Raw genomic sequence first — 58,646 nt, forward strand, 5'->3', positions numbered from 1 at the left:
TGCTTCATTTCTTTCTGTCGTTTATAATTGATGTCGTTTTCTTTCAATTTTAATGTATAGTATAATAGTTCGATGCAACCGGCGGCATATCATTTACTAGCTAGACCACCGGAAAAAAGATACAGCAAGGCCCAGTCTAGTCGACTTGAGGCCCAGCCTAAATGTAATCCTTTTGTTGGGCTATAAGTCTATGATCCATTGCACCAAGTAATGGACAAGCACAACACAAACGCATAATATTCAAACCAAAATCACATCCCAATTACTACTGAATGAGTTCCGCCCGAATTTGTTCGCGTCTGGCCCATAAATATGTCGACGAAGACCGAGTCATCGGAACAAATACCTTCCTCACGAGGTTCGGTTGAATCAAATCTGAATATTTTTTTTGAAAAAATCATAAAACTATTTTTTTTAAAAAAAAACTTCAGTTTTAAAAAATGTACTTTAAATTCAAAAATTTCATTTTTGTATAGAAAATAAAAATTTTACTTTTAAATTTTGTTTGAATAGTATATATTGAAGATGCATATCACATGCTTTAAAAATCCATAGATGATATTTCTTTAAGACATATCCCATAAGAAGCGTATAAAGTGACTTTTTAAAGTATAGAGTGTAAATATAAAGCATATATATATATATATTAAAATATTAAATAAAGTAAAAAATTGCCTAAATTTGAAAAAATAAATTCTCAGTCATCATTTGAAAGAGAATGATTCGCATTCTCGGTACGAATAATTTGTATAATGCAATTTTTGTTTGAGAATGTATATTTTTGATTTTTTGACCGATTTTAGGTCAGTCTTCTTATGATTTTTCTTTATTTTATTTGCATTAAAATCCACAAGTATCTAAGTTCAAGTTTGTATTATATTTACATACGAACTTAGCCTTTTATAATTTGTTTAATTTTAATATTAGTCTAAAATAATTCAATCTGAACCCGCATAAATTTCATTTGTAAACTGTACTTGAGTAGGTATACATCAGATTCATATTGAATTCGAGCAAAATTTAAACTTACATTTCCAGTGGCAATTACACTCATCAATCAGAGTCAGCTTGCCTACCACATCTACCTATCCTTTAAATCAAAAATGGTACCAACTGACTCCTGAAACAACTAAACATTACCTTTCTATTTTCTTTTACTTCCCACAATTCAAACACTATCAGCTTTCTAACGGCAGAAAAAAATTCAAATTGTGCACAATGAATGTTGTACATAAACACAAGAAGAGAGACTAAGATGATCTCCACCGTTGATCTTTGATGCAATCTTGATCTAACGGACTATACTCACTAAACATGCAACAATCAAAATCTTGGCCGTTGATCAATTTTCCTTCCCGGACCCACTCATACCTGAAAGATTCTGTGCAGACATACACATGGTAAGCTTCTTCTGTTTCAGCAACCCACAAAAGAATCCTCCACCGTCCGATGATGATCTGAAGTGATTTCCCGCCAAATTCCTAACCGTATTCCAATCTTTCAACGCCGTAGATGAAGCAGAAGAAGAAGAAGTGGTAGAATCGGCACCATCAGATGAAAAATCCCCAGAATCACAGCAAGAATTCTCGCCGCCACCAACCTCATCCATCGACACCGATTTCTTTAAATCGCGCGGAGGCAACTGCCGTCTCCGGCGACCAATACTCTCTCCCATAAGATCCCGAAACCCAATCGCCGAGGCAGTATTAAACGTGGCATAATCAGAACCGTCGCTCACCGTAGCACCGATGTTGAGAACGCCGTGGAATCTTCCAGAAGGACGGCGAATCTGAAGAGCAATACACGACGGAGTTCTGGTTTGGTTAACAGGGGAATAAAGTGGGATGTTGCTGATAAGAAAACGAACGGTCCCGATTAAAGTATCACGGAAGCAACCAACGGCGCTGATCTCGAAGGTGACACCGGAAGTTTCGCTGGAGAGAAACTCGGGAGTGACTTTAAAGAGGAATTTATCGTTCCAAGTAGGATTTTCGCCGCCGACACGGTCAATGCGGGTTCGGAGTTTGATGGCGGAATCGACCCAAACGACGGCGTACGTTTGCATCTGCCGGAGATTATTTGACAATGGCTTTAAATCTTGGGCTGAAATCAAGTTGATTTCTAGAATTTTGGGTGTTTCCATGGTGGGATTTGTGTTTCTTGATTAGGGTTTTTAATAAGAATTTAGGGTTTTTAGGGTATGATCAAGATTCAAGAAACACTTAGAACAACCAAGAAAACAGTAAGACTATGAAGCATGATCACCGCCAACTGGCATTGACACAGAGTCAGAGTGACGGAGAGAAATGTTGTCAATGACAAAAATAACCTCAAACGGATCTATTTTCTGTTTAGACTGAGCTGCTTAACTTCGTGATTTTATCCTAGTAACACTATTACGTGGCACTTGGTGATACGTGCATCTTCCTTTCAGGTTTTTTTGCTAAACAATCAAAAATTTCTTAATTAATTTATTTAATTTTATAGATTAACAATTATTCATTTCTCTGCTAAATAAAAATTAATTTACCCCTTAACTTATAAGCCATGGTTAATTACCACATATTTTAATCTTATAATTAATTTAGTCATAAATTTGTTTTTTTTAATCAATTTTGTCCCATTTTGACATAATAATTATTATCGGAGAGAGCAACATATGCGGAATCAACTGGAAAAATAGTGTAAATTAATTAAAAAAACGTTTGAGACTAAATTGATTATAAAATTAAAATACAAGATAATTAACCATCTGTTATAAGTTGAGGGACAAATTATAATACATCATCTGTTTCTGAAGAGATTAATGGAATGAATTAGTAAAGATGAGAATATGAACTTAGTATACACTATGAGACATTCTGCAATATTAGCATTGCGTAAGTTTACATACAAATCCCTCGTACTTAACACGACTTCAACAAAAGATGACAACTTTGAGGGAAGAAATCAACAATAAAAGAATTATCAAATTAATTCCTACTTTCAGTGGCTACTAATCTCAAAAAAATATGAACTTCAATCTACAATAGCTTTGAATTAATAATTGTTGAGTTTGAATTTTCCGAGTTTTCGGGAGACGGTTTCACGTATTTCCCGATTACCTTCTGCCGTTGTTTACCCTTCATCCTCTTTAGTTTATCTTTACTTTGTTGCCGCCTCTTCTCTTTCTGCTGATTCCGGAGAATCCTTTCTTTCTCGAAAATGCCTTGCCAGATAACCTCTCCGGTTGATGGCCATAACCACCTTTTCTTGGGATTGTCAGAATCTGCCTCTTCCGCCAAGTCCTCATCCATGCTTTTTAGGGTAGCGTATGAGAACCATTTGATCCGCATCTTTCCCCTCCGACTCTTCATCTTGTGCTGTTCCTGCATTATTCCAGTCTCGGAGTCCACGTACACCATATGCCTTGCACTATGATATGCCCAAACATTGACGAGCAGCTCGAGAACTTGTGAGTAGCAATGCTTGTCCTGCAAACAAAATTTATTTTTCAAACCCCGACAGGCGAGTTCAAAGAGACAACAGAAGATTATTCCTCAAAAGAACATAAACCTACAGAAACAAAGCTACCTTCAATAAACTCAGATAACAATGCCCGCTCTGGTGGTGCACATCATACATTTGCTGATCCAATGCATCTACAAACATTCTGCATTGACATTTATTCAAGCTTAACATTTCGTTTTAGTTTACGACAAGCATAAAGAATGGACAAGGTTCAACTTTCGGGTTACAAAGGCGAAAAACAGCTTAACATACCTTGAAAACATTACAAACTCTTGAAATGACCTGGTTGGCAGAGCCCAACTCTGCATGACAGACCACGTGTCACCGTCATTAGGCATCGGTGGTAAAGCATCCAGATCTTGCTTGATGCCATACATCATCTTAAAGGCCTCGGAGAATGCCCACCTTTAATCAGTCGTCGAAAGGACAAAATCAAACCAAAGTTTAAATGAGAACGGAGATAGAAGATAATTTGGGACATAAATATGGATAAAAAAATTGAAGTAAATGCAATAGATGCAAACTTACTTGCAATTGCCAGCATTAATAGCATCACAAAATGACCAAAAATCATTTTGCACCTGGTTTCTAGGATCTGTATCCATGCGAACCCAAAAGTAGAGTGTATCCCCGTGCCTCCGTGTTTCGATTGCATCTAATAACGCCTTTTCAGCAGTCCGAGATAAAGATGTCTGCATATTCCCCCCAGAATTATAATTAGAAGTGTAAATGGCAAGAAACAAGAAGTTTGGAATTCTTATACTTAATAGTCACTTTGGATCACTAAACTTTAGGTACATAACAAAACCGCATTTTAAGCATTTTAAAGTTTTTACAAACATCTTGGTTTATTTCAGTAATTTTTTTGTTTTTCCTTTTATCTATAAATTCTTTTACTCCTTAGACAAAGGAATAGCTAGTCATGGTCCAGGGTCAGCCAGACATTTTATCATACTAACACATGCAAGATTGTTCTGACAAGATCAATATAATATTTAAAGGGCCCAAAATGTTTAAGTTCCAAAAAATTAGGATTTTCTAAGTCAGACAAATACAGATGATTTCCACCTTTTTTTTTCTGTAAAGAAACTACATATGATTAAGCAATAAAAAATAATATATGTACAAAAGAAACAGGAACTAAAGATATACCTTCCTCGCAGTTGCCCTCCAAGATTGAAACCCTATCCAAGGATTTTTGTGAATAGGGTCAATCTTATATGCAATTGCAAAAAATGCTCCATATTCACCGAGAACATCTCGATAGTATGGATTGCTAAGAAGTGGTAGACGAGAGGATGCATCAACATCATCCATCCTGGGTCTTCTACCTTTTGTAGACTGCCACAATAGCAAGTACATCAAAATCAGATAGCAAAAGCTTCATGCTCTTGCAGGAGTTGTTAATATTTTTAATTAAAATTGGATCGTCACAAAAGCTCAAAAAATAAGGTACAGTAGTCTTTGATTAGAAGAATGATATAAAATGATAAACAAGTTTCAACCAACGAATATCATCTTGCAGACATGATGTATGACTCTTAAACAAAATACTCAATAACCTTAATAAAAAATCTACATAGCATCTTAATAGAACTAATTCGGACTAGGTAAAAGAATGAAGAACAGATAGGCAAACTCACCAGTCCTATTCCACGATAAAGTGAACTACTGTGAAGAAAAGACCAGGTTGCTTCCCCAAGGTATGGTTCGTATATGCACAATGGTTGACCTGTTCTCTCGAGCTCCCTTTCATCCCTTTCATGTAACTCATTTCTAGATCGGTCGACCCTTTTGGCACTTCGATATACTTCCTCCCATGTACCATGAGGTTGAACTGTTCGATCTTTTAGCTGCATGATATCGAAAGAATATCAAATTTCCTTACTCAAAAAGGGGTGTAATGTACTAAAGAGAACAAGAAGGACAGTTCAGCATAGCATTTGTTCGAGGATCATTAATTTCCAAGATTCTTACCTCTTGTTCCTCTCTTCTCTTTCTCGCGTAAAGTATCTGATTGTTTTTCTCTTCTTCCCAAATGTCATATGAGAATGATTCATCGTTGGAACCTACAGAATTATAGATTTCTCTTTGGGCATGGTTCCACTGCTCCTCAACCTTAGTCAAGAATCTAGAACTTCTCAAAGTGCTATCTTCATAGGTCGAATTCGAAAACGCCTCAAATAGATCCCAGCGCCATTCTTCTATTAACTTCGAAGGAATCTGCACAATAGCCTTCGGAATTGCAACTTCTGAAGAGAGCTTAATTATGTTTTCGAGCAGATAAGCATAACCTTCAACAGTTTCTGCAACCATCATATTTTTAGCAGTGAATTTTCCCACTGAAGCAATGTTGCGAGCTAAAGGAGATAGTTTTCCGTTAGAAATCACTTGGGACATAATCTGCGTCAGAACCCGGATGTTCTCCTTAGGAAAAAGATAGCCGTTCACTCTGTCATCAACCTAATTGTCATTGCTAATACAGTCAGTAAAATGTTTAAAAGACAAAAGAAGAATGAAAAAAAAATGTGTTGGACAAAGAGAAAAGAAACACTAGCAATTAGAAGCATACATATTTCCTGATCATAAACAGATCTGGCGCTATGATGGGTTTCCCGATGCACATGGCTTTCATCAAAATTTCTGGAAATGATTGCTCCTCATGGAAGGATCCGTATATAACAATATCAGCTGCGTCTAGAAAACTACCTGCATTTCCATCAACAGCTATGTGCTTAACAGAACTTCTTGGATAATGTAGGTTAATAGCAATTGCCTGAGGATAAAATAAGATGAAGGAATTAGCTTGAATTTTTTACAACAGGGAGCCAAGATCAGCAGGTATAGTATAATGCATACCTCAACAGCCACACTGTAATTACTTGTTGAATTCCAGCTAAAAACAATGATTTTGATATGAGAATTTGATTTATCATCGTATGAGGGATCTAGGAGAAGTGGTGATAATGCCTGCAAAATGAGTGCATGCTCCAGCCACAGACCTCTATACAGAAACTGACTTCCTACAATTGCAATAACCATATCATCAGGCCCATAACCCATCTTCAGACGCATGCTTTCTTTGTATAATGCTGCCATAGAATCTGCTTCCCATGCGTTGCCAGGTGAACCAGGCACAACATAATAATTCCCAGAATCAAATGCTGAGTACATCATCTGTATTTTAAAAATCAAATCACTGGAGATAAATAAGGACTTTAGCACCAGTGCTAAAAGCACGAGATTTGCATAAGGACAGTTATAAAAAAAAGATTTTTGTTTGAAACTCACAAAATATAATTTAGAATTTTTAAGATAAAAATAAGCTTATCAGACGTAATCAGAGTGCTGTAACTTAAAAACAGTCTCTCGTTGAAAAAAGGAAAAGAATAAGAATATCTATAGCAACTATTGCTTAAAAATAAACCTTTGTTCATGAGAGAAAATACTTTATGATAAGTAATTACCGGTAGGGCATGGTTTGGGAAGACAACTACGGTAGCACGGTTGAAAACTCTTTTCCAGTCATTCAAAAGCTCAGTTTGCCCATCTGAAGAGTATTGCCGTGAACGAACAGCAAGCGTATTTTCATGGATGGTCCATATAAGAGGAATGGACTTGAAAGGTTCCTGCATAAAACTGTAAAAAATGAAATCAATCGAGATCAGAATTATCACAGAGATCCTGCATAAAAATGTTAATTGGCTTGGACAAGTCAGGCTTCTAGCAGATAAACTCCATCATGGCAGGCTGACTTCTGATGAATGTTCAAACTAAATGGAAGTGAAGAATTCATCACAGAGATCAGAATCATCCAGGCATACAGCAATGGCAGTAATGCGTAGTATTGACATCAAGCAGATTTGAACAAGAATTAAACAAAAAGAAAAAACATCTTACCATGAAAATATAACCTTGGCCTCAAGTGAGTGCACAAGTATGCCGTCAAAACTGCAAAAGCAAAGCACCGAAATTAGATATAGTAACAAAGTCAGTGATTCCATGAGACAAACAATTCCAATAATTTGATCATCACACAGGCAAAAAAAATCAAAGCATTTAAATAATTTAACAGAAAACCGGCCTTGATACAGTTCAGCTTTCTGAATCATTCAAAAGCATATAAATGAGTTGTTTTGATTAACCATCCCTAATAAACATGGTACAACCAATGGCTTGTCTCCTAGAACAGTAATAAATATTACAAAGCTTAAGTTTAGAACTTCAGAAGAAGTACGAACTAAAATGTAGTTCTAGGATTGTCTAAGCAACTTGAGAGAAATCCATACAAGACAATAAGTGAGTCGTTTGTGATAGACGATCATCAACAATGATTGTGCGTCACATGCAATAGTGTCACACTGACCAAACAAAGAAATTAGTGTAAAATTAGATGTTCTCGAACAGTTTCTTCTTTAACTTCATTTCAATATTAATTACAGTAGAAATGTTCTTAGTATGTAACAAAATTGTTTGCCTGACTTCATACATTAGCCAATCAACAGAAATCTCCATCATGTGATTTTTCTGGAAAATTGTGACTGGAACTCCTATGCTTTTCCATATGTCATGCACGGGACCATCCTTGACTGAAAAAACCTGCAAACAAATGGCAGTCAGTTTGATTTATAGCCAACTGAAGAAACCTCATGTCCATCGATCATGGTGTTGAAAACTTAAATTAAGCTCAAGTATTACCCAACTAAAAAGACTAACCAATGTAATCCTCTCTCGTGAAAAAAAGTCAATAACTAGATAAAGAAATAAAACATCCATTTCGCTAAGAATTCAAAGCACTATGTCAATCAAACTCAACCTCCATTAGAGCATAACTACCAAGTTCATATTAGTAACTCCTTCTTGCCAAAAACAACTCCACATAATTTATAAAAATAAGCCAATAAACAACATAATCTTTATATACCTATGTGGGTTCCGGGATTGGCCTTAGCTCAAATACACACACTTAAATCACAAGTGAGAGAGGATTGGTTTTGTGGGGTTAAAGTTAAAGCACAAAACATTCTAAAATTTCAATGAAGCAATGTCATTTCCCTCTTCATCTAAAGTCTAAGTGCCTAATATTAACTATCCAATGTAGCAAATAGAGAGGTCAATAAGAAACCTGAATTGCATAACCAATCTCTTGCAATGCAGTTGCAACAGTCACCATCGTCAGTTGCTGCGGATCAGCAAACAGATCCGCAAAGACCTACAAGCGAACACCAACATAACATGAATCAATTGAAACGAAAATTCGATGAATTCAAAACAAAACATTACACATCAAATTCAACAATGACAACAAACAAAAACAAACACTAACCAATGCAAGCTGGGGTTTCCTATATCCAAAACGAACTCGAGTTCTATTAAATCCAGACAAAGATAAATTCACCTCTCTATTTTCCTTAAATTTCTCTAAAACCTTAACAGGCTCAAACACTATATCTTCACCAAAATCCAAAGTACCCATTAGTTTCAAATACAACAAATCCCCAGAAACAGCCTCATTTCTCCTCAAAGAAACCTCTGATTTATCAACAACATAACCAGGTAAAAACATCTGAAAAAGAACAACAAAGAACAAAAAAACAGCAACAGTACAAATCCATTGGAGATAATCCAGCTTCTTAAACAGCAAGAACCGTGAGAATCTCGATCTGGGTCTTTGTAATAAAAACGGGTATCTATTACCAGCTGAAGAGGAGCGTAGAAGACTCTCTCTTTTCAATGGAACCCCGTTTTCTAAAGAACCCATCTGTTTTTTTCTATCAGTTATTACAGTGCGCCCATGAAATTAGCTCCAAAATAAAGTACAGTGGCAATTGAAGATGATGCTTGTGAGTACAGTAATAGATGGAGAAAGATTATTGATTGAAAGTGATGAAGCTAAAGTGGATTAAAGAGTGAGTGGACTGTTCAAAACATGCGGATGTTAATTGACTAGTTAAATAGGAAATTTGTTGACTATTTTATTTCCTGTAATGTAAAATGATGATTTTTTTTAGTAAGAACCTACTAAAAAATAAGGATCTCCTGTAATGAATTCTCTAATGTTTGTTTTTTTTAATTAGCAAACAAAATATTTTTCCTTTATTAAAAATATGTATTTTCCTTTATAATTTTGTTAATAAAAAATATTTTTATTAAAGTAATTTGTATTTTTTCAAAAAAATATACATTTTTAAATTATTTTTCCCGTTTTCATAAATTAATTTTTTATATAGTTTAAGTTTGTATACTTACTATAATTTTAACTAATTTTAGTTTATGTAATATATTATATATATTTTATAAATAATTAACTATAATTTTTTGGAATTAAGAATTATTTATACTTTAATAAGAGATAAAATTATTAAAAATAATTCTTTAAAATTATACAAATAATTATTTTTTTATCCATTTAAGAATAAAAAGATAACTACTCTTTTTAAAATGAAAAGAGTATATTTGTTTTCTACTACTCCCTTTATCCCATTTTAAAAGTTTCATTTGACTTTATCCCTATTATTTAGTGATAGTAGAATTTTCCATAGATCTCTTTTAAGATAACTAAAAGAATGATAAAATATGATATTTAATGGAAAAATATTTAAAAATAATAATAAATTTTTTTAAATATGACATGTTAAAATAGAATATGAGACATTTTAAACGGGATAGAGAGACTAGTAAATTAATTAGGAGGGATGAAGGATTGAATATTAAGGCATGCTATTTAAAGAAAAAACAATTAAGATTTGTCACTTTCTTTATTATGAAGATCTTAATAAAAGAAGCAACTTCTAGCTATCAATGGAATTCTATTTACCAAGAAGCTAAAATGCGTTAATTTAGGGGGAAAAATCACTCGTTAATATTTGTCCATTAAACAAAAAAATCTGTTTTGATATTAAAAGAATAGTTTTAAAAAGTACGGAAACTTTGATGAAGTTGCGTGTCCCGTTTCGGAAACTGGAAACTCATAAGAAAATGTTTCGGGCCGTTTCCGTAAATAAAAAAAATATATGGTTATAAAAAAAACCTAAAAAAATTTCAACAAATAATTTTTCTTGAATCAATTATTCACGATTGTTATTGTTTATTTTATCTACAACAAAATTTATCTTCCTACTTTTGTTGGGTTGAATTATGTTTGATTTATTTTATTAATTGGCATAAATATATAAATAAAATTTAATAAATGTAACATTTTATAATTTCTAATATTATGAATATATTCCTATATGTTTATTATTTACACGTTTTCCTCACGTTCTGTGTCGTTCATTTTAAAAATTTGTCGTTTTCCCGTGTCCGTTTCGTGTCGTTTCCGTTTCCGTGCTACCTAGGTTTGAAGTACTTATCGTAAGAGATTAATTATTTTTGGGTATAAAAATACTGTACAATGTTATCGAATAATATGGATAATGTCAGCACAAGTATATGTAGTTTTCTTTCACTGTTTTAAAAATATTTTTGAATTGTACACTACTGCCGACACTTCCTCTTCATTTAAATTCATTAAAAAAACTATAGCAATTGACAAGAAATAGTATTTCTTAATTATTTTCTTCAAATAGGTAAACCTATTACTACATCTCAATGCCTAAATCTATTTGAATCAGAAATTAAATTTACTATGAAAATCATTTCTTATTCTAGTTATTGGATGGCGTGTTAATTTAAGTTATCTCTTAGTTAATTAAAATGAGCAATTACTTGTAAATTACGCATTTGAATGTCATAACACTAATTTATACTCTGCAAATGGCTAAAAAGATGAGATCATTTGGATTGTGATTGGAATTGGATTCAAATAAGCTAAATTCATCGGAAAGTCCATGTACTTTAATCTTTTTTTTTTTTATCTTTTATCAAACTTTTTATTTTTAAAGAGTTCTTTCTCTTAATTTTGTGTATTTGTAGTTCTTTGCACGGAATGACAGAAGACGTTTAGCGCGAAAGAAAAGGACCGTGGTTATAAAAGACTTTTTATAACTGAAAAATTTAATAAGAACGGGTAGAATAAAGCCGATAGTATATGAACTTTAGAATAGATTAAACCTAAAAATTAAAGAATGTTTTGCCTCCATCAACTGGCGTGGCAGCATTAGACGCAATATATTTTAAATAATATCCACCAGATCTCAAAAAAATGCTTCGTTGCTCGTTTAGTACATCAAATTGTATTTCTGCAAAAAAAGTTAAGCAACTACTTCTCATTCCCATTAATTTCATCTCTAGAACAGGGAATAATAGCTCATTTTAACAACAATAATAACACTCCTGCAGCTCCCTTATGTAATGAATTTACTAATGAAGGAAAAAAGATCAGGACCGTTAGACTCGGATGCTCCCTATGCTTCAAAATGATCGAGGGACTATAAGTTGGTGGGTGAAAATAACCCAATTTGCAACTTGGTTTCTCCAGAAGAGAACTGTGACCGGTCCTTCTAAGGTCTTCAACTCAAAATTTTCCAAGTGGCGACTCTTGAGCATAATCATCTACCAACCAGAGGCCATAATCATGAAAGCGCTTTATCTTCTTGTCAAAACCCGTAATGTAGTTGTTGTGAATGATAACATGTTTTCCTTTGGTTTCCTGCACCCATGTCGCGTTCTTAAAATATAATCCTCCCGTGGGGAATGCTGCTTGTGGCAGCAGGTAGAGGTCCACCTGCATATCATACCGTGAACTTAACAAGAGTCAGAAGATCGGAATTTACTGTGCATTGGAACAAATTTAAACAATGGCGTAGACTAAGTCAACAGCTAAAGTCTTCAAGAATATCGATCAGGATTATAAGGTAATTCTAGACGTTTGAATGACCAATTCCAGTATTGCGGTCTCTAATAAAGTAAAAAGACAATAATGAGACAGGAAACAGAACAAACCTGTCCAGCAGTTTTCATTAATGCCCAGTTAAAACCAGGCTGATCATTTGTTTTCTTTGCTTTAGACCATGTCTGAGCTTGAAGTTCCTCAATCCACTTCTTCATGACTAGTTTTGCTCCATCAGTAGGGCGCAGGAAAATCATACAGCTACAGATATAAGTTCGCCCCTTTTTCCCAGGAGGCGGCAAATCATGGGAATGATCTAGAGGCTTCACCTGGACATCCAAAAGACGCATTGAGAATTTTATGATAAAGATAGCAAATTTCCCTATGTACAACAGTACGAGCAAAGAAGATTAATGTAGAAAATCACGAACGTGCACCATTTGATCAATGAACAAGGTTGTAGAAAAGGCTAAATAATTACAAAATTCTAAAAAATGCATTTTAAGACCGCATACCATCAAAGTTGGTGTAAGTTAAGCTTATGTCAACACCAATGCAGTGCAGTGCTCCCCTAGCCAAACTTCACTACCTAAATATGATGGTCTATTCCAATTTCAAATGCTAACCATAGCTCATTTTAAAGCAGCTATTATGTTGAGAATATACAAAACATGAGTATAAGGTCGGATGCCATGTAGGGAGAAAATTGGTTTCCTTTCACAATTTCAACTTTCAACAACTTTACATCCAACCTCTTCACTGTCAAAAAAACACTAGTCTCCACACATCAGACACGTACAAAATGGTATGCAAAGCCATGGAAAATTGATATTGTGAATTTCAAACATTTGATGGCCAAACAGAACACAAGTTCAGTTCTAGTCGCTAATAGCACCGCCGCAGATACTTTACAACAAGTAAATGCACTTAAACGAGTAGTATAGAATACACTTACAGCCGCCATGTCATCAGTGAAGTACACATCATGCTTTCCCTGAAAATATGGGAAAGGATCTCCTAACCAAACCATATCGACATCATTGTACATGACATTATACCCAAGCTCCAAAAGATCCAGCAAGTGCCGAGGTCTCCTTGATGTGAAATTAAAAAACCCCTACGCAAAGTACCAAAAAATCCAAAATCTCAGCATTTCCAAAGCTTCCAAAAATGCAAGAATTTCAATCCAATCAAATTCTATCACTCATTTTTTCTTTTGCAAAGGTTACACTTGCAAGAATTCAATTCAATCAACTTAAAAATTCAAGTTAATGTCCATGATATTTCAAGAACTCAATACACATGATTAATTAACCAATCAGTAACTAATCAATTATAAACCTAACTATTACACTAACATTATCATTTCAATTAGCTGCATCAGAACCCTAATTACAAAAATTCCGGCAAACATATACCTGAGAACCAAATTTATGAGCGGTTTGCGACTCCGGAGCCGGAGGAACCAGCACAGCATGCCCCGGCCACCGCTCATTTACCTTATACAGCGTCGCATAATCTTCAGCAATAACCAGCACTTGATCTTGATGCTTTTGCCTCGTAATACTAATCAACCAGTTACTAAGAAACGGTAAATAAGGCTCACTAACAGCACAAACAATCACAGTCCCGTTCTTGGCAACAAACGACGCCGCTTGATGCAACGTGTACTGACGCCATTTAGTAACGGAAGAAGATTGTTTCATAGAAGAGAATATTCCGTGAGGTAACTCCGTCCATGGCATGAAGACGCCGAGAATTAACAGAAGAGATAACAGAATTACAATACCGGTACGGCTGAAGATTGAAATTTGTTTCTGAGAATCGGATGGATTATCTTGATTTGATAATGGGTGAGGATCTGAGAGCGAATTGTGGAGTGGTCTTTGGTGTAGAAATGATGTCATTTCTACAATTTTCTTGGATTTTCTCAGATATGCATTTAAAAAGTGTTTGGATCGAGAGAATTTATGGTTGCATAAGTTTAACGATTGAGAACAGATCTGTGATTTTTGAGAATGGTTTTCAGTGTTGAGTGTGAGTAACAGAACAACTGAATGATGAGTTTATACTCGGGCGCAATTATAAATATTAAATATTACACCTTTTTTAATTGTCCATTTTTAACAGCATATTAAAACAAAATTAAAATTTTATTCAAATGACAAATCAATCTTGCATAGATATATTAAAAATTTAATATATTAACAAATATGTTTTATACTCCACTAATTAAACTAAAGTGCAGTATTAGATGCGCAAGTAACAGGACAGTCAGAATCCTAATTTGATTATGATTAGGCTTCCGAATTTGATTATGATTAGACTTCCTATTTTGATTATGACTATTTTAGACTGTATATATATACATCTGTAAACAACAAATCAAAAACACAGAATTGTTATTATTCAATTGTACAATTGCTTTCATCTTCTCTAATTATTTACATGGTATCGGAGCCTATCTGATCCTTTATCTAAACACAAACCATAAAATTCTAAAACCATACTATGTCGAAAGAAGCTGAGGATGCCGCCGCCGTCCCACACGCTGCCGCCGCCGCTGTACCGAACTTCAAATCTCCATATTATCTTCACCCTTCGGATTACCCGGGACTTAAAATTTGTCCGGTGACTCTAAAAGGCGAAAACTACGAAGAATGGTCTTCTTCCATGATAAATTCTTTGGCAGCTAAACGCAAACTCGGTTTCAATGATGGCCGAATTACGATACCATCTGCCAATATTGATTTGATTGAAGATTGGCAGATGGTAAACTCTATGCTTATAGGTTGGATCGTCCAATCCATTGATCCTTCCCTTAGGTCTTCCATCACCTATTTTCCCACTGTCAAAGAATTATGGGATGATCTGAAGCAGCGTTTTTCAGTTGGGAATGGCCCCGAAAGCTTCAACTACGATGCGATATCATCTCTTGCAGACAGAATGGGAAATCGGTATCAGATTATTATACGACTCTCAAAAAATTAAGGGAGGAATTGGCGACATACGTTCCACCCAATACATGTTCATGTGGTGGTTGTAAGTGTGAGATTACTGCAACCATAAACAAAGAACGTGATGAAGAAAAAATTCACCAATTTTTAATTGGCCTTGACGACTCTGCGTTTGGTTCTCTTCGCTCCACCATATTGGCTCAAGAACCATTGTTACCTATTGCTCGCATTTATTCTCTTATTGTTCAGCAGGAGCGATTAACAACTGTAGTTACAAATCGTGAGTCACCTACGGACGCAACTGCATTTGTTGCTCGCAAATTCACATCTCCTTCCAAAGACACTGTCTTAATCGACAAAAAGAATCTGACTTGTACTCACTACAATGGAAAGGGTCATGACGTTTCCATTTGTTTCAAACTTCACGGTTTCCCTGATTGGTGGAAAGAGCGCGCTGCTGCCAGACGTGGATCCTCATCAACACCTGAACACACATCTTCTAATCCTAGTATGACTCGCAATTCCGGTACTGCCAATGCTGTGCAGCCTGCTGTTTCATCCTCCGCTCCTGCTCAGTCCCTCACTACTCAGGATCGTCAAGCTTTTGGTCCAGCACTTACTAATGACCAATGGACTGCGGTTCTTAATCTTTACAACTCTATGAATGTTACGTCCGACAAGTCAGGTAAACTTTTTTGGATATTAGATACAGGCGCATCTTTCCACATGACAGGCGATAGATCTCTTCTTCGGGATATCATCTCGGTTCCTCCTATTGCTATCATTTTACCGGATGGTCGCGTTTCATCGGCTGTTCATACCGGCAGTTTGACGTTTGATTCAATTCAGCTTCACAACGTCTTATACATACCAAATTTAGATTGTCATTTATTGTCTTTATATCAGCTTGTTCATGATCTACGCCTGCTTGTTCTAATGACTGATCGTGTGGTTGTTTTACAGGAAATCAGTACGAGGATTATGATTGGCGTGGGTAAGCCGCGAAACGGGGTCTATTGGCTGCAGACGTTCTCATCGGATAGTCGTGCTTCTTCTGCTCAGTCTTCAACATCATCTGCTAGTCTTTGGCACAACCGTCTCGGTCATCCTTCTGCATCAACTTTGTCTTCTATTATTACTTTGGCTTTAGATAGTTCTAGTTTATCTACAATAAATCCTTGTGATGTATGTTACAAGTCTAAGCAAACTCGTTTGTCTTTTCCTGCAAGCTATAATAAAGCAGATTGTTTAGTTGATCTTATACGCTGCGATGTATGGGGACCATATAGTACACCTTCTTCTAGTGGTGCCTCTTATTTTCTTACTATTTTAGATGATTACTCTGGGGCTGTCTGGGTACATCTGTTCGTTTCCAAGACTGAGGTTTCAACTTTACTGCGTAATTTATTTGCCATGGTTAGCACACAGTTTCGTAAACAGATTCGACGAGTGCGTGCCGACAATGGCACTGAGTTCCTCCCACTTCGACCTTTCTTTGCCTCCAATGGTGTTGTAATTGAAACATCATGTGTGTCTACACCGCAACAAAACGGACGTGTCGAACGAAAGCATCGCCATCTTCTTAATGTGGCTCGTGCCTTGCGCTTTACAGCTCATCTTCCGCTGGATTTTTGGGGTGAGTGCGTCTCTACAGCTGTGTTCCTTATCAATCGCACTCCCTCTTCTGCTATTGAGGGCCGAACGCCATATGAATTACTTTATGGTCGTGCTCCCTCCTATGATTCTCTACGTGTCTTCGGGTCTCTTTGCTTTGCTGCGCAAGTTCCAAAACATGGTGACAAGTTTAGCAGTCGAAGTCGGAAGTGTATATTTGTCGGCTATCCACAGGGTAAGAAAGGGTGGTTATTATATGATCTAGAGACCCGGGTTATATTTGCAAGCCGGGATGTAGTATTCTACGAATCACATTTTCCTTTCTCTCTTGGAAATACCTCGGCGTCAGGTCAACTACAGGACCGATCTCCGGCTGTCTTTGATGACACTTCACCGTCAGATGAACAACCCGACAGGGGGAGTTCAGAAACCGCTGCTATACCTCCAACGGAGGTGATCCTACCACCCATTACTCCGCAAGTTTCTCCACAAACAGAAATCGCGCCAACTTCTATTTCGCGCAGCGATCGTATTCGCCGGCCACCATCTCATCTAAACGACTATGTTTGTCGTACTACTCGCCATATAGACTCTGTCGGCACTTCATCAATACCCATGTCCTCTTCACATACCTCGGGTACTTGGTTTCCTATCGAAAATTTTGTTTCTTGTGCTAAATTTTCTGCTTCCCATAGTAGTTTTCTTGCAGCGGTTACCGCTGGCGATGAACCGACTCATTTCAGTCAGGCCATTAATCATCAACATTGGCGGGATGCAAAGAGTGCAGAACTCAATGCTCTTTCCGCTAATCACACATGGACACTTACTCCTTTACCACCCGGGAAACATCCAATTGGATCCAAATGGGTCTATCGTATTAAGTACAACTCAAATGGGACTATTGAACGATATAAGGCGCGACTTGTTGTGCTTGGTAATCGCCAAGTTGAGGGCGTTGATTTTAATGAGACGTTTGCCCCTGTTGCACGCATGGCCTCAGTGCGTGTGTTTCTATCCGTCGCATCCGTTCGGCAATGGGAGCTTCATCAAATGGAGGTCCATAACGCTTTCCTTCATGGAGACTTAGATGAGGAGGTGTATATGAATCCACCTCTGGGTCTTCTCGGTGTCCCTCCTGGTCATGTTTGTCGTCTTCGCAAGTCTCTCTATGAACTACGGCAAGCTCCGCGTAATTGGTTTGCAAAATTGGCATCCGCTTTGCGTCATTATGGCTTCAAACAGAGCTATGCAGATTACTCATTGTTCTCTTATTTTCGACATCAGACATGTATTCATGTTCTAGTCTATGTTGATGATCTCATCATTGCCGGTAATGACTCTGCTACTATAGCTCGTTTTAAGATTTACTTAAGTTCTTGTTTCCATATGAAGGATTTGGGGGCTTTGAAGTACTTTTTGGGTATTGAGATAGCTCGAAGCGACAAGGGTCTTTTTCTTTCTCAGCGAAAGTATGCGTTGGATATTCTTTCCGAGTCCGGTCTTTTGGGAGCTAAGCCGGCCGCTTTTCCCATGGATCAAAATCATCATCTTGCGTCCTCTACTGCTGAATTGCTCAATATCGGCGTCTTATTGGCCGGTTCATATATCTTACTATTACTCGACCCGAGATCTCCTACTCTGTGCATATGCTAGCACAATTTATGCAAACACCTACTCGTGATCATTGGCAAGCTGCTCTTCGTCTATTACACTATATAAAGGGGAGTCCGAGCAAGGGCCTACTCCTTTCTGCTTCAAGCTCTTTACAGTTGCGTGCTTTTTGTGATTCCGACTGGGCTGCCTGTCCTACTACTCGACAGTCTATCACTGGTTTCTTCATTCAGTTGGGTGTATCACCTATTTCTTGGAAGACTAAAAAGCAGGTAACTATTTCTCGGTCGTCTGCTGAGGCTGAGTATCGTTCTATGACCTCTACATGTTGTGAGCTCATCTGGCTAAAGTCTTTGCTTCTTATTTTAAAAAATTTATTATTAAAACTTATAATGAACAAGAATTTTGGTATAAAAAAAAACTTTTTGAAAAAGAACAACTATAAAAAAACATAAAAGATTATTTAATAATATAATAATAATATGCTACATAAAAGAAAAATCACTTAAAGATAATTGTTAATTATATTTAATTGAGGAATAAGAAAAGTTAGTTGTTGAAACTAGGGGTGAGCACGGTTCGAAAATATCCGGGGATCGGAAAATTTCTGGAACCAAACCAAAAACTGGAGATATCAAAAATGGAATTTCCGGATCCGTACTAATAATCGGTTCGATTCGGGAATTTATTTTTTAATACGGTTCGGTACGGAAATTCGATTCTAACGGTTCGGTGCGGTTCGGTATGAATATCACCAGAATCACTGATATTACTTTATTTATATTATGGTCTCTACATATATTATTTTGACTCTTTAAATTATTAGTATTATTTTTTTATTTTATTTACATTATCATCATCTTGAAAGTTTAATAAAATGTTAACTTCCCACAAAATAAATTTGATAAGATCTCTAACAAGTTCTCCCAATGAAAAAATTTGACAACAAATAAAAAAAAAGTTAGAATACCAAAATTTGCAAATGCTATTCAATGCTCATCTAAATAATTGAATAAACATGAAGAGGTTTATATGTACAAGCAACCTACTCGCTTGAATTATCTAATTCTCCATTTCCAAGTAATTTTATGTAAAATTTGATCATATTAACTCCTTTTGCATTATTAATCACATATTAAAAGATGAGTTGACAATTAATTAAACCAAAAGACTGTGAATGAATGTAGGTTTAAAAAAATTGCATCGAAGATCTTATTTAAAGGAGAACACATTGAAAGAAGCTGAAATCTTGAAATAGTAAAAGACGGTAACCCGACAATCACCCTCTTATTGAAATAGATAAATAAAATGTATTTGATATGATTTAAATTTATATAATTTAAATTATATGTATCTATAGACTAATATTTTTAGTATATATTATTTAATATTATAAAATAATTTTAAACTTTAGTAATTTAGATGTATTATGAATATAATAATTAAATTAAAAATAGAATATTATATATATATATATGTATTATTTCGGTTCTTCGACTTGATACAGTTCGGTGCGGTTCTCGTTACGATTATCTATCTAGGATCCAGATCGTACCAATAAAATTTTCAGTATGGTTCGGTTCCGAGAAAGTCAATGGTCAACGGATATTTTGCAGTCCTAGATATTTTCAATTCGGTTTTCGGTTCGGTTTTTTAGATATTGAGGATCCGCGCACACCCCTAGGTTGAAACGGTAGAAAATTGAGGAAGATGAAAAATCGGCAGTTAGAATTCAAAATTAGTTGAAAAAAATGAGAAGTTTAGCAAAACTAATTAGTTAAGAGAAATTATAGGATTGAGTTGGCTTCTTTACAATAATAAAAAAATGTTATAAATATAATAAATATAATAATTTTATAATTATAAACTTATTTAATTTCATAACAATTATTTGCTAAAGGAAAATCACTAATTGAAAAAAAAATAACTTCCAATTATATTTAATTGGAAATAAGAAAAATAGTTGCTGAAACTCTAGATAAAAGAGGAAGATTACAAGTTTAATGAAAATGTTCTTAATAAATAAATGTGTTGTTTGCACGTCTTGTTTACTTTTTGCGTCTCTCTACAAATTTTTGCATTGATCTTGCTAATCAAAATGCTTCACAAACCTTCTAAAAAAATAAATTTTATACAAGTTTAAATAAATACCTTCATTCGATTATTGAGATTAAAATGAAGTTGGGAAGAAATCATTCAAAAAGATACAAAACAAGTAAAGAGAAAAAAACGGCTTTTAAAAAAATATAGAAAAGATGAGATAGTTTATGGAAGAAAAGACTGTTTTTAACATAACGAACAAAAAGAGAATTGCTATTACAAATTAAAAGAAGTCATAATGCTTATAATGTCATACATTTAGGAATTTTTTAGATATTCCAATACGTCTTACATTTAGAAATAGAAGGAGTATAAAATGTATAAATATGAATAAATACGTCAAATTATTCATAACGTCATACATTTAGGAGTGCTTATAATGTCATACATTTAGGAATGCTTATAACGTCATACATTTAATAAGTTTTCTTTAAAATAAAATTATTTAAATGATTAAATTTATTTTTACAGTGAATCAAATGTTGTAAAATCAACAACTCTTAAAATTCATTGACATTTTGATTTCAAATTTTAAAAATAAAATTCATATCAAATTAAAAATAGAAAAAATTCTTATCCTAATTAGGTTCTTTTATAGGGAAATTTTAATCTAGATCTGGTCCATGAATTATCAACTACTTTAAAACAATAACAATATAGTTTGACTATCATATACTATATTAGCTAAAACTTTTTTTTCCCCAAGCCAGAATTCATTTTAAATAAATGAAGGTACAAATAATGAAAATCATATCACAAAGTGCAAAATATGATCTTTCAAAATTAAAATACTAAATACTAAACAACGATTCAAGATAAGTAAAAAAATTAATCGAAAGTAAGAAAAATATTATAACATGGATTCCGAAAAATCAACTCAACGATGAACTATGTTTCCATTGGACGGGATATATAGATAGTTCTTTTTACCATTTGACAACTAATCCGCTCTATTCGATGGAGACTAGTATTTCCAATTTTCATCTTTAATAACATTTTAGAAATGCAGATCTACAAACCTCTTAGCCTTATTAGCCAAAACCAATATTATAAGTCTTGTCAATACCCTCTTTTTCAGAGGAAAAGATAATTTTATTTCGTATTGAAAGAGGAAAACTGCACCATGGAGTTAGGAGGTAAGTTATTCATTACATTGGTGAAGGAATACGTACACGGAGTTATTGGTATTCCTCTTAGAGGAGAATAATTATAAAACACAAGTGTTGTACCATGTCATTCGTATAACAAACCAATAAAATGCGCCATATGTGAATATTTAATGATAAAAAATAAATGAAAATATTTTATTGCAAATGCTTACTAACTTGTTATAAAAATAACGTGGCACACTGTTATATTGGATAAACACTCCTTAATGATTTTATGGTCTCCTTGCAACAAACTCTCTAAGTTTTAGAATCAGTCACTAAATATCCTAAGTTATGAGTGACTGGGCTTGTAAAACCCTTCCGTCCATTTTTCATTAACATTGTCAGTCAAATTTGACGTGGCATTTCAAAAAAAGTAAAAAAAAAAATTATAGACACAATCAATTTAATATCACTCATCATCAAAAAATCCAAAAATCCAAAAAATATTGAAATTTAACTAAACAATTAATTAAAAATCTGATAGGCCAGCATCCACCTCCGCCTCGCACCCTCCAACTACCACCGTCCACATCCTTGTCGTTCGTCCTCTTAGGGAAGAATAGATCTCTGTTCATCCTCTTGAGGATGAACAGATGCAGAGCAAATCAAGATTTGTTATGCTCGTCCATAAGAGGACGATCATATCTTGTGGGGGTGGAGGCGAAAGTTGGTGGCGGCGGCAAGTAGCGGCCGGCGGCGGCGTCAAGTGGTTGGGTAATTAGAATATTAGAATTTTTAATTTTTGAATTTAGGTTTTTAAGGGTGTTTTGGAGTTTTTGATTTTTTGATGATGTGTCAGGTAATGTCGAGTGGATTACCTTTTACTTTTGAAATTCCACATCAGCCTTTTTTTACGGTTTTAGTGAAAAATGGACGAAAGGAATTTAGAGGCCAGTCACACATAATTTAAGGTTTAACAATCATTTTTAAAACTTAGAGAGTTTGTTGTAAGGGGACCCTAAAGTCAGAGGTTGTAGGTGATTATAAGCTAATAAACTAAGACTTCAACATACTTTTTATAATTTAAATTTAGAGTAGAGAGTGAATTTAACTCTCTATTCTACATATATATATAGACAACCAAATTCACTCGCTTTCATATCTAATCAACAAAATTTTAAATTTAGAATAATTTTAATTACTCTTTCTTTAAAAAAAAAAATCATCCTCTTTAAACATCACAAAACAATAAAAAAAAGTAAATTATAAATTAATTAATTAATAGATTAATATTATTTAATATTTATCAAAATAAAATGAAATAAAAAGTTGTAGATTGAAGAAATTACTGGAACAAAATTTAAAATTATACCTCTTATATTTAAAATACTCTTTATTTTATCAAAAATACTTTTTATTATAAAAAGTCGAGTTGAAAAAGCTCTTAAGAGCATCTCCAAGGGTACTCTTTATTTTAAAGAGCATCTTTATCAATATAAAGAGCATCTTTAATTTAAAGAGTATAAAAATTAAATTGACTCCAATAGACTCTTTAAATACGAATTCTTTATTTTGATATTTTCCATTAATTTTGAATAATATTTATTTATTTATTTTTCTCAAATTTAATTTTTCACTTTTTTTTTTCTCTACGTATCTTAAATAAACTGAAAAGATTGCTATTAATAAAAAACAAAATAAATATGAGATTAGTTCACCCATGACAATCAGAGCAGTCATTTTTTCTGCAAAAGTATATGCAATCTTTTCTGTAATTTTTGATCTCTTTTATTTTTACACTATTATGCTTCACTGATTTGATTCAGATGACAAACTGAAGATTAAAAATTGCAGGCAATAGCTTGCAAGCTGCGGGTTAATGAGAATTTCATATCCTGATTATATATACATGTTCATTCCGGTCCTAACATAAACCCTTTCATATTCAGCAAAATAAAAAAATGCCCAACAATAATGACAAACAGTAGCAAAAAGCCGAAAAAATTATAATGAGCAAGACATTGATAATATCATCATTTATTGAATTTTGGATTGGAAGTTGAAGGTTATAGAACATTCAGTATTAAAAAATTTCTTCATCACTGCACTAGAAATTATAGTTTTTTTTATCTCAAATAATTACATCGTTGTTGTTGTTCCTTTCCTACAAATATATGAAATGTGGAAAATTGCACTTAAATGACGGTTGTTGGAAAAAAAAGAGGTAGTAAATAAAGATATTATTAATTATATATAGAATAGAGAGTGAAGATTGACTCTCCACATGTGGAGAGCCAAATCAACTCTCTATTTTAAATTTGAATGATAGAGAGTTTGTTGGAGTTGGATTTTATAGAGAGACTCTTCAAATTAAAGATTTTAATTCTTTTAGAGAGTACTTTGGAGATGCTCTAACAAAATAAAAATGCATGTTATGAGAATCTTCCTTCAAAAATAAGCAGTCTGCTATAAGCAAACCGGCAACTGTGCTGTCAGTATTGTGAATATAAGTAGGGGTGTGCAAAACCGAACCGAAACCGAAAAACCGAACCGAACCGACAAATTCGGTTCGGTTCGGTTTGAGATTTCAAAGAAATTTCGGTTGGTCGGTTCGGTTCGGTTTTGAGTTAAAAAATATTTCAGACAGATTTCTATGTAAACCGAACCGAAATAACCGAACCGAACCGAAATAACCGACCGAACCGACTGGTTCGGTTCGGTTCGGTTTGAATTTTTTCTTTTCCTAAAATTTCGGTTCGGTTCGGTTTTTAAAAAAGACCAAAATTCGGTTCGGTTCGGTTCGGTTTGAACCGAATGCACACCCCTAAATATAAGACTATAAAAATGCGATATTTTTATTTAGGCTTAAGGTCTGAAAAACTACCGACCTTTCAATTTTTTTTCAATAGCACCCTCACCTTGTAATATTTTCAATAGCACCCTATTTTGTATTTTTGGCTTTCAATAGCACTCTAAATTAAAAAAGTTAGATGATTTGATTATTATAAGGATGAAAATTTTCAAAAAAATTAAATTTAAAGGTGAAATCATACTTTTTTCTACTTGGACACTTTTAAACAAGTCCTTTAATTTTAAAAAATTCAAATAAGTCTTTGAAAAATGAGTTTAATTTGATGATTTAGGGTGCTATTGAAAGTCAAAAATACAAAATAGGGTAAAATTGATTGTTTTACAAGGTCGGGGTGCTATTGAAAGTCAAAAATACGAAATAGGGTGTTATTGAAGAAATTACAAGGTGAGGGTGCAATTGAAAAAAAAATGAAAGGTCGGTAGTTTTTCAGACCTTAAGCCTTTTATTTAATGTGTTGCATATAGAATAGAAGATAGCTAGCAGTAGGGGGGTGATTGACTAACGTGTTCAAGTTGAGGTGCTAAATTTATTTTTGATCAACCATCAACATTATAAGTATTTAGTACCATCAACAACGGCTCACCTATATCATAACTTTTTCCAAATGAAGTTCATCTTTCATTATCATTACTGTAAACATAACAAAGACAGACAATCATGATTATTTTTCATTACTGGATATCTATGCACAACATGCTCATTATTAGAACCAAGTGTAAGGATTAGAATGGATTAAAATATATTTTCAGCCCTAGGAAATTAGTGATCAAGAAACAGGTCATTATCGACAAGAATAGAAGACATTTACTGCCGAGTGATGTAGTCTGCAGAATCGCCGTAAACAGCTCAATGTTACGAGACCCGGAGAGTTCATGAGACGGAGCCAGCATTCAGCTTTGACGTTTTTTGTTTGACAAAGAAAGCTGATAACATACTTTTACTGCGAGCAGGAGCACGTACTATATCACGCCTTGGATTGTCGAATGATCTGAATGCTGCCATAGGCTTTGTACCTTCCAATGCTTCCTACAAGAATAAAAAAAACTGTTTCATAACAAAGAAGAATGGGATTCAGAATTTATGTACCAACCTTAAATAAAAGTAACAAATCAGCAAAAATGAGCAACCCGTAATTAACAAATTTCATGGTTTTATGTATCTGTACTTATCTACTTTTGTTTTATTATCATTAACAAATGTATTTAGAAGAATGTCATGCATGTTTTGTGTTCTTGGTGATTTTGACATTACCCTGCGTGTGACACCAAATGTTTGCATGAGTCCACCGGGTGCAGGACCTCCACTTGATAACTGAGAAAGAGAAGCCGATGATCTTGTTCGCGTGCTGTCTTCTTTGTCTGCCAGCAATCCAGTGAGTAAGATGTTATTATTGCAAACGCTTAACTAATCCTGATTAACTGCTTAAAATATTGCAGCTACAAAGTATTGTTCGTTTGTATACGTACCCACTAGTTGAAAGACCACAGAAGGTTTTCCAGAGCTTTTTGGGTCTTCAGCACTGCACAAAGTACAATGAGGGTCAATGAAACTACTTTCACATAAAAAGCCATATTATGCTATAGATTCACATCTCAAAAAGCCATATTATGCTACGTTTTCATGGGATAACCTTGTCAAGGCATTTGAAGTTCCTTTCAATGTAGATTTTGTCTCAGATGCTAAATGCCAAGAGAGAGTTTTTGATGCTGGGGAACCTTCAAAAAAGAATATGATTAGTAATCTGATACTCCCTCATCAATAATTTTACAAATTCAAATGTAAAAACGATTGACAAAAACCGTAAAACAAAAGTTTACAGGTGAGAACCCCTATACCTGAAGGTTGGAGACGAGACCTCGCTTGAAATGGATTTTGCCTTGCATCTGTTTGTACTTGTGGGCTAAAATGCACCTTCTTGTTAACAGAATCTAGCAGACAGGGGAGAAAGGAAACAGTGAAGTGAGAACATAATTTGTCTCCACTCTCCCCATATCAATCAGTTACTCTACAAGAAGTTAAAAGTAACGAGTCTTACTTGGTAAAATATAATGTTTGTGATGTCTCGGGATTAATGCCAACAACTGCTGCTGTCTGAGACCCTCCTTATGCATATATGTTTGGCAGGTAAGAAGTTTCTGATAAAACACGCTAAACCAGTTAAATTCCATCCATTTCAGTCTCCAGATACATATTTTTTCACAGAGAAGAAATTACCTGATTCATACAGGAAACCTTTAGTTCCATAGTCGAGGCATCTAATGTTTGTTTTTCAATAAGGTCAGTTAACTTGTAAGCCACAGTACCAAGGTGATCGACAGCATTAACAAGAGCTCGCACAGCATAGTCTTTCAAGTTGTCTAGCACCCTAATCCACAAAAGCAAGTGCAGTTTAGAGCATGTAGTCAAAATGAAACTATATATGTTACACAAAGGCGCCAGTCTGTCAAAGTGTAGGCATAATTCCCTATGTAGCGTATAAATTTCGGATACAAGAATAAACATATACTCATACTATTGGCTTTAAAAATCTCAGATCCTAACAACCAAATTTTCATTGAGTTAAGTTACGGATGCTTAACTTTGTAAGACATAATTAAAAACAGAGAGATTACATCTGTTTCTGCTCGCTATGAAGATAAGACTTTTCACAATATTCTGCAGCAGAGTAAAGCTGAGGCCTCAGATTTTTCAGCTCCTGAAAATGTACAATTACAACAACGTCACAAGTTAAATTACAACTTAGTAATTACACTTAACACTGATTCAATCATTTAATTTCAATAACAACAACGTCACAAGTTAAAATTACAACTTACACTTCACACTTTACACTGATTCGATCATTTAATTAATTAATTTCAATTAAATTCAACAGATAACGAATAAAAAAAATTAAACTAGCTCAGTCACCAGATCTAGTCGTTAATTATACAGAAATTAATCACTACCTGCAACGCTCTGACGAAGCTTTTACTCCGCTCCATAGAAACCTCATCGAACGTCATAGCCGGATTCTCCGGTCTGATTTGCCGCTCCATTTCCATTCTCTCTCAAACTATCTTTTACTTATTCCAAATTTTTCAATATTTTTTTCAAGCTCAAACAATTATGAAATGAATTGAAGTCATTATGAATTGAATTAATGATCACGGACTAAGATTATAAATTAAATGCAAAAAAGATGCCATAATTACATAAAATAAATGGTTAGATTTGGGGGTAGGTTATGGTGGGAGAGCTATAACTATAAACTTATTATCAAAAAAAAAAGTAAGTGAAAAATAGAGAGAGTGAGTGAAGTAGAAGCGATTCTATTCTAACTTTGTAATTTTGGAGTTAAAAACAAGCTAAAATGACAGTGATGATGGAGATTGTTATTTGCATTTATTTTAGGAGTGTTTAATGTGGTTTTGGGTAGTTGACAGACTTTACTCTGAAGAATTGTTTTTTTTTTTAATAGTTCATGGAAGTTAATTTAATTTTTTTTAAGGAAAATTAAAATTAACGGCTAATTGTTTGTAGTTTTCTGGAAAATAAAATGTGAAGATGACGAATTTGCCCTCAATGTTAAAGGCGCCGATATGCGATATTCATCAACGTGTGGTCTTTTTCTGGCATCGTTCTGTCTGGCAGAATAATTAAGTACCTGGTTTGGATGGTCAATTTATGTTCGTATTATCCACGTCAGCACTGCGCTAACTTCTCCAAGTTCCAACTTCTGCTAGCTAGGACAGACGGATGGATCTGCAAAAACAGTGTTAATTTTATTTAAACAAAAAAATTCTTTGATATTTCTTACACAGCAAATAAACATGTAAAAGTCCTTATGGAATAAATTGTTGTCACGGTCAAATTTTGGGAAGTAAAAGATAAATTGGTTCATACTATGTGTATAAACGAGTTGGACTACTTCTAAATTACTCAAAATAATAAAAAAAAAGAGGATTAGAGACGAACTCGAGTTTGAACTATCAAGTTACATCTTGAGCCGAAATTGAATATCAATTGAAGAAACTCGTATGACTCGTAAGTCTAAACGAGTCACTTACATATAGGGGTGAGCAAGAACCGAACCAAACCGAAAAACCGAACCGAACCGAATTTCGTTGTTTGGTTCGGTTTTTAGGTGAAAACGGTTTGGTTCGGTTTATACTTTAGGTAAAGTTTGGTGTTCGGTGTTCGGCTTGGTTTGGGTGTTTTGAAAATCGAACCGACCGAAAAACCGAATTAACCGAACTTTAATATAAAAAATATATATTTTTTAAAAATAATATACATATATACTTATATTTATATGTTTTTTGTCTTTCTATCTTAATTATTGTTGATATATGAGTTAATAATTGTTATTTAAACATATATGCAAGTTTATTATACTCTAATTATTTAATATTTCAATTAATTTTAATATAAAAATTTTAAAGAAATAAAAAATAAAGAAATTCGGTTTTAACCGAACCGAACCGTACCGAACCAAAATTTCTCGGTTTGGTTCGGTTTGATTTTTTCACCTCCAAACTAAAAATTCGGTTCGGTTTGGGAATTTTCCAAACCGAAAACCGAAAAAACCGAAAAAATTCCAACCGAATCGAACCGAACCGACCGATACTCACCCCTACTTACATATATAAACTATATGTATTTCTTTTTAGGCTTAATTGCTTAAATTTACTTTATCTTTTCAATTGTTTTTTGTCTACGGTTTCAGCTCTCAAAATCTTCAATTATAGCTCATTTTTCAATTTTTACTTTCAATTGTAGTCATTTGTACAATGAAATGAGGAAGAGTTCATATATATCGTTTATATTACTTCATGTTGTTTCAATTTGTATTTTTATCATAATATATTTTAAAAACGAAGCAATATGAGAGGTTTATTTGAACCTTTTCTCACTCCAATTTAAACAAATGGTTACAATTAAAAGTGAAAATTGAAAAATAGGCTAAAGTTGAAGATTTTGAAAAGTGGAGTCGTAAAGGCAAAAAATAAAAAAAATGAGATATTTTTTACTGATTTAGCCTTTTTTTATTATAGTAGTTTTTATATTCTATATTTAAGTGTATACTTTTAAATTAGTTGATTTAATAAAAAAAATCAATACATTAGTATAAAAAAATTTGTTTTATTTTTAAATTCGAGTCAAACTCTAGCTCGAGTTTGAAAATTCAAGCTTATTCGAACCATTATAACACACTTAAACTTGAGCTCACCAAAACTCAGTCTCAGCTGATTTACACACCTAACACAGACCCAACAACATCATTCACAATGCATATTCAGTACTTACTTGTTTAAGTAATTAAGTAATTACCTGTTTCGATTGGCCTGTATTAATTGGTTAGCCGGGTAAATCACTAATCAATGGTAGCTCCTTCATACATTTCGTCCTCACAATGTTATAAATTTCAGAGATCAACATCAAAATAGTTGATATTATGTCTATCAGAATAAATAGCTAGAGCAACCCAAAATAGGAACTTTTCTTATTAATTTCAATTTTCAAGTGGCCCTGCTTTAAAGAGAGAAAAGTTTTTGCCAGCAATGGTGACATAAGAAAATCCAAAACTCCAACTCAGAGGTAGTGCTCTGTTTGGAATCAAATATAAGATACGACATGCAACATAAAATTGCCTAAAATAAAAACAAATAAATATAGATTCTGTGTTGCTTTCATACACTAACAACATTAGGATGTTAGATCAAAATGCATACAACAAATTTAACCAACCATGGTCCATGATGCAACGTTCGTTTAATGCTCACTAGTATATACAAAATTTATACATATCTACTGCAGTATATCCTGTATAGTCCACCTGAATAATAAAAGTTGCGTTGGTTTTATACAGTAAAGATGGCAAATCAGCTCAAACTCGGGTTGATCTTAAAAATCATATTTTACCCCATCACTTATCAAATTCGGTTTGTACTTTACCTCTCTATTTTCTCTTTGAAGACTGTGGATGAAATTTCAAAACATGTTGGTTTCGGGGTTGAGGAGTAACCGATAGATTGGATTAATTCCTCCACAGCCAATACTTGAAACTTTGGAGGTGAATTAAGTGCAACATTATCAACTCGGTGCTGATAGATCTTTCCATGCCTATCAAGTTTGTACTCGGATGTCCCATCAAATCGACCGCGACTCTCCCATGGGACTCGGGGGATGCCTTGCACAGTCCATCGAACCATTATGACATTCTCCACAGGTTGCCATACACTGATAATCTCTACCCACAAAGCCTTGAAAAATATTCTTCCATAGAAACGCAGTGCCTGGAAGATTGATTTATAGTTCTCAATTCCAATAAAAGTGTTGAGAGGGTCTTTAAATACAATGTCATCCCTGCAAATTGTACGACATTAGAACAGAATACATTTAACCAGGACATCTTTATAACTCAAAGGGCATGATTGTCAAGTAGTCATTTGCAGAACTCAAATGTTTCATTCCTGCTGTGCGACATTACAATATGCATATGCAAGTTATGGGGGCTAGCTTTGTGGAGGAGTAAGTAAAAGATCTCTAATCACATTCATAAACCATTGTTCTTATAAAATGGACAACCACTTTTACAAGACAAAGATACTGTTAGATCTTTACAGATTCTCCCTGAAACATCTGCAACTCCAATCATTTGCTACAATAATGAGAATCCTAAAATGAACCTGATTGTAGCTCAACTAACATACTTGTGAACTTTGAAGGGGGCACAGTCCCCATTATCATCCTAAGCTAGAAAGTATAAAACATGATAACATCAATAAACGTAAGACAAAATTATGCCTTTCCAACAACTCTTTGGTTAGCGCAGTATACATTTATAGTTTTACGAGACCTCAATAAATTTAGTTTCTCAACATTTAAAATCTGCAAAACGATGACTGTCGCAGAAGTTATACCAATCAATGAAAACATAAGCTAATTAGGGTCGATACAACAAAGCCTACTGTCTGATCTTATCTAGCTACCTTCCTTGATAAAACGATAGGAAAAAAGGACATCGTTTATGAGGAAATGAATGAACAGCAAGTCCCATAATGCTCAAGTTATACTGGCACTATTGATATAATTTACAACTACACAATAAAAGGACAGCAAAAGGATCATATTCAAATTGAACTACTAGACTTTCAATTACAAAAACTCTTAAACACACCTAATAATCAGCAATATACATAAATATTTTCTTTTCCTATTAACAATTTATCATAAACAGAACAAGCTAAAATGCAATTAATGGAATTATGAAAAACCAAAACAATAAAACGCAAACCTGTAGATATCAAAACTGGGCTCTTTATAAAAAATATCAGGAAACTCCTCTCTCACAGTCCTAATAGCATATCCCATATTCACATAATAATCCTGCTTCTCTGCTTCTTCTTTGCTTTCTTGCTCTACCGCAGCCGAAAAATGTCCGTACAATTGATTCACCTGCGAAACCCTAACCACAGAGCTTCTAAAATCAGCTCTGGCTCTAACCCTAAACCCAATTCTCTCGTCATTTCTCAACACCGTCAGGCTCTTGATGACTTTCGGGTTCAAATTGGGACGGTTAAAGGGAATTTTAACCGTGGATATTTCCGGTGAACTGATGAAAAGTGCCATCGGACAGTAATTTTTTCTGAATCAATTTGGATTAGATGAAATAAAGAGATGAGATTGCCATTTTTTTCCGAGAAAATGGTGAAGAGAAAATCTGTTTGGATAATAAGAATTATCGGTAGGGTTTTATTATGTAAAGCAGAGAAGCAAAATATCTGATTGGTTCGTGTCACATTTTCACTGGTCCCAGAATGGCAAAAGTGCACTTGGATTTTGGAATATCCGAGTCCGAAACTGTTACGTGGCGCTATAATTTGCGATAATTATAAAATTGGAAGAATTTTTTGTGATAATTATGAAATGAAAGATTTTTTGGTGATAATTATAATTGTGTCATTTGTTTAAATTGCATCATATTAATAACATTTTACAATATAATTCAGAAAACTAGAAATTAATACTATCATGTTAAATAAATTTATGATATTTATGACAAAATGAAATAAGAAAAATCAAATTGTACTCTTTCAATCATAACTTTAACAATGAACATGAGAAGATTCTAATTATTTTATACATTATGAATAATGGAATATTTGTAAAAAGAATATATATAATAGCTTGAAACTAAAGGGAAAGGAACCACAAATCTTAATAGAATTGTTACAATTATTTTATGGAATTAGTTGCTCTAAAAATAGACTCATAAGTTATTTTTTAAAAATAAATGACAAATAATATTAATATTCTAGTGTGTAAGCATTTTTTATAGACTAAAAAATTGACTTATACATTTGAAACATTTCAACAACGTAAAAATCAATGATGAAATGAACTTCAATTTTTCATGAACGGAAAAAAAAATTGGTTATTTTTACTGATGTAAACTAAACATCTATTCTAAAAGTTTCAATTGCCTGTAAACATTATCGACTTATTAAATTTTAAATAATCAAAAAGTAATGAAAAGAAAATATTAACTTAAATTTTATTTTATATAATTTTCAACATTAGATCATATAATATATTGGATGAATTTATACATAAAAACTACTATTAAAATTTATGATTTCAATACTAAAGGGGCATATGTGGGTAGTTCTGGGTTATGGGCCAAGATTAAATAAGGCACCTATTGATATGTTAGCCCATTCAAGTGTGGTGTTAAACCCGATAAAGTGGGCTTAGGCGCATTTAGCAACTTCCTAACCTATTTTGGCATTTATAGACTGAGGAAATAGAATTTTCCCAAAAGTAGTTAAGAAAAATTATTTGATTCATTTTTTTTATTAAGTTGAGACTTTTCTTTAATTAAAAAACTCCATTACAAAATTCAGCTAAGTTATAATTTTTTAGTTAAAAATAATAGTGTTTTATAATTTAAATATTTTGATTACTTTATAGGTAGCACGTACACTTCATTCAATCAACATGTCCTATTTCGAAAACATTTTGGACACTTGACATTTTGGACACGGAACTTCAGTTTTTACATAAAAAAAACCTTAAAATAATACAGTTTTTCCGTGTCTGTGTCCAAGTATGTCGTATTTCTATGTCTGTGTGCTACCTATTTTGATATGAATAATACTATTTAAAAAATTTAACAAATCAAAAGTAAAAAATTAATTTTTAGAAATACATAAACTAACCAAGTGAAATTAATTATTATCTCTCAAAGTAATTTTTTGAATAATAACTTATGTTGAGATATATTATGAAAAAAAACTTAATTATATTTTATTTTATCATTGAAATTATAATTTCTTTAACATTTATAAGAGAATTTAATTTTATGATTTTAATAATATTATGCCAAGCACACGTACCATTTGAACTACGCAGCTCATTGGCAGCAAACCTTCAATGTATATTTCACTTGCATAAGAAAATTGAACTTTTTAAAAAAAATATGACTATATTTTAATTTTATTAATATTTATTTTAGATGAAATCTCAGTTATATGATTTTAAATTTGGTCCAGCATTATAGTATAAAAAATAGCAATCTTAAAAGATGTCATTGAATATAACTAAATGAAATAGATTACAAAATTGTAATATTGGAATATGATTTTTCCAATTCCAATTTGACGTTTTATCGACAATACTAATTTATACTTAAAACTAAATTTACAATCTATGAAGTCAAAATTTTCATTCCTCCCCCTACAGAAACAAAATTTTGGAGTTTTTCGCATATAAGGACTCAATCAACCAACTCTCCATCTTCATTAATTAATACAAATTAAGAAAATAATTGTTTTGTTTCTAATCAATATAAATTGGCGTCTCAACATAACTAATGAATAAAAAAAACATAGATTATTGTTTGAATTTCTTTTTTAAGAGAGAACAAAGATGCAAAAATACCCTTAGTATTTATCCGAGGAGCAAATATGCCTTTATATATTTTGTTAGCTCAAAAAAGACTCCCAATAATGAAAATGGTGCTTTTAAGCACTCTAATTAATGGGACAGCTAAATCAATGCCAACATGGCTACAGTGGAACCGAAAGTACCAATCTTTTTTTTTTTAATAGCAAAACTCATATTTGGATTCCTTTACAATCATAATTTTTTTAACTTAGTCTCTTCCACTATAAATTTTTTATAAATAAATTTTTTATATTTTTAATTCTGGAAATACTAAATTATTCATTCATAAAAAAATTATCAAGTTATTTAAAAAAAACCAATTAAAGAACTTATTTCTAGTAAAAATAAAATATAGGGACCCGGTTTTTTTTTAAAAAAATTAACATAAATAATAATAAACAACTAGATAACGTCATCTGGAATACATGTATTTCATTTCATGATGGAATAATCTAATGTCTATAAAATTTAAAGTATAGAAATTTAATCTTGACAAACAAAAAGTTTGAAAAAAGTAGTAATATAAGGTTTTTTTTTTTTTTTTTGAACGAAGTAGTAATATAAGGTTTTAAAAAAGTGTTTTAACATAAAAAAAAAAATTAAATTCACATATCACATCATCTTGTTCTTCATTTTCCTTTATTTGTTTTCTTTCATTTTTTCTATTTTTTTCAATCCATATAGAAATATTTAAATTTTACTTATAATTACCATGATCCATTCGTTCGTTTCTCCATCAAAATGAATTAACATTTATTAAATTGAAAAAAATATAATTTAAAATTGCAAAGCTTAATATAGAAGACTTAGAAAATAATTATATCATAATGTTATTTTTTAAATCTTCTATATTAAGCTAAATATACGGTCCATATGTGATATGTATAGTTTACAACTAATGTCTGGCCACGATGAGGAGTGGTGGAGCTGTTGTCATCTCAATTTCTATGGTTGTGGAAAATCCTTGACTTTAAATTTGACCCTCTGGATATTCCAATTAAATTCTGGTTAACGTGGCTTAATAAGTATTATGCACATAGTAAGTCATGAGATTTTTAAATTGTTGGATGTTCGTAATAATGCTATTTTTGTTTAGTTGCTTGCATAATTAATAATCGGTTTCGTTTACTATATTAGTTTTGGTTCGAAATGGAAAGTTAACTATTTTTTAATATTTTTATTGCCGATTAAGTAGACAAATATGCTAACTTAAAAATTGAGCGAAAGGAATGGCCATGGCCCATGTAACAAGCAGACAATTTATTAACCATATTTAACAAAAGACTCGTCATATTTCTCTAAGCCTGATTTTCAAACAAGCCAAAAAGAGAAATTAAAAGGAGAAAAAGACACATAAAAGAAGGAAAGAATGACAAAATATCTATGTAGTCCCTATTAAATAATTAATTTATCCAAATTGATTGAACTTAAATCACAGATAAATATATGTTTATTTTTTAATAAAATTGTTTTTTCATTATTTAGAGAGAGTGTTTGGTGCTTGTTTGAGGATTTAATCACACGATCTTATAGGTTATTGATGCCAGCATACAAACCAGTTAAATAATAATTCACATGCTACCCAGTTTTTAATCCAAATTTTTGCGTTTTTATCAATTACGACTAAATTTTTTAATTTTTATAATTATATCCAATTTGAAAGCTTTAAAAAAATAGTTTTACAATCCAAACCTTTCAATTTTTATCAATTGTGACCAAAATTTTATATCAAGAAATTAGACAATTTTTTAGAATTTGATAGTAATTGATAGAAGATGCAAATGTTTGGATTTAAAATGAATATAATTCAAAGTTTTGATTACAATTGCAAAAAAAAAAATCGAATTGTATATAATTGTAAAAATTAAAAATTTTGGTCATAGTTAGTAAAAAAAGTGTAAAAATTTGAATTTAAATAATAATTAGACCATAATTCATTGCTTAAGAATAAACTTTTAGATTTTTAATTTATTGTAATTTTTCCTACTCTCTAGCAAACGGTGCTATAAAAAGAAATTTTGGTTTTTTAGCCTTTTTACCGTTTTTGTGCTAAGCGCTTCTTCTAGGTGGAAACATTATTTTTAGTTTGAAAATTCATTGTTTTTTCATTTTTATGTTTATGTTAGGAGAGACTTTTAGATAAACTCAGTCTAACACGTTATCCGTGAACTAGTCTACCACGTTATGACACGTCATTAAAATAGTGGCACTATCGTAACTTTGTTTATTACTTAATTACACTTTTAAATAGTAATATTACGATATTGCCATTATTTTAATGACGTGTAATAATATGATTAGTTTAGTCCACGGATGACATGATGGACTGAGCCTATCTAAAAATTTCTCTTATGTTAGTTTTAATATTTTGAATAATTTTTTTATATTAGGGAGTTAAGTTTTGATTATGGTGTTTGAGTTTTGATGGTGGTGTGTGTTCTCTTGTTTGTATATAATAATTCTTTTTAGTTTAATCAAAATATTTTATTTTGGACAATCATTCGTACCGATTTTTAATGGATCCAGTTGTATAGATAATTTTTAATACATTTTAAATTTGTTGTGATGGTTCAAATTTATTTATTATAGATTTTTGTTGTAATAACAACTTTTATAATGATTTAGATTAGAGTTAAGGGTTCTTGATGTATCAACAAACTTATGTAGTTTCAGTCTAAAAGTATGTTTTAATATTTTTAAAATTTGTAAATCGATCAGCAATTAGAAATTATATCTAGTCACCAATTTTTTTTAAGTGTGCAATATTAACTGATGATATAAAATCTTCATATTAATTAAAAAGAGTTATTTTAATTTTGTATATTTGTTTTTGTTAATTTGTGAATTTTAATGAATAGCTTGTGGTTGATGGGTCTTTCTTGATTTATAATTTGAGATATGTGAAATAAGGTTTATGGTGAGAAGATGATGAGGTGGAAAGTTGTGCTGTTTTTCAATTTTATCGTATATAAAGCCGTTCTCTACATTTGACAGATCAGCCGCACTAATATTTGAATAAGTTAACGGTCGTCGAAGAACAGTTAAATAAAGCGCCTTGCACCTTTAGAAAAAAGAATGATAAATATATCCAAAAGAAAAAAAAAACAAATGTATTTAAACTATAAAAAGTTTATTTTACTATTAAACTTGAAATAAAGTAATCAAATGTAAACACCGATAAATTATAGTTTAAATGATATAATTTTAAATAATATTTTATTAAAATCGTGAGTTTAGTTTTTTTCTCACACACTTTCCTTTTTCAATAATCAATAAAAATAAATTATAATTTTAAATAACAACACTCATATTTTTTTTGAATTCATCAAATCTCATTAAATTGAATATGAAACAGTTACATTTATAAACATTTATAAGTAATTCAGGATAATTCAAAAACTAAACCCGATGACCTGACATGAAACAGACAACATGATGTCCGATTCGCAGATCTTACTTATAAAAACAAAAATAAATTATTAACTGCTTCGCTAATTAAGTGCAGTTTTCAATCAATTTTCGATCAAACTTCACCCATCACCCGCAAACTTACATCATCCGATTCAATCACCACGTGATAACTCCATAAAAAAGAGATAACAAACTTTTTGCAGAGTAAGGGCAACAAACTTTTCACAAAGAAATGACAAAATAAAACATTTAGAAAAAATAACAACAATAGAAAAAATAAACCTAATATAACTCATAAACGATTCCATTTTATTGTTGATGGTCTTCAATATATCTTCCCTTCTTGATAATTGAATTACGCTTCGTTGATAAATATTAATCCATCAAGAAAAAATGAAAAAAAATTGGCTATATATTATATCTATGAAATTAAAATAACGTATATAAAGAGATGACAATCGTCAACAGGAAAATTAAACCATTGACGGCTACCGGAAAGAAATAAGAAAAAAAACTCTAGAAGGCTAGGATTTGCTTAGAGAGAAAGGATTTTTTTTTTATTTTCCCATTTAACTTAATATGCGATATATAAAAACATCATTTAATTGATAAATTTAACTCGCCTTAATTTTTTCAGCTTTAAAATAATTATTCTTTTGTCATTCTGATTTCAGAAGGTATAAATTATTTAAATTACTTTCTAACACACAGTTGAGGAGATAAAACAAATGCAAAATAACTACTAATTTATATATATTCTTATTTTAGAAGTATAAATCTATCCTTAACTGAGTTTTTTTATATCGAATTAAGGATGCTAAGTGAACTTTTGTTGTATTTTTTTTGTTTCTTTTTGTTGTCTATTTAGTCAAAATTGTGTATATTAAAATAGTGTTTTTTGTTGTCTTATAAAAAGAAATACTACTAATATAGTAATACTATATAACCCAACTCTTTTAACCCATCTTATTGTACCGGCTGACGTAGCAATTAAATAGTGGATGTATTAAATTTTATCTTTTGCAATATAAATTTTTTGATGGAAATAGAACGAACGAAACCTCGCCACATAAGGAGAATTATAAAAGGTGGGTTAAATAGATGGGTTATAAAGCACTTTTCTTGCTAATATAGCCATATTAGCTGATAAATACTTTTAAAATTGTAACATGGAGTTGGATAAATTTGAAAGATAAAAATTACAATAATCTTAAAAATCTAAATGGACAAATATATATATCTAAAGAGTGTTTATTTCATATAATGGATGTGCCATATTATTTTTACAATAAGCCAATAAATATTTATAATAGAGAATTTTTATTTATTGTTTATTTTTATCACTAAACATTCACGTATGGTAAACACCTCATTCATTTATTGCGCAAATAACATAGCACAACCGTTTCATTGGATAATTATTTTGTGTCGAATGGACAATTAAAAAAGAGGAAGGGATATAAAATATTATGTAGAGGAAAATAAATATTTTATCAAAAGAAAACATGAAAGGTGGGTAGGGAAAGGAATACAAATAAGTAGGGGTGGGCAAAAAAACCGGTCAAACCGCAAAACCGAACCGAAACCGTAAAACCGAACCGAAAAATATGATTAACCGGTCCAAGAGTTTAGGTTTAGGTTTTAATTTTTGATTTTTATGGTTAATGGTTTAGGTTTAGGTTTTGGAATTTTAAAAACCGCGGTTAATCGGTTAACCGGTTTATAAATAGTACTATATTTTTATAGATTATATATATATATACATACATATGTTTTTAATTATTCAAATAAAATATATTTTACATCTACACATATAAAAATTCTAAACAAAAAAAATATTTTATTTATCAATATATTTTTATTTTAGGATTATATATATATATATATATAAAGAACTTTATTTTTCTTAATAAAATATTTATATACCTAACTGAAATAGAAATAAATAAAATTTATATTTTAATAATTAAATAGAATAAAAATTAAAGTTTAATTATTAGATTATATTTAAAATTTTATCTATAAATTTTATCTTTTTTATATCTAATTTTTTTAATGGTTTCATGGTTAAAAACCGCAAAACCGAAAAACCGAACTATTTTAAATGGTTAACCGATTTAATGATTAACCGTTTAAAATTTTAGATTTAGGTTTTTAATTTTAAAAATCGAACTACTATGGACCGGTTTACATATTACCCTCGTGGACCGGTTAACCGGTCCATGCCCACCCCTACAAATAAGTGACACATGGTTTATAGTTGGCTTTGGCATAAATGCAAAGCAAAAAAGACGCGAAAATAACAAGGTCTTATACTCAGTTTTTTCTTTATCAATAATCTACACTCACTTTAAATGGATTTCTAATCTAGTACTAACACTATAATTAACTCCCGCTAATCCCGCTAACCATACTCGGATAAAAAAAAAGTATAGTAGTATACTATATATAGTTATTAAAAATTTAAACTGATTTTAATAAAAGGCTTAATTTCTTAAAAAAATCTCATCTTGCATTTTTTTTCGTTTATACCCTGAATTTGTAAAAACACCATTTGTACCCAATTTTGAGTTTTTATGTTTCATCTCTACCCAAAAGCATTAAATTGTACTCTTTTCGTTTGAAAAAGAGTTTAAAACAATCCTTCATTTTTAACTTATATACTAATTAGATATTAATGTTATTAATAGTACAAAAATATCATCTTCTTCAAAAAAATTAAAAATAATTGTAATTTTTTTAATTTTTTAAAAAATATTTCCGATTTTTTTTTATTTTTTTTTATTTTTTTTAAATATTTCCTACAAAAACAAATAAAAAAAATAATATTTTTTTTTAATTTTTTTATTATTTATAAAATTTATAAAATTAATTAATTATTTAGATGTATTTGATTATTTTTTAAGTTTAAAAATTTATTTGTATTTTTTAAAATAAAAAAAAGTATGTTTTAAACTCTTTTCCAAATGAAAAAAAGTACAATTTAATACTTTTGGGTATGGATGAAACATAAAAACCTAAAATTGGGTACAAATGGTGTTTTTACAAGATCAGGGTATAAACGAAGAAAAAGTAAAAGGTGGGTTTTTTTTAAGTAATTAAGCCTTAATAAAATAAGTCAAACTATAGGTCTATTATTTTTCTAAAAAAATTATAATTATAATTAATATACTTATATATATAATAATTAAACATTTAAGTAATTAACAATGGATATTACTAAATACCGCCCCTAGATTACTAGGTATAGTCCCCCTTTCTACTTCTTTATCCTTTTAATTAAAATATAAAAAAATTTAACTGGACATTTTTGGCAAACATCTTCCCGAGAAAGAAGACGTTTTCGATAAACATCTCCCTCGAGGGGGATACATTTTCATGAAAAGTCTCCCCTTCTGGAAAGATGTAATCTAAAAACGTATTCATGAGATTTTTCGGGAAAAATATATTTTTCTTTTTTTATATTAAATGAAAAACATATCGTGCTATCTCGTCCTCTTTTCTGATTAGATTCCGATATTTTCATCCGAGATTTTTATTACTTGTTCTTCGTGTTTGAATGTGAGTTGACATGATTTAAATGTGAGTTTTAAAATTAGGAAAAGTTAAAAAGGTATTCGGGTAAAAAAGGGCGTGGTACCTAGTAATCTAGGGGCGATATTTAGTAATCCACTAAATAATTGTATATAATATAAAATAAATAAAAATAGTGTCTACCACTTTAAAACGGAATGAATAACTATCAAAATTTTAAAATTTGTATTAACTTTTAGAATAATTACTATTGTATTTATAAGTTTTAGATCTTAACTGCTATAATGTTTTTATCACGGTTCGATTTTTCTGACCGAGAACGGCAAAAGGGAATGAAAGTGTAGTCCCATAATCCGTAACAAACCTTAAACTTTACCATCGCATACCTTCTTATCTTGACAATTACACATATTATTTGAAACACGTGACCCCTTGTTAAAAATATCGGAGTTTTAAAAGCGCATAATATTTTTATTTACAGATAATATCAATTTAGGCTATTGTGGATGTTTATAATTTTAAACTTTACATTCTCTATTCAAAACATGACTTTCAAGGAAGTAAAACATTCAGAAATTTCTGTCAAACAAATTATATTTTTCTTGAAAAATTGAAGAACATCGAAATTAGTTAAAACTGAGTGAATTTATATTATTACATTTAAATATTACATAAAGTTGTATACGTTTTAAAAAAACACTTCATATAATTTTAAAAAGCTATTGAAGACATTTCATGCATGAAATCACTATTAACATGACTTGGCTATGTTTCTTAATCAGTAACCATAAATCCTCAATCTCACTCGCTTGGGCATTGTAGCACATCCAACTGATGACTAACTGCATGATTATCGATACCACAACGAACCGATGAAATCTAATCGCATGCAGTCTAATTGCATGGACATCAATAGCACAACCAACTAATGTAGTCTAACCACATGGACATTCTTAGTGTAGTCAAAAAAATGTAATCTAATCATATGGGCATCGATAGCACATCCAATTGATGCAATTTAATCTAATCGCATGGGCATCGATAACACAGTCAGTCGATATAATCTATTCGCATGACATCGATAGCACAACAAATCAATGTTATTTAATTGTATTTTTTAAACTGTGTGAAAAGAAAAAAATGGTTATTGTTTTGATATGGAAGATTTTTTTATTTATAAAACTAAGCTTAATCACCAAAAAACCCTCGACCTTTTAATCCCTTTTCAATTGCACCCTGACGTTGAAATTTTGTCCAATTTACCCAAATTTGCACCTTTGATTTTCAATTCCAACCTGAAAAACAAAATTGACCTTTTTTCTCAAAGGTTAAAACTTCCATTAATGATAATGAAAATTATAAATATGAACGGTTTTTCAACAAATTGAAAGAACTATTCTAAAAAAATGACGGGAGCTGTTAATACAGTCATCGAATATGATTTTTTCAACCATCAAAAGGTTACCCCATGATTCAAATATTGAAAATACGATATTAAAACCGTTTGAATCTTGAATCTTTAAATTTTTGAATTCTCATCTTAAATATAGATCCTAGTACGACCCGCTTTATCCATTGAATCCTAACTTTCCGATCTTCATCTTCAATAGATCTCATAAAAATAGATCAAACACATCTCAAAAAAACTTCATTCAAACACAAACGAAAAGTCTAGAATAAAAGATTTATTTAATAAAAAGAAAAAATAATTGAGATAAGTAATAACTTGGAGGGAGAAAATATGATTTTCCAATCAAGATCGGAAAGCATCTTCCCCCATCCTTTAAAAAATCAAAGATGGGAGGAAGATTTATAGAGAGAAGGGGGAGGTTTTTTCTAGAGAGAAAAAATAATCTTTTAAATCAATGGTTTTAGTAAACTCTCACATAATCTCATCCTAGGCAACTACCAAACAGTAGAAAATGAAGGGGAGCAAAGAAAAAATTAACCTTTTTTCACTTGAAAAAAATGCCAATTTAATCCTCCACTTTTAATATAATTTTTACAAAAATACTTAGTATCATAAAAACAAACAAAAAACCCTCTTATCTAAAAGTTCAAAAATTTAATAATTTTTTTTAAAATATTAATAAATTTATTTCTTCATGGCAGGACTCCACGGCCGAAGAAGTCCGGCCATGAAGATATATGTTCTTCTCCATATGGAGAAGAACATACTTGTTCTTGTTCTTCTTCATTGTAAAAGAATGCACTCTTCTCTAGTGGAGAAAAAAAAGGTCGGACTACTTCGGCCATGGGGTAAGTGGCCGGAATAGAGGGAGAAAGAGGGCGGGATGGCATGTATAGAAATTACAAATTTTTATAATTTTTTAATAGAAATGACGGTTTAGATTTATTTAATTTTTTAATAAAATTTAAACTAATTATATATCTATCAGATATATTTAAAAATTATAATTTAAACTTAATTAGATTAATTTTGTGGAAGAAGAAGGTTTTTTGTTCTTTTTTAATAATATTAAATATTTTTTTAAAAACCATGTTAAAAGTTGAGGATCAAATTACAATTTTTAAGTAAAAAAAGGTTAATTTAGTTTTTTAGGATGAAATTGAAAAATAAAAGTGCGAATTTAAATGAATTAGATAAAATGGTGCAACTGAAAAGAGGATAAAATGTCTAGCGTCTTTTTTTTATTGAACCAGCAAAAAAATAAAGGCCGAATGTCGTAAAAAAGCCAAACCTTTCACAAAAGTCACGACTTTTCAATTTTGTCGATTTTGGCCAAAAACTGATTATTTGGTTTCACAAAGTCCTGATCTTTCAATTTTGTCGATTTTGGCAAAAATAGATTATTTGGTTTCACAAAATTACTGACCTTTCAATATATGTGAATGTCACGTGAACGCCACATAGGCAAATTGAAATTAAATTGAGAGTTGGCCACAATTGAAATCAAATTGAGAGTTGGCCACAATTGAAATCAAATAATCTGTTTTTGGCTAAAATCGATAAAATTAAAAGATCAGAACGTTTGTGAAACTTTTATAAAAGGTTTAGCCTTTTTACGACATTTGGCCAAAAAATAAAATGATAACTTAATGGTATAGGCTTAGGAACTACATAAAACAGCAAACAAGATATTTATTTTACGTGTGGACTAAGTCTTATAAACGTAGCAACACCCACTCGTTCCTTCAGAAGGACCATATTGTTGATATATACTCTGTTGCCGACTTTTGGCATATACTCAAACCCAACTTTACTTTTATTATTGAAGAATTTAAGTGCTAGTATTATTTTTAGTTTTTGCTTCATCAGGTAGTTGATATTTTAATTAGTTAGTTTGATGATGCAATTATTTTTTATAGTACTAATTTTTAAAAGCCTATAAAATTTTGTGAATATTACAACTATTTGTAGCTAAAAATCTAGAGATATTATTTGAATTTAATGTTTCTATAATAAGAAGAGCCTTTATTCTACTCCCTCCATCCCACTTAAGAAGGGACATATCCCATTTTTATTTGTCCCACTTAAGAAGGCCATATCGTGTTTTTTGTGCCAATTTATATGAATTTTCCTTTTTTACCCCCTTTTCTCTTTCCATAATTAATGACTATTAGTCTATACATAAAATACAATACTATCATAAATAGGGATAAAATAAGAAAATACCATAATAATTAATACTTTCTTAATATATGTGAAAAAGTCATTTGTCCCTTCTTAAATGGGACGGAGGGAGTATAAATTTAAAATAATAATGAGCCTACTGGCAGACCTGCAGTGGCTTTCATAATTCAGTTTTTCTTAGCCATAATTAATTGTTTTCCAAAATTGTCAACATGGTTGATTTAAGTATGTTCCCTTGCCTTTTTGTAATACATTGGATTCTGTCCTATGAAATTTTTACATGTCAGCTCCTCCATTTCTCTTACTTCAAATTTTAATTATTTTCTCTTTAATTTTGTTATATTCTCCTTTTTCTGCTTATGCTTTATTTTGCTTATCATATGCACTTTTTCTGACATTTTCAAATATTTTAGTCAGTTTTTATTATTTTATTCATTTAAAAAATAAAATAAAATAACTGTAGATATTTTATTTATCTTTTAAACTATATCTCTAAAATTTAAATAATGAATGTATATTCCGTAGTTAAATTTTGATTATATTAATATAAATAATTACAGCTATATGTAATATTCACATAAGTAAAATGGTTTGGACCATATTCCAATTGAAAATGTCCTTTCACTTTTTTTATCTTTATTTTAAAATGTACCCCCTTTATTTTTATTTAGTTGTTTATTTAGCGGACATTGTATACATAGTAATATAATGGATATTTTATCTTAAACAATAAAAATAAATACAAATATAACCCTATAAGTTAATAAATGCATTGTAAATTAATTTATAAGTCATTTATTAATAAGGGATACATTTGAAAGATAATATTTAAAGTCATATTGAAATTTTAAATGGAGAACTAATTAATAGAGAAAAATATATTTTGTTAGATGGACAACTAAAAAAAACGAAAATAGTATAGCATAACATTTTTTATTTTTGCACTTTCCTTTTTTTGTTGTTATTTTGTAATTTATTTGTTGAATTTTAAATCATGAATGATTGTAAAAGTACACTGATTTATTAATTTAAAATTAAAAAGTATATATAAAAAGTTATATATATATAGGTATTATACTTATTTGTTTCTTACTAGTGTTTTTAAAAGTTTAATGATAAAAACTATAAATTTATTTGTAAAAAGTAAGGATCATAGACGTAGAATAATTATACAACGCAACGGTTGCCATATCATTCGTGCAACAAACCAATGAGGCGTTAGCCATGTACAAATATTTAATGATAAAAAATAAAAAATAAATAAAGATTCCCTATCGTAAATGATTATTACCTTGTTGTAAAAATGACGTGGCACATCCGTTGTGTTGGATAAACACTCCATAGACTTAATACTTTTTTTTGGACACCCACGCTATAAATAAAATGTATTATTTGTTTGAAATCAAAATAGTATTAAAAAACTCTTATATTTAGTTTCAGAAAACATTTTACTGGGTTATATTTAAGATAAATTGGACTGAACTTAATAATCGGTGTCAACATATTATAGCAAAAATTAAAGATATGTAAATCTGAAATATGATCATGTTATTGTTAAATACAAACGTGATATAATTAGTAATCGAGTTTGACATATAAAACGTAAACACGATATATTTATTACAAAGTGCAGGATCAACATGTTTAGACATATTTTTAAAAGTTATTTAATATAGTAATATAAATAAACTCATCAATAAATATTAAAATAAATAAATATAATAGCTATTTGTTATTCCAAAAAAAATTATGAATCTAGTTGTCAAATAAAAAAAAAACAAATTCATAGTAAAAATCATATACTAATATTTAATGAAAAATATTTAATTATGTTACACGATTAGAAATTTATATGCTGTTTAGATATAAAATCAATTATATTATAAATAAAGTAATCCACTTACAACGAAAAATTATTTTCATAAAATATAAATTCATGTATTATGTTATGTAAATATATTAGTATATTTTAAATTATAGAGTCATTTAAGTTGTATGCCATATTAATAAATAATAAAATAAACTTTAAAAAATAAACTCACGTATTCAATTGGAAGGTCTATTTTTCCAATTTCAAATTAAAAAAGGAAACTCTATTTTAGTTGAAATTACAAAATTATTCTCCAAAACTTAGTGGTATGGGTTTAGCCAATTTACTCTTTCGAGAAATTGTCTGGCATTTACCTACCACCACCGCATGAACCTCTCCACGCTGGTTTCATTACCGTCATCCAACCACGATTTTCACAAAAATATCTCCACACACCGTCAATCCAAAAAATAAATAAACAATTATTTTGACATAAAGAAGAAATATTCTTTCTAAAAATAACAATTTTGTTGTTTCCATCTCATCCATTCATTGGAATTTAATCCAACGGTAATCTCCTATTTAGCCACATAATCCCCAGCATTAAGTTAAAAAAGGATAAATTAGTCTTTAATTAAAATATAGAAAGGCGGAGGAAACTACTGTAACCGTAACGATCGCAAATTGCATATAAAATTTAAATCCCTTTTAAAACAGAACAGAAACTCTTTTAAGAATACCATAAAAAGCTTAACATTGAGAAAAAATATATTAAAACACAGAGAGACGGACCAAATCAAATCGGAAAATCTCCCGTTAATGGGGTGTTTTTGTTTGATAAAATCACCACGTATTTTATAAATTTTACGGAGATTTTTTGATTTGTTAAAAGGTCTCGTTATCGTCAATATCGGAGTTTATTTTCTTGTTTGTTTCTTGTTTTAATGGCGGTAGCAGTGGAGAAGAAATACATTTCAAGCGAGGAGCTAAAAAAGCACGACAAACCGGGAGATTTATGGATCTCGATACAAGGCAAAGTTTATAATGTAACAGATTGGATGAAGGAGCATCCCGGCGGCGACATTCCGCTGCTAAATCTGGCCGGACAAGATGTGACCGACGCATTCATTGCTTATCATCCGGGGACAGCGTGGAAGTATCTGGATAATCTTTTTACAGGGTACTATCTCGAGGATTTTAAGGTATCCGAGGTGTCAAAGGATTTTCGGAAGCTGTACTCAGAGTTTGCGAAACTAGGGTTGTTTGAGAAGAAGGGACACGTGGCGTTTTATTGTTTGGCGTCTGTGGTTTTGTTGTTGTGTATGACGGTTTACGGTGTGGTGTGGTGCGAGAGTTTCTGGGCTCATATGGGTGCGGCGGTTGCATTAGGTTTGCTTTGGATTCAGAGTGCTTATGTGGGTCATGATTCGGGTCATTATCAGGTTATGAAGAGTCGTCGTTTTAATAAACTTGCTCAGCTTTTAACTGGTAATTGTTTAACAGGGATTAGTATAGCTTGGTGGAAATGGACTCATAATGCTCATCATCTTGCTTGTAATAGTCTAGATTTTGATCCGGATCTGCAACATATACCGGTTTTCGCGGTATCTACGCGTTTGTTCGATTCGATTAGATCTACTTTCTATGGAAGACAGCTTGATTTTGATCCGTTTGCGAGGTTTCTTGTTAGTTACCAGCATTGGACTTTTTATCCTGTGATGTGTGTTGCGAGGGTTAATTTGTATGTACAGACGTTTTTGTTGTTGTTCTCGAAGAGGAAAATCCCCGATAGAGCTCTTAACATCGCGGGGATTCTCGTGTTCTGGACTTGGTTTCCGCTTCTCGTGGCGTGTTTGCCTAGTTGGCCGGAGAGGGTGGCCTTTGTGATGACTTCCTTTTGTGTTACTGCTCTACAACATGTGCAATTTTGTTTGAATCATTTCTCAGGTGACGTTTATGTAGGAGCTCCGAAGGGGAACGATTGGTTTGAGAAACAGACGAGCGGAACTGTGGATATTTCATGCTCATCTTGGATGGATTGGGCTTTTGGCGGTTTACAGTTCCAGCTCGAGCATCATCTGTTTCCGAGGATGCCGAGATCTCAATTGAGAGGGGTTTCGCCTTTCGTAAGGGAGTTATGCAAGAAGCATAATTTGCCTTACAAGAGTTTGTCCTTCTGGGACGCTAATGTGACGACGATTCGGACTCTCAGGACTGCTGCTCTGCAGGCCAGAGACTTGGCCAACCCTGTTCCGAAGAACTTGCTATGGGAGGCTGTTAACACTCATGGATGAGCTAGGTTCTGTATCATTTATTCATACAGTCATAATACTTTTCTAAGATGCATATGTATTTTTCCCCCTTTTGTTTGATTTTTGATCTATTGCTTTTTGTTTGTTAAGCTTTGTTAAACAGATTGATTTTGATTATTTAATTATGAACTGTTTTGGTTTTATCTTGTGCAATATGACTCTTATTATCATCGTAGATAACCTTGTTTTTGTCCAGATGCTGGCTTTAATGTTGATCTTTTTCTTGTCCTTATCCTTATTGTTATTCATGACAATTGATTTTGGATTCTGTTTAATTGTTTTCTCTATTACAAATTGGGAAAGTTTGGACACGTAAGTTGTTGATAATCTTGTTATAGTAGCAACAGTAAACATATTATGCTAAATGAAAACCATGATAGTTTATAGACATGAAGATTCTTCCAAGTAGAGGAATGAATTTTAGGGGTTACAATGGATAAAGTAGATAGAAAGTAAATTCTAAGATCGAAATTTACTCTGGTAGTCGGTACATATATCTAGAACACTGTAGCTTAGACATGGCTTTTGATGGCTTTACTATAACCTGTTTGATCATCATAATACTTAGACCACAGCATAACGCAATTGCTGGAAGAACTGCGGAAGTCAGATCGGATACAGGGACGAATCCGCTGCCAGCTGCAGCAGGAGCAGCTGGTAATCCTAGGAAAATTTTCCCAGCTGGAATACTCGATATCCACTGCTTCCATGCATTTTCGAGATTGCCAATGCTCCCCGAAGAGTATTGACAGGGAGGGTTATTGTAGAATTGCACCCAAACATAGTCGAAAAGACCTGTCTTGAGAGCTTTTCCTATCCAAGCATCAGGAAATGGGCACTGTGGAGCTGCAGTTAAGTATACCTTTTTACCTTTCTTACTGTATGCAGACAAGAATCTCGCTAAATCATCATAGTGCTGGTCCGACCCTCCTTCGATATCGAAATCAATCCCGTCGAGAACAGCTGGACCAAACGGGCGAGATGAGGATTTTCCGCCCAAGAAATTATTCCATAGGTAAGTTGCAACTTGCCTTGCATCTTGGGTTGAAGTAAGAATATAGCTGCCAGCTCCTCCACCAATCGATAGAATCACTTTAATGCCTTTAGCTTGACATGATTTTATGTCGGAGCTTAGGCCAGTGCAATCGGCTGGATCGCAATGGCCGGCGAGGTTGATTACGGGAGTCTGACCGTTTCCGAAAACCGGTAGGAAAGCTATGTTTACAAAGTCGTAATCTCCTGTAGCACAAGTCTCTGCTAAGGTTCCTTCATTTCCGTTTTGACCCCAATAGATTGATATCCCACCAGCTTCAGAACCCACTATTGCTGTCAGAAATACTGATAAAAAGAATGCCAATGAGATTGCTGAATTTGAAGCCATTGGATTTCTAAATTTAGATCTTGTGGTGTTGTGCTTTAACAGTTTGCAAATCCTGGTTTTTATAGAGGAAAATCAAAGCATTTTGATGGGCACATTTTGTTCTTTAGGGGAAGACTGCGTGGCTTTACAGTTACATTATTGCAAAATGTTCATGGTAATAGCTTAATTGAAGATAAAACATGCCATTTTGAGACGTAGTTTAATGTTAATTTGTCTATTTTTATTTGATTGTTTGTATAAGGTGGTAATCAGATATGAGTCATTAGTAGAAATGTTCCGTTGGCATATTTGAAAAAGTGTACAAAAGCTACGAGACATGTCAAGTTTCAAAATGTGTTTTTTAGCATCTTAACACGTCGTGTATGCTAAATTAACATGTTGTAATGAATAAATTAGAGTGGGAGACAAAATTACTGTGAATGGAATTCACCAATAAAATAGAGTAGACAAACTTGTTGTCATAATAATGACTCCCCTCTCAAAGTCATTATTATTTGCACTGTTCATAATTAGGGTATTAATCACATTTACGACCCCGGACTCAAGATCTAGCTAACTTTAGGTGGCTTTAAATGGCATTTAAGTCAGCAACTAATGTCTAAACGTCAAATAAATTGATGTCATGTCAGTGTTGGCTTTGGTTTAATTCCTTGTTATGCTTTTATATCTCGCATCATTTATGTTTTTTTGATTTTTTTTACTATAATAGAAAAGGAAAATGAACCTAAAATTCTTTGACTCAATTAGATATTTTTGGCCACTATACTATGTAATGTTGGACGACTATTCGGGTTTCTTAAGGTCAACATACTTACTCTACAAAAGATATTTCATCATTACCTATAATACCAAAAAAATTCAAAGTGTAAGCTTATGTATATGCTTTATTTTTATATTCAACCGTCCAAAATCAACAGATACTATTTGAACTATTTTTATTTTAAATTTTATTTAAATAATTAAATGAGTATATATTTAATAATAATAATAACAATAATAATAATAATAACAGTGTATTGAAAAATTATTTCAAAGTTTAAAATTCTTACTTAAACATTATAGGTAAAAGGTACAAAAAACCCTTATAGTTTTCATAAAAGTATAAATGAGCCTTTTTATTTTTTTTGGGTTATAATTAAGTTCTTTTTGTTTTCAAATAGAACAAATAATCCCTTCATTCAGCATCATTATAAACACTCCTTAATGGCTGACATGTCTCTCATAATCATATAGGAAAAGAGTTCAAAAATAATTTTAATTTTTAAAATATTTACCAAAAATTTGAGGGGGTAAGTGTCCCAAAAATAAACTAAAAGGGTTTATTTGTTTGATTTTAAAACAACAAAAATTTAATTATTCAATTATAAAAACACGAGGGCTTAATTGGGCCTAAAAAAGTAAAAGGGCTGATCTGTATTTTTAGAAAAATGTTGAGGGTTTTTTGTACCTTATGCCAACATTATATATTTAAGATTAGTTGGGCTGTTTTCAGACTGTTCGAAACTACAAAAAAGGCCGAATGTGCAATTTCTTGGGAAAAGTTGAAAAATACTTGATTTTGTTAAAATAATCTCAAAAACACTTATGTTCGTTTTTATTTGCGGACAATACTTATAAAAGAAAATAAATTGCACCTAGCACTTGATTTAATAAAAACATTAAACCTAACACTTAAAATCTTATTTCTCTAAACCCTAAACCCTAAATTATACTAAACCCTAAACCCTAAATCATGCTAAAACCTAAACTCTAAACCCTAAACTCTAAACTCTAAACCCTAAAACATGCTAAACCTAAACCCTAAATTCTAAACCTTAAACCCTAAACCCTAAATCATGCTAAACCCTAAACCCTAAATCATGCTAAACCCTATATCCTAAATCTTAAACCCTAAACCCTAAATCATGCTAAACCCTAATCCTAAAATCATATCCTAAACCCCTAAAATCCTAAAATCTAAATTCTAAATCTTAAAAAATGGAGTTAAATGTTGGATGAATAAAAAAATGAAGTTAAATGTTGGACGAAATAAAAAGGTTGGGTTAAATGTTGGATGAAATAAAAAGGTGAAATCAAGTGCTGGATGAAATAAAAAGATGGAATCAAGTGTTAGATGAAATAAAAAGGTGGGATCAAGTGTTGACAGAAAAAAAAAAGATGTTCAAGTATTTTTGGAATTATTTTTGATAATCAAGTGTTGAGTCTAATTTCCTCCAATTTCTTTGATAGGCCTAGCCCGGCAGAGTCAATTTCTCATGATGAGGTCAATGCGATTACCAACGACGTCGTTTAAAGTGTTCAACTAATTTTGCTTGTTGTTTAATGTCTCCGGTATTTTTCACTGATAGGATTCTGCTTGCATTGCATCAGGAGGTTTTATGATTCTTCCGATTCCTGACGATGTCTACTTAGTTACGTTGCAAAATTTGGAAATTAATTAACTGTCAAATTAATTTTCATTTCTTTTTAAAATGGAGCTCAAGTTCTACTACGTCAATGCTGGTAAGGTTTCACCGTCTAATGTTTTTCGGTTCATAACATTTGAATTGTGAATTTCTGGCTTTTCCTTAGGATGTTATGAATTTTCTTCTGCTAGATTTTTTTTGTATTGATGTTTGCAAAAGTTAATGAATAATTCTATGTTTTATGTAGTGTTGAGAAGATTTTTGTTGTACAGGTTTTTGTGTTATGGAGACTCAAATTAGATCAGCTGCAATTGCTAAAACCTACCGGCGTTTTGAACTGTACAGGTATCTGTTTATGAATGACAAAATTACATTTGCAGACTAGCATTGTTTTTTCTCAATTCAAATGGTTAAATACTATGGCTTGAATTGTGAATGATTTGTAAATACTATGGATTGAATTGTGAATAATTTGTAGCTTATATAGTGCCTTCAAATTTCCAGTTCTTTTAACATTTGTTTTCTATAGAGGTATCTTTCATTCTTTATCCAAAGGAAATTTTCTTCTTGGAGTTTAGAAACTTCTGACAGATCAATGTGCAGAATCAAGCTTGATCTGCACAAATGTGTTGTTATTAGTGAAGATAACAAGTAGGTGTAGGCCCTGTAAAGTGTAATCTGATTCAAATGTGGTGTCCTGTTCAGTGTCAAAAACTTTTTTTGTAGCGTCTAGCTATGAGAAGCTTTTGATATTCAGAATTATTCTTTTAAAAAGTGAATTGGGTGACTTGCGAAATTTCGGCAAATCTATCGGAAAAAATGACTCAGAACAAAATTGCACAGCTCATTTTTCCATTTTTATGTATAGGTTTTAATATCAGAATTTAGATGCAGCTCCTGTGTTGCTACCTGCATTGATTCCAATTGCTTCTCGACATTTTTATTTCCATTTTCTTATTTCATCAGAATTTTACTTCTGGATAGAGATTATGTATATCTATCTGTTGCATAAGTTTGATTATTAAATACAGAACAGGTTAGGGATTGATATTATATTTAGGCTCCAATTGATTCATAGAGAAAATAATGGTTTCATTGACTAATAATCCTAAGTGCTCTAAACACCAAAAAGAAACAAACTGAAAGATTTTATGCACAAAACAAAACCTTAGTGGCAAGTGGCTGCGCTTAATTATCCACACTTTTGTTGGTATGTGTAGTAATACTAAATAAATGGAATTCGTAGTCAAATAAGGGTATGATAACTTGGAGTTTTGGAGATATTTTAAGGTTTCTAACAGCCCTGTCCTTAGAGGGAGTTCTAGGATAATTGAAACATAAATAGGTAATACACTTCTTGATCACCATTCCTAAAATCATATTCTTTATGATGTTGTAACATAATTCTTATAGTGAGTTATGTTGTCTAGACAAACTTTCGTTGTTTTCATATGCAAGCTTTAGTTGTAAATTTCCAATATTGCTAATATTTTCATCACATGCTTGTTCATTTTTCGTTGCTATACATAAAAAACTTCATCTATTGGAGGATGGAATAGGGAAGAATTTATAAGATATAGTGTAGCAAAAGTAAACTTTATGAAGTTTCAATAACCAACGGTTGTAAAGTTCTCTCGTCAATGAGGATATTTAAGTAAACTGGGACTCGTAAAGTATATATGGAAACCAATACAAACAAAATTCTAGAAATGTCTTTCCGGTCGCTTATTTATCTTGTTCCATTTGTCGCCTGATTGATCCTGATAGAATAGACCTTCTATATTCCTGTGGTCACCATGATATTGTGGACCAGTTTAAGACACAAATCATATAAATCCTTCCTGTCCAAAAATATATAGGGTTTTAGTTCTCCATAATCCTCTCATTGATAAACAACAACCCATGGAATTCTCTAACAAACAGTCGATAGAACTCTCACAACCTCTGGCCATTGAGAGTTTTTCGCTTAGCTGGTTAACAAACATGAATTCTCCCTTAGATGTCCTCGAGGATCCTCTCAGAGCATCTATCGATAGATCTCTGAAAGAAGTGCATAACTTCAATTTTGATGTTCCTGATTCTAAATACTTAGAACCTTTTGTTCATGCTGATCAGCTGTTTTCTGATGGATACATCAATACTGTCTTTATCGACCACACGAAGATAGAGGCGACTGAACCTCTCGGTTTAATCCCTACAGCTTGTTCTTCATTTTCTTCTAGAACTGTTGTTTCATCCGTTCATATTGAGCGTCATATTTTAAAACGATGGATAAATTCATCAGACAGAATCTTGCAGAAGTGTTTCGGATATATCAGACCTCTTTGCCGAAAAATTACTGGCACTAGAAAAAGTACAAATGCTGAAGATAGAAGACCAAGGCGAGTTAAGATCTGGAGAAAATTGCCATGTACTGGCGCAAGAAGAAGTACGAGAGTCGATGATATTGATAGAAGAGCAAGAAAAAGTTGGAGCAATTTGCCGCAAGCATCTCCATACATAGCCTATTCAACAAACAACTGGTGTGATATTGAGAGCCCAATTGATGAGGCAGTTCTTCATTGCAAAAGATCAACAGGTACATTCACTGCGATTTTTTGCTCAGAAATATGCATATTGAGGTCGAGGTTGAAATTGAATTGAATTATAGGTGTGCTGATACTTCTTACGTTATTTTATTTTCAGATAAATGAATTTCTTTTTCTCTTACGATACTGAAGTTGGAGACAAGTTGTGGCAAGAGAATCAACACTGGCTTGTACATGTTCATTTGTCTGGTGAGTAAGCCGAAGTTTCTTTGTTGCCCAACTGCGGAAAGTTTACCATTTAAATCATATAGGGCAATTATTGTTCTAAATATATATTTGGTTATATATATTTATTATTTTTCAATATTGTAAACTAAAAAGTAAATAAATTCCTGTTTGTCTTCTTCATTTGGTATGTATGGTTTAAGAAATTTATGAAAATTTCATACCTTTCCACCTGAGCATTATAGCTAACGTGACCTCTTTATAGTTACACATTTGAATATTTGTGGATTGATGTAACATTTTTTTATGTAGCCATTTCAAAATTTTGATTCCATGCTCTTTTTCGTTCGTATCTGGTAAGCATCCTTTCCATCTTTTTGTTTGTTTCTGCTGAGCATCTTTCTGTGTTTTGTTCGTTTCTGCTAAGCATCAGATGCTGGATTTTGTATCAGAGTGTGCATTTCACTCCTCCAACTTTGTACAAAAAATCAAAAGAGTTAAATTTGGTGTTTTTGAACAAACAGTCATAATTTGTCAATTTTGAGTCAATTTACATTTCTGATCATTAATACTGGCGTCAAATTAGAGTGTAAACTGGCCCAAATTTGACAATTTGTAGGTTTTTTTTGTCCAAAATGACACGAATTTTAACTATTTTTTTTATCTTATATGTTCAGTTGGAGGGGTGAATTGAACGTAGTAAACACTAAAATTGATAACAATGTAGTATTGATCATTAACCTAATAATGCAATATCTTTCTTTTTATAAACCTTGGGGAGGGAAATGCTTGTGGTAGGAATTGAACACACAACCTTAGCAGAATACTACTTAGCACTTTATACCATTTGAGTTATATCTTATTGGTATGAATGCGATATCTTAGAATAAAACTTAAGACGATCTTATTCTTGTATTGTGGAGCAAATGTTGGATAGATAGAGAGACATAAATGTATGCATTATTGAGGTGATTCTGCAATGAAAGACAAGTTAGGGACAGAGACAAAAATTGTCATGAAGAGAAGTCTTAATATGATACTATCATCTTTGGTTCCATTACAACACAAGGGACCCTAACAAAACTTCATCCTCACTGTCTTCGCTAACAGACCATCTCTTATTGTCATTACATTGGTTAAGTTAACCTCTGCTTATTGGCCTTGATGATGACTTATTTTCATGTCTAATCATGAAGGGTTTGTAGAAAAACAAGCAAACCATACATGTACAGTGGGGACCAAAACTTGTATTTGGAGACATGTTGGCCCTCTATTATTGCTAATCCTCTTTTTTGTATGTCCATAACTTAATCTATAAGACTTTATGCACCTATATTGCATTACTTCATATTAACCAGTCTTATTACAAAACTTAACGTACAATACTTTTGGACTCCTGTTTATAAAATTAAAAAATGAAATTTAATAAATGTTATAAAACTCTATCAAACTAACAAATTTTGATTCGTTGAGAAATTCAACATGCAAGATCAAATCAGTACAAAATATTGAACCAGCCAAGAAAATCACACCTCATTTCATCAAGAAAATTGAATTTTAACAAACATGTTATTTAAGAAAACAACAAAATATAAATCAATTTGGCAGATAGACAATGATTTTCCGGCCAAAAGTCGGAGATCATTCTCCCACCTATGGAAATCTCTTAAATTAAATTGGTCTAATTATTTAAAAAAATCCCACCTTATAATCTTTTTTCATTTATACTCCGACCTAGAAAAAATTTCATTTGCGCCCTTTTTTTGATTTTTCGTTTTTAACTGTACCCCAAAATTTAATTAATTAAAAAATGCAAATATTAAAAACAATAAAATAGAATGGTTATATTATATTTTTTTCTATTTGTAAAAATAAAAATAAGTCCTTTAACTTTAAAACTGTTCAAATAAATTCTAAAAATTTAATCGTTTTAATTTTTTTATTTAAAAAACTTCCGACCTAACATTGCATTTCTTCGATTGACAAATCCGCTACCAAAACTCGATAATCTTTTTACAAAAAATAAATACATTTTTTTAATTTTTTTTTTGGGAGGAGCTCCTCCATGAAGGAGGAGCAGCAGATCATTGCTCCTCCTCCATGAAGGAGGAGCAGGTCTGCTGCTCCTCCTCCATGGAGGCAGTGACAGATTCACGTTGGTTCCAACAGGTTCACTGGGCCCCCCTGAATAGCAAAACAAAACTTTTTTTAGATATGGATATTTCTATTATTATATATGGTTTACATGTCAATCTAATTGACATTTATGAAACAAAATATTAATCTAAAACATTAATTAAGAGAATAGTATATATGTATTGACATTTGTTAATTAGATTAATTAATCTAATTTATAAATAGTTCTAATTTTATATTTGTCAAAAACAATTGGTTTAAAGAAACTGATTAACATATGGTATAAAAACACACTTTATTTATAAATTTTCATATTTATCAAACATGAACGGAATATTGTTTTAGTTTAGTGTTTCTAAAACTATATATTTAATAAAATACTAATTTTAAAGTATCAATAGATTAAACAAACCATACATTTCTATAGTTTCTGATAATAAATTTTGTAAAGTATATATAAAACATTAAATAAATAAATTACAACATGAAATTAAAGTAACTATAATTTAAAGAACCGTTTAAATTGAAATTAAAAATAAATCATAAATTTATATAAGGAAATGGTGAATTTTTAGTAATTTTAGACGGTGAAACGAATTTGAAATATTTAGATAACATAAAATTAATTCTCTCTTACTAAAATAAATATGTAGAGATAAATAAATTTTATAACTTTATCAAAAATAAATTGGGACATTTGATTTAAATGTTTTTCCTGTAATTTTATAACAAATAGATATAGTTGTATTTAAAATATTTAATACAACTATAGTTATATTAAATAAGTTTTAAGTACAGTTGGACAAAATAAAAGATATTTGAACACTAAATCTAATGAAATGAAGACATATGCA

General features: G+C 31.7%; 7 protein-coding genes and 1 pseudogene across 9 annotated transcripts; 2 read left to right on the forward strand and 6 right to left on the reverse strand.

Moving 5' to 3' along the window:
- Window positions 1-958: 958 nt before the first annotated feature.
- On the reverse strand, window positions 959-2,427 carry LOC126685982 (uncharacterized). The gene has a single exon (XM_050379985.1). It carries the CDS (start codon window positions 2,141-2,143, stop codon window positions 1,343-1,345), a length of 801 nt encoding a protein of 266 aa, XP_050235942.1. The 5' UTR covers window positions 2,144-2,427; the 3' UTR covers window positions 959-1,342.
- A 389-nt stretch (window positions 2,428-2,816) lies between these two features.
- On the reverse strand, window positions 2,817-9,455 carry LOC126686964 (uncharacterized). 2 transcript variants are annotated; one of them, XM_050381281.2, is made up of 14 exons: window positions 8,837-9,455; window positions 8,636-8,722; window positions 8,000-8,109; window positions 7,411-7,461; window positions 6,978-7,149; window positions 6,370-6,687; window positions 6,083-6,286; window positions 5,488-5,973; window positions 5,154-5,363; window positions 4,663-4,851; window positions 4,039-4,202; window positions 3,763-3,915; window positions 3,574-3,652; window positions 2,817-3,473 (listed from the first exon to the last, which is right to left on the reverse strand). In XM_050381281.2, exons 1-14 carry the CDS (start codon window positions 9,269-9,271, stop codon window positions 3,024-3,026), a joined length of 3,108 nt encoding a protein of 1,035 aa, XP_050237238.1. In that variant the 5' UTR covers window positions 9,272-9,455; the 3' UTR covers window positions 2,817-3,023. The 2 variants fall into 2 exon arrangements, with proteins under 2 accessions (XP_050237238.1, XP_050237240.1); XM_050381283.2 differs by lacking the exon at window positions 8,837-9,455 and having other exon boundaries at window positions 8,000-8,106; window positions 8,632-8,704.
- A 2,165-nt stretch (window positions 9,456-11,620) lies between these two features.
- LOC126653569 (UDP-D-xylose:L-fucose alpha-1,3-D-xylosyltransferase MGP4) lies at window positions 11,621-14,352 on the reverse strand. Its single transcript, XM_050347488.2, has 4 exons — window positions 13,699-14,352; window positions 13,236-13,397; window positions 12,394-12,609; window positions 11,621-12,175 (listed from the first exon to the last, which is right to left on the reverse strand). The coding sequence occupies exons 1-4, from the start codon at window positions 14,185-14,187 to the stop codon at window positions 11,966-11,968; spliced, it is 1,077 nt and encodes a 358-aa protein (XP_050203445.1). The 5' UTR covers window positions 14,188-14,352; the 3' UTR covers window positions 11,621-11,965.
- Window positions 14,353-25,171: 10,819 nt separating this feature from the next.
- On the reverse strand, window positions 25,172-27,941 carry LOC126686973 (protein ABIL1). The gene is made up of 9 exons (XM_050381303.2): window positions 27,474-27,941; window positions 27,138-27,220; window positions 26,740-26,890; window positions 26,561-26,660; window positions 26,361-26,453; window positions 26,156-26,240; window positions 25,992-26,044; window positions 25,777-25,883; window positions 25,172-25,551 (listed from the first exon to the last, which is right to left on the reverse strand). The coding sequence occupies exons 1-9, from the start codon at window positions 27,567-27,569 to the stop codon at window positions 25,396-25,398; spliced, it is 924 nt and encodes a 307-aa protein (XP_050237260.1). The 5' UTR covers window positions 27,570-27,941; the 3' UTR covers window positions 25,172-25,395.
- Window positions 27,942-30,154: 2,213 nt separating this feature from the next.
- Window positions 30,155-32,244, reverse strand: LOC126686974 (uncharacterized). Its single transcript, XM_050381304.2, has 2 exons — window positions 31,805-32,244; window positions 30,155-30,873 (listed from the first exon to the last, which is right to left on the reverse strand). The coding sequence occupies exons 1-2, from the start codon at window positions 32,137-32,139 to the stop codon at window positions 30,459-30,461; spliced, it is 750 nt and encodes a 249-aa protein (XP_050237261.1). The 5' UTR covers window positions 32,140-32,244; the 3' UTR covers window positions 30,155-30,458.
- Window positions 32,245-47,492: 15,248 nt separating this feature from the next.
- Window positions 47,493-49,258, forward strand: LOC126687256 (delta(8)-fatty-acid desaturase). The gene has a single exon (XM_050381749.2). It carries the CDS (start codon window positions 47,750-47,752, stop codon window positions 49,097-49,099), a length of 1,350 nt encoding a protein of 449 aa, XP_050237706.1. The 5' UTR covers window positions 47,493-47,749; the 3' UTR covers window positions 49,100-49,258.
- A 224-nt stretch (window positions 49,259-49,482) lies between these two features.
- LOC126687257 (hevamine-A-like) lies at window positions 49,483-50,515 on the reverse strand (annotated as a pseudogene).
- Window positions 50,516-52,817: 2,302 nt separating this feature from the next.
- LOC126654142 (uncharacterized) lies at window positions 52,818-55,892 on the forward strand. 2 transcript variants are annotated; one of them, XM_050348213.2, is made up of 4 exons: window positions 52,818-53,000; window positions 53,176-53,248; window positions 55,192-55,481; window positions 55,589-55,892. In XM_050348213.2, the coding sequence occupies exons 1-4, from the start codon at window positions 52,970-52,972 to the stop codon at window positions 55,594-55,596; spliced, it is 402 nt and encodes a 133-aa protein (XP_050204170.1). In that variant the 5' UTR covers window positions 52,818-52,969; the 3' UTR covers window positions 55,597-55,892. The 2 variants fall into 2 exon arrangements, with proteins under 2 accessions (XP_050204170.1, XP_050204169.1); XM_050348212.1 differs by lacking the exons at window positions 52,818-53,000; window positions 53,176-53,248 and having other exon boundaries at window positions 53,255-55,481.
- The last annotated feature ends 2,754 nt before the right edge of the window (window positions 55,893-58,646 follow it).

Source organism: Mercurialis annua, linkage group LG6 (assembly GCF_937616625.2).
Source record: "Mercurialis annua linkage group LG6, ddMerAnnu1.2, whole genome shotgun sequence".
In the NCBI taxonomy this organism is placed as follows: Eukaryota; Viridiplantae; Streptophyta; class Magnoliopsida; order Malpighiales; family Euphorbiaceae; genus Mercurialis; species Mercurialis annua.

Excerpts from the sequence above, each read along its gene's own strand:
- LOC126687256 (XM_050381749.2), top strand. The coding sequence starts at position 47,750 with ATGGCGGTAGCAGTGGAGAAGAAATACATTTCAAGCGAGGAGCTAAAA.
- LOC126685982 (XM_050379985.1), bottom strand. The coding sequence starts at position 2,143 with ATGGAAACACCCAAAATTCTAGAAATCAACTTGATTTCAGCCCAAGAT.
- LOC126654142 (XM_050348212.1), top strand. The coding sequence starts at position 54,806 with ATGGAATTCTCTAACAAACAGTCGATAGAACTCTCACAACCTCTGGCC.
- LOC126686973 (XM_050381303.2), bottom strand. The coding sequence starts at position 27,569 with ATGGAAATGGAGCGGCAAATCAGACCGGAGAATCCGGCTATGACGTTC. Across the intron at positions 26,241-26,360 it reads GTCTCGTCTCCAACCTTCAG|GTTCCCCAGCATCAAAAACT; the intron begins GTATAGGGGTTC and ends TCTTTTTTGAAG. Across the intron at positions 25,552-25,776 it reads CATTTGGTGTCACACGCAGG|GAAGCATTGGAAGGTACAAA; the intron begins GTAATGTCAAAA and ends TTATTCTTGTAG.
- LOC126653569 (XM_050347488.2), bottom strand. The coding sequence starts at position 14,187 with ATGACATCATTTCTACACCAAAGACCACTCCACAATTCGCTCTCAGAT. Across the intron at positions 12,610-13,235 it reads TCACTGATGACATGGCGGCT|GTGAAGCCTCTAGATCATTC; the intron begins GTAAGTGTATTC and ends TTGGATGTCCAG. Across the intron at positions 12,176-12,393 it reads TAATGAAAACTGCTGGACAG|GTGGACCTCTACCTGCTGCC; the intron begins GTTTGTTCTGTT and ends TATGATATGCAG.
- LOC126686964 (XM_050381281.2), bottom strand. The coding sequence starts at position 9,271 with ATGGGTTCTTTAGAAAACGGGGTTCCATTGAAAAGAGAGAGTCTTCTA. Across the intron at positions 5,974-6,082 it reads TGTTTATGATCAGGAAATAT|GTTGATGACAGAGTGAACGG; the intron begins GTATGCTTCTAA and ends AATGACAATTAG. Across the intron at positions 4,852-5,153 it reads TTTATCGTGGAATAGGACTG|TCTACAAAAGGTAGAAGACC; the intron begins GTGAGTTTGCCT and ends CTATTGTGGCAG.
- LOC126686974 (XM_050381304.2), bottom strand. The coding sequence starts at position 32,139 with ATGGCACTTTTCATCAGTTCACCGGAAATATCCACGGTTAAAATTCCC. Across the intron at positions 30,874-31,804 it reads CCCAGTTTTGATATCTACAG|GGATGACATTGTATTTAAAG; the intron begins GTTTGCGTTTTA and ends TACAATTTGCAG.